Raw genomic sequence first — 72089 nt, 5'->3', positions numbered from 1 at the left:
TGGCTTTGTTCATGTGGAAAAAAATATGGCAAAAAGTCAATGTTTTGGCGACAAATGACAGGTTAGACGTGAACACATTACAGAGGCTGCGTGTTGCATTTTCTCACAGCAGCTCAGAGTCTGGGCTATGCATAATCTCTGCTTTTTGAGCCCAGAATCAATGTGTGCATAATCAAACTCCTATTGACAGCACTCATATCCTTCTCCCTGTGGCAGAAAAGCACATTTGAAATGGGCAAGGATGAATGCATTAACATCCGCTCAGTCACTCTAGCAGACAACAAAGCTCCTTGGCTGGCTGTTAACACTGCAGATTAGGTCAACTTTTTACACCTCCTCAGTTTCTCTCTGTAAATGACGAGTTTTGATGTGAAACAAGCAGCACGTCAAAGCGATCTGAGAGATGTAGGCATTTTCTGCCATGTCACAGTGACAGGGTGCTGAATATTTGGGCCATTAGGGGCTTATTAGTGGATAAATGACCAGATGGTTCAGTGATGCAAAGAGATGGACAGAACTGGATGCTACTAATCAGCAGTGTCTGTAGCGCGGTGTCAAATCACATGACATGGTTACCCATGGCAACGGAATAAAAGTTAACATTAGCAAGTCAATTTGAAAACCGGCTGCTGTAAATAGTACTGCATCACTCGCTTTAAAAATGTGTGCAAAGTTGATAAAAAATACTAACAATTCCTATTTAAAGCAGCAAGTAAAGTAAGTATTTTTATCTACTGTAGAATATTTTGTAAGTACAATTTATTTAAATAGTTGAAAGGTATTTTGGTGCAAATCTAAGACCTTTCCCACACAAACATTCAGATGTCTTTGCATCTCAGTCTTGTTTATGGAAACACCACCTTAGTTTCTATTTGTCGATATATCTGTCGGGTTTGTACTTTTGAGGTGCTTTGATTAGTTTCAGTCAGAGATGCCCCGCCATCTTCTTTACAGGAGGTAACCAACAAATTTGAAATTGTCCATGTTTGTGCTTCAGTATAATTGGTGATGGGTTGTTCTGTGACAGATGTGGAAAATAAGAAGTAAGCTTGGTTGCATTACACAAAAGACAATACAAGATGCTCCATGTTGGAGATGCATATGAATGTGTGTGTGCCTAATTGTATGGTTTTGTTCAGACCCACAGCTGACACAGACAGGCAGCCTGTTTAATGGATGAGAAGAGCTGTTTGAAGGCGCTCTGTCACTTCTGATTGCTTTACCTCTCTACTACAGCATAATTGATCACTTGTCCACTAATACTTCTCCATTTTGCAGCGTCTTGTCGCCATTCATTTTTATTCTGTATGTATAAATCTACACAAAGCTGCAATAATACAAATATACTGCATGATTGTTTCAGCCTTCAGTCTTCGTTCTCAAATTTAATTGCAAAATCACAATAAATATCTATATTTGTTGGTATATAAAAAACAAAATTGTTGTTTATATGAAAATTATGAAACAACTGCCGGCCCTTGTGCATATATAAACAAAAAGACATATTGATGAATTGTTTAAGTGAAGACTGTTTATGAATAAATTCATTTAAATAATTAATGTGTACATTGCGTGTCCCACTTCATTATACCTTTGAACAACAGCGTGTGTGATAAAACATAAATATTGTTAAGCTTTATTGGGCTGAAACAGTGGGACTCCATGTTATTATCCTACCCCCCATTACAGTGAATGGGAGTACGTTGTTATTATTTGTCATCATATGCTAATTACACATCATTAATGTTAGACCTTAATGGCCCCAGGAGTGGGTAATCGGCTGAGGCTGAGCTAGCTGCTGCAGCGAGCCTGAGTCTGAGGAGAGCTGCACATGCTAATGAAGCTCACAGCTTTTATCTGAGCAGATTAAAAGGGAAAAGATCACAACCCTCAAAATAAGCGTTTTGACATCTGTAATTGGAAGAGACAACAAGCTTTTGTTCTATTACCAGGAGCATGAGATATGGGGCTGCTCATAGACTACACAGCTCTGCTACCTCGCTGCCTAAACTCAGTTAGCCAAATGAAGCCTCTACACTTTCATGCTTTCAGTTGCACCGCGACTGAAGATGGAGTGCTGCTGACTTTTGCCGGCCTGTGATCTGCACACATACACCTTACCTTGTGTTTTAAATGAATGGATAGACTTTTGAACGGGCCCCAGAGCAGCCACAGATTCTTCTACTCATGCTCTTCAACAATTTATAACTCACAAACCTTTGACTTTGTATTGTTTAGTTTGGCCCTTCACCTCTTAAGGAGCTAATGTTGTTGACTAAATGACACTAAAGCACAGGTCAGGTGGTGATATGTAGCAGTGTGCGCAGCTGCCTCTGCAGCAGGCCTGGCTCTGGGCTGGGGCAGCAGAGCGACAGCTGGTCCTGCTTGGCTCCATGTTTGACCCTCAGCTCCATGTGTAGTCCTGGGCCCACTACTCTCCGCACCTGAAGACACCTGGTGAGGGGCACCTCACAGCCTGCAGTGGCTCTGGGACAGTGTGGAGAGGCACAGAGCATGGTTTGAGGGTCTCTGACCTTATAGCCTCCTGACTCGCCTCAGAGGGCCCTGAAGTACGGGGCTTCCCCTCCAGCGGTCCAGTCATCACAAAGTCTCTCAGCTGGAGGCCATAGGTGCAATGACCTACATCCATCCATATAGAACAATATGTACAGCATCATCAGCTGTTTATCCAGCGTGACCTCCACCAACTGCCCTGTTTCCACATGCAGCCCCTGTGCAGTGGGTGAGAACAGTCTCCTGTAAAGTCACAGGCTTGACTTTACGGAGGTGATTGTTGCCACAACATCTGGAGCCAGTGTTGACAGATGAGAGCTGTATTTGTACATGCTGATGGTTTTAGAATCTTCTCTGCTTGTGATGAATGTGAAATATTTTATACATGAAAGCTGAAAATGTCGATCTGGGAAATTGTATGGATTTGTCTCTATTATGCATGCTTATCATAATCACAGCAGCATTATGCAGTAACACAACAGCAGTGGTAATGCAATAAGTCTCCCTGATAACACAAATGGAGCGAGAGATAGACTACACTATTTTTAGGAATAGTTTTGAATAAGCTGACTTAAGAACAGGAATAATAGTGGAAATGATGGTACTAAAATGTCACTTTGTTTAATTATTGCTAGTTATCACAGTTACCTTCTCTTTGACTTTGCGTGTATGTAATAAGAATGTTCCTGGTTGCCTTGGAGAAATGTGAAAGGTCAGATGTCAGTTTTAATATGACTCAAGCATCTCTAATGAAACGCTGTTGCGATATGTGTTGAATACGAATGCATTAATTTCTTAAATGTCTTTCATATTTGCTGGCGCCTCAGCCTTTTTAACTGGGATAATTTGACAGCAGCCCCCTGCTCAGCTCTGACAGCTCTGAGGAGACGGGGCTCGGCACCTGCGTCCACCCAAGCATTAAAGCTCAGATCCTGAACTCTCTCACAAATGAACTGTCAGATCATTACTGCGCCTGATGCAATATAATCTGTCTCAGAATTAGCATTTGGCCGAGTCCACACAGGGTTGTTCCTCCCACCTCGCTGGCGTACACGCAGCCTCTCAGAAGGCCTGGCTTTGAATATGCATCTCCTCACATTTTCATGAGAGATCCGCGGGGAGTGCAGCCGAGCAGCTTTCAGCATTAGCATGTCAGGAGGGAAGGGTCCTGTGCTCAGGTCCCACTGCAGATGCTCTGCCTCACTTGTTCATTACAATTGCATTTCATCAGCTTGATGATGTCCACATGTCAATTGAGCGTGAGGATTTTGCACACAAAGGAGCCTCTGGGAAAAGGACTACGCTGGCTAATCAGCTGATTATCATACCTCAAATGGGGCCGCAGTGATACTACAAGCAGCAGCCAAAGACTGAGGTGTAGACGGGCGCTGGACAGCTAAGTGCAGATAGAGAGGCAGTGAGCTAGCTGATTAAAGTGGCAGGGCCTCTTACTGATGCACATAAAGGAACGCAGAGTAAGCAAGCAAAGAGCAACTCAAGCAGGACAGCACACAGGGAGCATTACAATGTTTGGAGCTCTGACACTCACTGAAGGTTAATACATACACATTATTAAGGCAGTATTTTTATTTTAAAAGATACAAAAACAGTGCCGACAGTGTTATGGTTTGTTCTTTTGTTTTGAAGCTTAAACAAGCAAACACAACTAAGACAGATCATTTTTCACTATACAGCATTAACAATAATTTATATTTTTAATTAATCATTTAAGAATGACTCCATAAATCAAATCAATACATCATCTTTATTTTAGTTGTACATCAATAGTGTCAGATGATCGCATGTCATTGCTAATCCTTCGTTCTATACCTTGAAATCTATACATTTAATTGTGTGCAGGAGAACCTTTTTGTTTTCAGCGTCTTTTGTTTGAATACAGCAAAACATGGTGGAAGTGAAGTCACAAGTGACCTGAAGCCCAATTATAAAGAGTGCAATCTGCATTGTTCTTGGAGCGAAAAAAAGAATCAATGTGCTGAAGGCATATCCCCATCAGAAGACCTAATGATGTCTTTCTGGACCACAGCCTTGCACACTGCATAGTAATCTTCTGCTAATTAAGTTTATAATGCCTAGGCAGGCCTCCGCATCAGCACTATTCCAGGGAGGACAGTGAAGTTATTTATTTATCTCGCCGTGCCTCATTGTTATGGCAGTTATAATTAAAGCAAAATTATTTAGATAGGAAAGGGCTTTATTGGAATTAGTGTTGCACATTTCAAGTGTGTAGACTTCACGGGAGTCTTCCATCATTAGCTCTCATTACTTCCTGCGTTTGTTTGTTGAGGACATATGAAACTCTGTGGGCTTTTTTAATATCAGAGCAGAAATAAAATGATTTATATAAGCTCATGTTAAAGGATCAATACCACTTGCCGTATTCTCCATGTAAAGCTTGGGGGCCCCAATCACTCCTGTGGTCATATTAGCAACCTTGGCTAAGTCAGGTTCATTGCTTCCCTCATTAGACTCATGTTGGATTAGTCAGAGCTGATTTGTGGGTCTCTATATAGGCTAAGTATGGCTGTAAATAATATATATTTCCAAGATTAATTTGTCTATTAATTATTTTGTTTCTGAACCAATAATATTGCAAGATTGGCTCTTTTGTTTGGAAAGATCTATGTAACATTATTGAGCGTATGGGCCCTATTTCCACGTGATAAATTACTCTGGTGATTAATATATTGACAAAATACATTCAATTGATTTATAAGTGTTTTCATTGCAAAAAGTAAGTAGGGGACACCGTGGAAGTCACAAGAGAGAAATTAGAGGAGCTCTCCCTCTCTTCCAGATGAAAACACCTTCAGCCTCTCCTGGGACTTCTTCAGCTGGATATTAGAAATATTCAAACACCTACCTGTGCTCTCTAAATATAAAGTGCTGTTTAGCACCTTTAAGGGTGAACGTGTCCCAAGAGACGTGAGACTGTAATGTGCAGCTGCAACACCAAACTTCTCCCATGTACCATTTACACTCAGCCAGCAGTGTGCTTATAACGACAACACAACAGGGGAATTTGATCAGGACTCTGGCCAAACATAAAGGTTAAAGGTCTTGTATTGCCCAAAACTGACTCATGTGAGCTTTAAACCATGTTACAATGTTGTTACCTCCTCAAACACATACCTGGAAGTGTGTTTGAGTAACCCTGTATTATTAGTGTGTCTGCATCTCCAAAGCTCATAATACTCTGTTCCACCTTGTGATGTCATGAGGTGGAGATTGGCAATTCCAGGTCTGAAATCACCAAATGATTCTTGTGAATGTGTGTAGAGCACTTCTTGTTTTACCACATGACAACACAAGGTGGAACCGAGTGTTTTCTGTTTGAGAGAAGAACTCAGCCTAAATATGCAGGGTTTGTGTGTTAAACATGTGTGAATGAAACAAAACACAACCCCATTTATGTTTGTGATGAGGAAACAACATTATAACAGATCAGAAAATAGTGCAATATAGGCCCTTTAATTAAAATCTGGTGGAATTGATTTGGCCTTCTAAATATATTTTATTTAACTCATCAATCTTAAACCAATAAAACTGACATCAACAAGAAAAGTAATTATATTCTTGATTAATAATAAAAACATTGCATACAACAGTAAAAGTTCATTAGGATATACAGAAAGTACCAAGTTGAGCTACTCTGCTAGATCTAAAACTCTTAAATTGGATAATTAACTGTTTAGGACTTTTTGTGAGGATTATTTCTTCTTTCAAGAAATAAGTTTGGCCTTAAAATAAGTTTTCTTGCAGCTTACTTTCTGTGGCCATGTCTGTTATTGCGCTCAAGGAGTTCAATACTTTTCTTTAATAGCTTGAAACTTGCTGTTGCTCTTTCTCATGGAGGTTAGTAGTAGCTGTCCACCTTTTTTCTGGCAGGCGCTTAACTGACAAGCTTCGGGCATTTGGCAAGATGTTATCCAGCATGGAGCTCATCTACTGCGCTGACAGGCCCAGCACCTGCCAGAGCAGCCCCTTACCTCCACTCTCTGTGAGCGAACAATGCTCCGTGCTGAGGGAACTCTTTCAATCTCCCTTGTGTAGGAATTTCTCCGCATGTTCTAGTGTTTTCCTCCGCTTTGATTAGACAGAGGAAGGCGAGGAGATACTTTCATGGATAATGAGACACTGGACAGAGGTTTTATTTGTTTCTGGAGCTAAGGTCTCCATTGGTCTGTTGGCAGGTGGACTGAGTCTATATAGGTTTTCAAATACAGTGTCCTTTTGTTGTGGCCTAAAAAAAATTATGCAAAATGAATTCTGTGAGCTTTAAGTCATGCTGTAATGTTGTCACCTCATCAAAAGTATAGCGAGGGTTGTGTTTTGTTTCATTCACATATGTTTGAGAAATCCTGGTTTGTTAGTCTATCTACACCTTGTTCCACCTTGTGATGTTATGAAGTGGTAGCTTTTAAGTTAACATCTACTTTTTACCTTTAGTTCAGTAGAGATTGGCAATTCCAGGGAAGAAATTATTCAAATGAGTTAAGGTGTATGAGTTTAAAAACATAGTGGAGTGCTTCCTGGTTTACCACATAACATCACAAGGTGGAACAGAGCCTAAATATGAGCATGAAAATATAAACGTGTGAATGAAACAAACCACAACTCCAGGTATGTTTGTGATGAGGAAACAACATTATAACATAGATCAGAAAATGGCGTAATATGGGCCCTTTAAGTCTAATAAATGACACAGTGGACACAAAGACTTTCTATCCCAACTTATCCCAGCCTTCCTTTGACTGATGCAATCTGATAAGGTAGATGAGAAGAGTCTAATTTGCTCCTTTCTCCTTCACAGACTCGAAACTTAAGGTCTTACGTGTAATGCAGTCGTGACCGTGGCACATAAGCCCTCCTAAGTCAACAAAGCCAGCTTCAATGCATCCAAGATTAGTGCACCTCCTCCTCTGGGACTCTGGGGGCACTGTGGACGACCCTGGCCTTGGTGACAGGGCAGTGTAGAAGAAGCCCAGTGTGTGCCATAATTAGAGCCATAATGGCGCCTGAACACACTGCAGGTTAATGGAACGCCGGCTCAGCTAGAGGACAGGGGCTTGTGGGTAAAGGAAACAGCGGGGTTCTGCCAGGAGCCCCATCATTGCAATTTGCTGAGTGAGTTATGTGCTACGAGCTCAAAGACGCCTGCACTTGGAGCGTGTGTTGCTCTTAAATGGGGTATAGTTTTCCATTTCCCATCCATTAATATGCATAGAACGGCTAATGAGGCTGAACCAACTTAGATAATAAGATTCTGTGCTGTAGCTGCACCCACTGCAGTAATGGTGTGTGGCTTTGAGTGTGGAATGTGTCTCCAGATGCCTGTGGACAAGAGCACAAAACAGGAGGAAGTGGTCACGGCATTTCAGTACAAAGAGATTTGATCTGCTCTTGGAAGCTAGTTTAAATGGACAGCTGCTATATTCAATATGCTGGGTTTGTGTTTTTTTAACCTTCTTTTCACTTGTCTTTTTCAAATCGAATTTTAGACCAGAAAGCGGCACAGAACAATAAACGGCCCAATGAGAGTTTACAAAAACGATGACAAAACCACTACATTTAGCACAGAATCATTAGCCATAGTTAATTTTCTGAAGTGTTATTTCCTGTTTAATGTGTGGCAGGAGTTTTATGGTCAGACTGTGGATCTTATTAAAACAACTCTAAATATAAAGTGTTATGTCCTTTTGGAGCAAAAACCTCTGATTCCTGGCCTCCTCCTGTCAGCACCTTTTCTGTGTATTAGCATTGTCTCCTCTCAGTAAATAATGTGTCCTCATTCAGTCAGAGTGAAGAGAAAGAGCATTTGACTACAATGGGCTATTATTGGCTATAATAGGGATGAAGCAGACTCTCAGGAGAGACTGGGAGACTTGTGAACTGGAAATGTCTGCTGTTCATCACACCATTTTACAGCGGCTGGAGCAGCACCAGTGCTCAGGATAACTTACACTGATGCCTCGTTTCATTTACACAGCGACTTTGCTTGTGTTTTGACTTAAACTAGCCCCTTGTATAGGTCCATATTTAGCTCTCTTTTATTTCGTTCAAAAATCCAACTGGAAACACAAAAGATTTTAGTCACTGGACCTTTCTGCACCATTTTCTCCCTCATTGTTCGCTGTTCTCTGGTTTACCACCCACAAAGTGAGCCGCTCAACACTACTTTTCTGTAGTTTTTCTGTGTGGACTCTCCTTAAACGCAGCAGTGCCTCTAACATTGTGTCTCTCCCCTCTCTCCCTCCCCCATGCTGACCCTCTCCCTGCCCCCCCCCCCCGGATGGACCCCTCTCCGGTGCGGGGCCCGGCTGTCAGGCCCTCTCCTGTGAGTGCTGCTGCTGTGATTTCCTCTGGGCCATCAGGTGGGCTGCTGCTAACTAGCCAAGCCTGAGACAGGGTGACCTCAAGCCTCAACATGATGGGTCTGAATCAACAATGTGTTCGCCTAAACAGGGAGGGAGAGACCAAACAACTTAGAGCTCTGGCTGCCAGTGAGGAAGCCCACGCACTGCATATATTGCAAAGTTATCTACATTTTAGTGGTGCCACCAAGCAGCTCTTTTTCAGATGCAAACTAAAGTGTCTGCTGGGTCCAAGTTATGGCTTTTTAATCTCCACTAAACAGTTTTGCTCTGTGGTGCTTTCTGCTGTGTTTGTCACAGTGGCGTCTCACAGTAGGTGTATTGTAAATCAACTGGGTGCTGTGTGAACTGTCATTATCGTGATCATTAACACTGGTGATATCATCAGCACATGGCAGATACTTCATTATGCAGTCCCTTCCTCTGTTTCAGAGGCCCCGGTGTATTTTTCTTTTTCACAACAATTTCTGATGTCTGCAGAATCCTATAAGCCTGTCTGATTAGAACAGGCTCAGTGTAATGAGTTTCTCCTGTGCCATCTTTTCAGATGGATCTCATTAAGGGTAATCATTCTGTGGTATGTGTGGACTTCATACACAAGCTAAGGTTATACAAATTGATTTTTACTCATTATTGAGTATTTAACAGGTGAGATTCAGCTGGTCAGATGAAAAATGTCATTTGCTAATTAGAGTGATCAAGTAAATGTGTCTGTCAGACTCCAGTGTAGTGTGACTGCACAGTGTTTGTGAGCGTTTAAAGTGATCATCAAATTTAATGATGGCATTACTGAAGAGCTGAAGCTTGCCGCAATCGCTTCCCTCTCTCCAGGGTCTTCCTCTGCTCCTCAGAATCTTTCAAACTTTTTCTGTCTATTCCCTGGAGCTAGCCCCATCATATCTGAAATGCGCTTACAGCAGTGGCCGTCTTTTGCTTGAGAGCTCTTTGCCTTATGCTTCCATCAGAGAGACTGAGTCTCACAGATGCACTGCTTAACAATGCCATCCCCTGCTCCCATCAGAGGGGGAAGGTTGGCCCGCAGAATCAGGGGGGCAGGTCCCCTGTGATTGGCCAGAGCTGAACATCGATGCCAGCTTCCATCTGTCATGATAGCCTATCTCTGAACCTTCAATCTGTCAAAAGCTTGCTGCCTAGCTGAAGGCTCCAGGAGATTTGGCGTGCTAAACAGATTTGACAACAGGCATTATCACTGTGAGGGGCCCGGCGAAAAACGCCATCAATGTGTTAATTGTGGCTGGAGATGTAAACTGTCACTTCTCATCTCATTTAACACTGGCTTTGCCACTTTATGCCCACTTAGTTTGCCACAGTTTGGTAAACATATGGACATGTTTATACTGATACACTTATCCTTGCAGACTTCGGCTCCCACTTTCCCTGTCTAAAAGCTCACCGAACCTGTTTCTTTGCCTAAAAACAAAAATATGATAAAAGATAATACAAGAAAAATCTTATGCTGTAAGAAGCTGGCCCACACAATGTCTATTTTCTCCTGGTTTAAAATCATCTTCTAATGAAATGGCTTGGTCACTTTTTATCTCATTCCACTTTTCCTTTTGAGCCTCAGCCTCAAATGTCAAGTGCTGTCCTATTACCACTAATTGATTATCCTCTATCAAAGCACCTTATTATTTGTGAGTTGTAGCGATCAGCCCTATTATTTGTGGGCTTTCCCCTGACAGGCCTTTAATGGTGATGGTTGGTTTAACCCCCAGGCCTTGCTAATAGGATTTAGCAGCAGGTGACTGGTAACACAGACACACACCCCCTAACCCTTTCACCCCCTGGACCAGCAGACCCTCCCACTGCTGCAGCATACAGACACACCACTAATTCAGCCCTGTCACCAGCTTCGCTCTCATTTCACTGCTCCAGAGGAACAGCACTGCTGTCAGTGCTGGCTATCCCTCTTTGTTTTGGTTTTGTAGAGTCAGGATGCATTGGTGCAGCATACGTATGCAAAAGCCAATGCAAATAGAGCTGAGGCAGACAATACGCCATCGTGAGGTTGACAGACAACGGCCAGACTCAAAGGCCGTGGCCCCTATAGGTCCATGAGTGATGTAATCAAACATGCTGCGTGTGCATTCGCTTAGCATTTTTACTGTAATTCTTACATAAGAGGACACTTAAAACATATTCTTAGACTTAGACTTTATTGACAGGAAACTTCTTTGGACACAGTAGCTCACACATCACAATAAATATAATAACAAAGATAATAAATATATAAATGGTAAAAAATGTATAAAAAATAAGTAGCAAATACAGCATGAGACTAGTGTCAAATAAGACATAATTATATAAATAATTTTTATTTGAAATTTTACATGGAACAGACCTAGAAACCCACGTGCTTTCTAACCTAGCACTCAAATTACATCCTAATATTAGTAGTGCCACTCTGATAATATGTCATGTAAATAGATAGTAGATTGGAAAATACAATTAATCACTTTATTGAGTTTTGTATTTTTTATTTTTTGGTGAAATCAAAGCTCCGCCTTGTCAACATACTTAGTGCATTACATTATTATCCGCAGCCCCTCGCGGTGGTGGGCTCATATGAAGCCTGGTCCCCTGTGTATGGGTTTAACAGGCCTGTCAGAAGCACTAGTTTATCCAGGTGAGCCCCGGGTGTCATTATCGTGGCCTTGTCCATCAATATCACAGCTGCTAACTGAGGCACAGCCATTCGCTCAGCTTTTATCACTTTATTTGGTGCCCATTCGTCCACTATGTCCAGACAACAGCACTGGTCATCCATTTCCACGGCGATGGGGAGGAGGAGCACCCGAGCCTGGGCCCTGACGATGCGGGCTGCTAACAGGAGAGGATGGGGTTGTTATCCTGGTAATTAAAGACAGTAGCTTGATGGTGGCTGTGTGGACAGGATGTGGCAAATGACTGGGTCTTGGTGAGGAGGAGCTGCTCTACTCTCTGCTCTGTCCACTCTCCAGGGAGCTCATCATCTTCTCTAAGAGTCAGGATGGGATTTTGTAAGCGCTTTTCCCTCACCTTCCTCCTGTCTTTCTTTTTTCTTCTCTATGTCATCCCCCTCTTCAAGTCTAGCACCATCTTGTAATTGTTAGATTTAACTAAACTTTCAGCTGTGCAGCGTCAGCGTTGTATGTTCGGCTCACATATTGATATTTACAAAGCGAGAATGATTTAAGTCAGGCTGTAAGTTGAACATGACTGATTTTGATCATTTACTTGGTGAGTTCCACAAAGTAATTCCCCCGACATCGGCAGAAGGCAACATGAGGAGACAAAGCGTAAATGGTAATTTATGTGCACATTTCATTCCTATCACATGTCACGAGCGACAGCCTGGGAGAGACCACTAGAAAAGTGTTTTGTTATTTGAGCATCACTACATATTTCTGGGCAAACCAAAGACTGTGTTTGTGGCTGTGTGACATTTTGCTCCGGTCCTTAGCTGAGGTACTCAGGTGGGGCTGCATGTGGGTAGCACTGGCCCTCACCGCCTCACAGTCACAGCAGCAGACAGCAAGGAGAACACTCTGGGGTTTAAAAGTACCCAAAGCATCCTGGGTAATTAGCCATTACGGCGCTGTCACAGAGGGGTCTGCAGTCAATACAGAGATAATTTGGGCAATGGTGAATGACAGTGCTGTCCAGGCTTTTGGGATGATCAAGGACAGATCCAGCTGCAGCAGGCATCTGTCAGGCCCATGAATCACTATGGAGCCCGGGCTGGTGAGTGGAGCAGAGAGGCACAAATAAACATGTCCCCCTCTCTCCCCGCGCACACCGGGAAATGGCTATTAAAGGTCTGCCGTTACAGAGCAGCCAGTGGAAAAGGCTTGTTACCTTCAGTGGCAAATGAATGACATTGGGAATAAGGTGAGGAATAAAAGTCACGCCAAGGGGACATTTCTCACTGTTATTTCAGCCGCACTGCTAACACTCAAGAATGCTGCTGGCATGCAAAATTAGACTATGAAAAGCAAGATAGATATCATCACATAATGAGTCATTTGACTGAAAAAAAAACTCCCATTAAATGAAAATACATGTGTGAGGACCAATCAGATCGCTCATGGCCAAGGACGACGAGTTTATTAAGATGAAGAAAAGACACTATACAGGACATAATGCTGCCATAAATATCTTTTGTTACACACAGTAAAGCCGACAGTGTTTTAAGGCTTCATTTATTCACTCTCATTGAATGTGTCCTAAACATTAGCACCTTTACGCTATCCCAAACATTAGCACCTACTATATGCTTAGAAAATGTATTTATGCAACTTCCAGTTTCGTTTATAGATGCCATTTTGAGGACTTTGCCGTCAAAAGATACAATATTTTGTTTTGTTGACAGGAACATTCGTAATTTGTTCTCATTCTAAAGCACGTATAATACAAACTGCTGTGTATATTGCTTTATATCTGATTTGCTTTAGTTTAAGTCGACAAAAACACTCAATAAGATCAAAATGGCTCTTTTAGTGTAGGAGTAAATGCTTCATTCCTTAAGCCCTCGTCGTATAGCCTATAAACCCTGTACTTTATAACTACAACAAATTATAACATAAGCTTAATGGCATAAACCAAGCCAAAAATATTGTCAGTTATCATCCATTTCTGACCTCTAGAGGCAGAAAAGATATGATGGATATCTTCAGGCATTACTGTCTTGCAATGATATCATTTAATTACTTTACTTGTACTTACAAATACTTTCAAATTGTGATGCAACGAATTTCAAATTGACAGTTTTTCACTGTTGTCTGATCTGTTATAATATCTATTATATCTATATCATATCTGAAGTTGTGTTTTGTTTCATTCACATGTTTAACATACACAAATCCTGCATATAAAAGGTAGCTGTTAACTTGAAAACTACCTCTGCATGACATCACAAGGTGGAACAGAGCATTTTGAGCTTTGGAGATGTAGACAACTCAATAATGCAGTGTGAATAAAACAAAACCAGGTATGTTTTTGAGGAGCTAACAACATTCTGACATGGCTAAAAGCTCACAGGAGACTATTGTGTGTAATATAGGACCTTTAAAGATTTCTATTAATTTTCTTTTTTGTGTATTATGATGTGGAATAACCAGTCCTGCAATCAGAACATTTATAAACAGTACGCTAACTATGTCCTTTTTAATAACTACTTTACATTTCCTTGTTCTAAAATGTAGGCTTTGTCCTTTGTGCATAGTGTCTGTAAAGCCTTTGCAGTAGTTATTCTTGTAAAACAGTAATGCCATATTATTCTTAATCATAATCGCGCTGACCTTCAAATGCACAGGATCTAAAAGAGAACCCCCCTAGGCAGAGGTAATAATAGTGTGATTTACTTTGACTGTCCCAAATAATTCAAAGTTAATCACAAGTTTTGGATTTGGGACAAGGTTCTGATTCATCGCGCCGGGGAGCTGCTTATGGACTATATTTACTGTGATGTTTAAGGGAGCGATAATGCAGAGGCTGGTTTAGCTTCCAGGCCCTTCATACTCTTTGATTCTTCATTAGTGAGGGAGATCATTTGGCGTATCCACAGCAGTACGGGCATCTGGTTTGCATTTCTGTGAGATATAGTGTAGGTGCAGCATATTTAATCATGGCTGTGCAAGGAGACTCGGCTTGGGGACTTGGGCTTCTTCTTATCATGCTTTAATCAATAACTCCCTCACTATGTTAACACAAAGCTCCAGTCTCTGCATTAGAGCCAGGTGTCCTTGTCATGTGGTACTACGTGAGCTCAGAAGTAAACAGTATCATATTGTGACATTTTAAAGGTTCTATATTACACAAAATTTACTCTTGTGAGATTTAAAGTCGTGTAATAATGTTATTACCTTCTCAAAAACATACCTAGATTTGTGTTTTATTTCATTCACACATGTCTGAGTAACTCTTTATTATTATTTGGTCTACATCTCCATAGTTCAAAGTGCTCTGTTCCACCTAATGATGTCGTGTAGTGGTAGTTTTCAAGTTAGCAGCTACCTTTTACCTTTAGGGCCTGTTTACAGGAGAACATTTGTGGGTAAAACACCAAAATATTTTATCGTAAAAATATTTTAGCCGGTGATGGCGTTTTTGGGGCTTAAAAATGCAAAAAGCCGTAGCATTTCTATCTACACTGCCCAAGACGCAAAACTCTGCTCACATCGCGTACACATTTACGTCACATACATACAGTACACAGAAACAAACATGTTGGATGGCATGCATTCCCAATCGAATACCACACACTTTTGCATCACCGTATGCATGCAGATTTCCTCCCGAAAATGCTCATCTAAACGTGGAATAAGAAGTGAAGACACGACACCACTTTTGCGTCTTCTGTTCAGACCATCATCATATAAACGTAACTTAAGTTTCAGTAGGGATTGGCAATTCCAGGACTGAAATCATCCAAATGATTCTACTGAAGGTGTATGAACACAGTGGAGCACTTCCTGTATGAGTGTTTTCTGTCTGAGAGAAGAACTCATCCTAAATATGCTGGATTTGCGTGTTAAACGTGTGAATGAAACAAAACACAACTCCAGGTAAGTTTGCGATGAGGAAAAAACATTATAACAGATCAGAAAACAGTGTAATATAAGCCCTTTAAGTAGTAGACATTATAAGTACAATGAATACTACGAGATTTTACTACTACTACTACAACTACAGCAAGTATATTTTGCAAGCCTGTGTATTGTAGTTGTTTTACATCTGTGATTAGATTGCACAAAAATACAAATTATATATATTTTGACTTTTATAATTAGTCGGTAACTCAATACACACACACACATAAATGCCCTTAAATATTTTAGCAATAAAGTTAGTAATATTAAGAGTATAGTCCAATTAATACTACATGCTTTTATATCTACTGCTATATAGAAATACAGCTAGTACTGGGGCAGAACAATTTGGGAAAAATATCAACTTTTCTAATTGAATTTTAAAAAAAGTCTGAAATATGAACTGACGAACTTATACAAGAATTAGATTTTAGAACATAAAGTTTGTGCAGATCTAAACAACAGGCTTGGCAGTTTTTATGCAGAATATTTGTTGTTTGCGTAGGAAATGATGGTACTTTAGAAATTGCATCCTTAACATTTGCCAATTTAACTACTTCTATTTTACTACTACTACCCCTACGACTATTTTACTACTACTACTACTGCTACTACTATTACATATATATTCGGCAACTATGGTTAAACTTATGTATTGTAGTTGTGTTTGTATAAGTGTAGGGTTATGATAAAAATGTAATAGTGATCTGATTCCTGGGACAAAGTGCTCTTTCAGTGATATCGGATTCATCATATTGTAATAAAAAAACTCAGTCTTCTGTTTAATGCAGATCATTGTTCAAACTTATTTTTTCCCACCCTCTCCCCTCCCATTGGTCAGTCTCAGTCACACTGAATTGAATCAAACCAATCACAGGACTGTATGAACTTTTTACATTTTGCTATAGAAATAAAGTTAGTAAATATGAATTGTGATCAAATTAAATGTGTCCAGACTTGATAGAAATGTAAATAAATGTTGGAGTTTTTTATAATCCATTTCTAATTAAAGGGTCCATATTAGTATTTTCTGATTGATAACACTGTTTTCTCTTCAAAAACATACACAGAGTTGTCTTTTGTTTCATTCACACATCTTTAACTCACAAATCTTGTTCTTCTCTCACAGAAAACACTCTCTTCCACCTTGTGATGTCATGTTGTAATACAGAAAGTGTTTCACTGTGTTTTTAAACTCCATACACCTTCACTAGTGTCATTTGGATCATACCTGCCCTGGAATTGCCAATTTCTACTGAACAAAACTAAAAGGTAGGTGCTAACTTGAAAACTATCACTACATGACATGCTTTGTAGACAGACTAGGATTACTCACACATCTGTGAATGAAAAAAAACACAACAATGGGCAGGAGGTAACAGCATTATAACATGACTTAAAGCTCACAAGAATCCATTTTGTGTAACATAGAATCTTTAAGTGCCACACATACTTTCTTATATTATTCTATCCTGCACCGTGAGGTTATACTGAGCAGGTATCTGTCATTTTGTCTTATTTGTATTATCATTTGTGTAGCCTGTGTTTTGGTGATGCGCATTATGCATAGTGTTTGATTATTCCTTCTTATGACGTGTAATTCTGTTAACAAACTGTAAAGCGTCCATGATATAAAAAGCAGCTCGCAAATTCTTACCTTCCTTCAGCGTAATTACCACCATTTGTCTAAGAATGAAATTAACTTCATGATAGGCAGTGAAAGTACCGATCCATCACGTACAATGAATTCTGAGATCTCACCGTGACAGTCAATTAAAAAAGAAAGATAATCCGCACCTTGCTTTTAGTGCAACGCTCCTGTTTAATTTCACATATGCGCGATAAATACAAGCTATAATTCTACATCAGTTTGCTGTTTATCTACCTCTCTCATTTTGATCTGTGAGATGTGATTCTGCGTCTCCATTCAGGCAGGACGGCGCGCTACTTGTGACTGCTGTATGACCACATTTGAGTGTACCCTTGGGAGCTATTTCTCTGTATACATCTATAAAGGGAATTTGCGGAGACCAGAGTGAACATGCTACGGCGGTCATTTGGGGTGCATGGATATTTTCCTCTAAACTGCGCTTTAAATGCTACGTTTCTCCCCATTACTCCGCACCCAAGAACATTTAAATGCCCTTTAATTAGCGTGTCCTTCGTCTGTATCGATAGGCCACTGGTAATCACTCAGAGGACTAATGGCTCCTAATTGAATTGCTTTAAAGTGGAACACAATGCATCCAGTCATCACCAGCACAACAGCTTTTTGGGAGGGGGGCCAAATCGCTGGTGCTTCGTTTTACCGTTTCGCTAATCGAAGATACATATTTTCACAGCAGTGCTAAAGGAAGGCCCGGTGGTGTCAGATGATCTCGACGGAGCCCGGCGAGAGATGGGGGCGGTTGGCGGATCATCCAAATCTCAGTAGCTATTGATTTGATCTTTTCATATTGTCAAGGAGAAACCTAATCATAATAGAGCAACATAGCATGATATCTCCCTCAAAGGCCTGTTAACGGCCATTGCGTCTCATTATGCGCTGAGTTGCAGGCACACCTCCGCACCTATAAGGACGTCCTGTCATGTTATCAGAACGATCACGCACTCGTCCTCGCAAACATGGGGGCCGCGTTCTGAGAGGGACTACGAGTGGGCAGAGGAGACGAGAAGAATCCATGTATCTCTCTCCGCCGGGTCACCGATGCAATTATCCTAAATGTATTCATGGGTAGTTATAAAGATAGTTAAACTGACATTTCTTTAACGCCGAAGTAAGAGCTGCACCTTAACTTTGAAAAAGCTTTGTTGTAACGACACGAGGAGTTGTAATAAAAGGATGAAGGAATGAGTAGTTTAATATAGCCAGTACATGGGGAGATTTTATATAGAACTTAATGATCCTATTTCCCGTAGAGTGTCATTGGCATCACTGAAACTTTCTGTCCTAATTATGCACATCAGCCTGTCTGTTTCATATCTCCGCAGTCCCTCGTTATCCCTGAAGCCACCTCACAGTTTGCTCAGTGCTACATTAGTAAAATAGAGCCTTTGATTTGTCCTCAAGAGCATACACTTTGAGAAGAGGAGTCTGGAGCTTGTACGACGCAGTGGAGAGAAGTGTGAGGAGTATGGAGTATTAGCTTGGACGTGGCCTCGGGTGTTTCATATATTGACCGTGTGGCCCTTCAGATTTTAGGGAGAAACTCCACTTGAAGGCCACAAAAGGGATTTGATGCATCACAGACATAATAGGGGATATTTTGGTTTGCTTTTGGTATGAGAAGCGCTCTCTCCCCCTCTGGTTGTGGGAGAGGGAACTTGCCTGAGGGCATTTGTAAAAACAAAATACTTGACTTGACTGTGGAAACAATAAGTGCCCACACCCCCCACAGTTGTAATGATGCAGTGAAAACCAATTGCACAAAACCATGTGAGCCAGTTCCTCTCTCTGTCCGTACATGTAGTTCTGTGTAGCAGTAACCAGTGTTTCTGAAATCAGAGATCTGTCCGTGGGCTGCATTTGCATCAGGCTGTCTGCCTCTGGCTCACTGGGTGACATTATGTCGGTCTTATTAAAGCACTAGCCGTACCTCAGCTCTATAATTCAGCACAAAAATGACAGCAATAAGAAGCTGATCATGCCGGGTCAGTCTGTTTGAAAGCAGCTCCTGCCTCAGTCCGCCTTAATTAAAGCCACCCAGCGCTCCTTCATCTTTACATATTCTGCGCCGGGGACATTGATACTCATTATTTCTTAAGTCTAAACACCAAGACTGTGTCAAGAATGCATCCATCACCGGCTGGCGGCACGTAGTCAGCAGAAATATTTCCACTCTGTCAGCAAATTTGGCAATTTGCAATTTTCTCGCCGGGCTCCTGACATGTTTTTATGGAGGAAGATCAGTTTCAAATGCACAGATCATTAGGATGTGGCTTGTTAGTCGTATGTGCTCACCCTCCCTCTAATCACAGTAATTAACAGGGCCACATTAGAGAGCCACCTCCAGAAGCTGCACCCTTCATTTGCATGGTGGTGGTGGTGCTGCGGTGGATACAGCAGAGCAGCCCTGCTTCTCGGCCTATTCTCCCATTCATTATGTGCTAAAGCTTGAGTTATCCTCTCCTTGGTGCGGGGATGAATGTTATTAAAGGCATAGCTGTCTGACACAACTCTAATGAAAAATAGGATGTTTCTGAAGGTTATGTTACCAGCTAGCTCACAAATGCCTGCTTCATTTTTCCCTGCAGTCGCACAGGGCAGTGTAATTCCCACCTCTTGATAGATCTTTTCTCTTAAGTTTTTGTGGCTGTGGGCTGGAGACTCATCATAAACAGACCTTTATTATCTGTGTTTTTTCCTCTGCAGATGCTCCACAAAGGGCGACACTGGACTTTCTGCCACATGATACAATTGTGAAAAACTACATCCATGTGTTGAAGAGGGTCACTGCTACAGGGCTCTAATTTAGATCCACTGCCATTTTTATGCAAGGTATGAGACATCAGGGGTGCTTTTTTTTTTTTTTTTTTTTTTTTGCAAACATATGAATAAGTAATTAAATAATGAATTACTCTATAACACTATTTTGAAGTTACACTGGGCTGTCTCTATCCACTGTGATGACAAAACCAGTTTATTTATAGTTTTGAATGTACTTAAAATTTTGAGTTAGTTTGAAGTAGAAATTCTTAGACTTAGACAAACTTTATTGATCCACAAAAGAAATGATTTGCTCATACATCACAATAAATATAATTACAAAAGGACAAATAAGTGACAAATAAGGTATAAGTATTGTGTTCATGAAAAATGAAAAACATGTATAGTAAATGTATTTCAGCTATATAAGAGGTCGTATTTTTATATTTTTGTAACATTATTTATACACTATTATAACTAATCTAATGTAGTCCTGTGTTGTTATGTAAAAAGAGTCAAAAAATAGGGAAATTAATTTGTTAAGCATTGAGAATCACTTCCTTGTTCAAATAGGGCATGAGTAAACAAAAAAAAATGGAGAAGTATAGTAGCTGATATAAGACCAAAGCAAATTGCAGATGTTAAGAATTTAGTTTATTGATATTTTCAAATTAAACTGAAAATTTGTATGTATTTGTTTTCCATATTTTCCAATTTAACTAAATGAAACAGACTTGTTAGTGATTTTTCCTTGTTTGACAGAGAAGGATTGGTGTTAGGGTCAGGATTGCACTTTTCAGAGCTCAGTCCGAGGTGGTAGGTCATGCTGGTAGTGACCCGCCCCACCCACACAGCCGCTGCTCTCCCCTCCCCCTGCCCCCTCCTGCCCCCCTCCTGCCCCCGTCCTGCCCCGCTCTGGCCTGCCTGTCCCTAACAGCCCCATCAGAGTCGCAGGGATCACACGGGACGCCGCTGACAGCTCCAATTTGCCCCGTGTCTAAAGAAATAATACATTTAAAATAAAATAGAAAAAAGACTTGTTCTCACCAAAATCGCTTCGCCAGCTATAGATTCACATCTGCCTCTCTTGGTGTAAAGTAACTGAGTGCTGAAGGTGACATGAAGTTAAATTAAACCTAACAACATGCATCATCCTCTGGCACTATTGATTTCATATTAAAAATCAATATCAGGGATTTATTGTTCTATTATGTTCTAGAAGCAACACAAATGAGCGAGGCTGCCTTATTTAAAAAGAGAAAACACACCTTCATTTATTGGTATGCGGATAGTAATGTCTGTGTGGAATAAGATAAACCCCAAAATATTATTAAAAAGCAGATTTCTGTTTGTATAAAATAAAATAATTAAATAAAAGTTCACTGTAAATTAATACAATATTTCATATCAATTAAAACAAAGATAGAACTTCAAACAGAAAATTCACTGGCAAAAATATACTTTATGAATGATTTTTTTTACATGTAAAAGGTATGGCATGGCAAATACAACTAGATTTCTGTACGATCTTTGAAGGTAACAAATGTACCATACTAATGAATGTTTAAACATATTATAATAGTGTTATTTTACTTTTTCAGTGAGATTATTAGGCCTATAAATTATAAAATGTTTAAAAAAATGGGGTATTAGATATCATGAGCAATCATAAAAAATAATAATGTCATGTCTTTAGAAACATGAAATATAAAATATTTAAATTCTTGAAAGTATTTTTTATTTTTTGACAGTAATCTAAATTCACTGCAAAAATTATATACAGATACAGTGTATGTTTATTCGCTTCATCATCTAAATGAATCTAAAACAGTGATGTTCTTATATTAGCCAGGTGTTTGTTTCAATTTTGACAGTTTCTCCCTGCCATTCAAAAGTCAGATATTCAGGATGCTCTTGTGCAGATCTCCCTCCTCTTCCTCTCCCTGCGCTGTCTTCTGTCTAATCAAAGCAGAGCCCATAAACACAGATGTTTCAGGGTCAGCCAGCCGCACCTCGGACAATTGGTCACCACCTCTCACTGGGTGTAAATCAGCAAACCCTGGGTGTGTGGGCGTTCCCTCTGCCCAAATTAAAACAGCATTACTTACAAGCTAATTGCAGTACCAAGATGCATAATCTTTGGAAAGTTAGAGGTCATGGCCCATTTTAAACCAACATTTGTAGCATAATTTAACGCGGAGAATGTAATTTTGCACGTCTCTCACCTGTGGAGTGATTCAAAACATGCAACTGTTGTGGGTGATGTGGGTGCGGAGCCGGTTTGTTAGGGGATGTTTTCTGATGCGGCGTCTCTGCGTGTCAGATTATGCCACACATCCATTTGACTTTCATAAGCTGTTTACGCTCCAGAAATTGTGGCAATGGCTTCTCTCCTGTGCAAAAGGCTTTTACATATGTTGTGTGTCTCTTGAAAACTGTCCCAGTTATAGCTATCATTCTGTGGAAAAAAAGCAACAACACAAGCTCGAGGAGGTTACATGAGGCTTGTCATTTTGTAGTTTTTGTTAGTGATTTGCATCTTGTCTGGGATAAAGTGTATGCAGATAAAAGCATGGAGAATACAAGCCGCTTTTCTCAATATTGTGTATTCATTCGCCGTCCGCTTTCTCTATTTTAGATGTTACGTTGAAATTTCTAGGTTCATATCTGTTAAATTGTTTGTTTTTTATCCAAGAAAGAATTAAAGTACTGGAGATCCATATGTGATGAAATGTGGCTATAGAAAACCATCAGAGGTGAGATAAAATTAGTGTATGAAATAAAATATAAATAAATAAATACAGTTACAAATAAACACTGCAACATCTCCCAGATATAATTTTGTCATTAAGCTGCATTAGCAACATAAAGTCATTTGTTCAACTGTGATTTTATTCGTACTTCAAAATTGGAGATTTGCATTGTGATTTGGCAATTGACAAAATTCCTGTATTTGATATCAATATTTGTCTAAAGTTTTTCTGCAACTTTTTACACAGCATTAGACTTAAGCATGGCGCTGTGTTGTACTGACGGTTTAGACAGGAATATTCAGGGACTTTTCATACATGACTGGTGCATAGGCTATAATACACCCACACACAAAAATCAGAAAACATATGCGTAGCCTTTACACATGTGTTTTGGGTTTTGCTCAAAGCCTGCTCTAATGTGTTTAATTTGTACAGCATTGCTTACACATGGGCTCTTATTAGTGGGTGCAGGTCTGGTCTCAGGATCTGTGGCACTATCCTTTAGGGATGGCCTCTCTTTGGGAGCAGGGGAGTGCATGTGAAAAAAAAAAAAAAAAAAAGCAGCATGACTCCTGTTCAAAGCGCAGACGACTCCTGACTGGATTAACATTTATTGACCGTTGGAGCTTTTCTCTCCTTTCCCCTGCCGTCTTTTTATTTCTCTTTCTTTTTTAGCTCCAGGACAAAGATTCAAACTTAATTGCAATGGCTGTTCCACCAACTGATCACCAATGTGCCAACAAAAGCTTCCCTAATAGGCGCTTCATTAAGGATAAGAAAGTCTCTATTACAAAACAAATTAAGCATGCTCTGATCTTAACCTATAGGTCGAACGGCATTACAGCAAAGTTTAAGCTGTTAGACGCCTGAAAAACTTATTACGGGTTAGCGCTGAGGTAGCAGTTTGGTATTGATTTTACGATAGCTAGGTATGATGATTTATGGAGTGCTTGTGTCAGTATAACAAGCTGAAGGACACACAATATCATCTCCAACATCATTAAAATTCAGAGGTCTCCAGAGCTGGCTCATCAAGTACTGTTCGCCACCTTGGAAGATCACACAGGCACAAAGCTACACAGAGAGAAAGACCAGGTAGTACATGCATCCGCTCAACCTTTTAAACAGCCCTATCTCCCACCCAGACATAGTACACTACACTACAATACAATACAAAGACACACTAGTTTAAGTTAAGTTGCGTTGTGCAGTTGTTGTTTTTTTCACTCTTAAATGTTTATATTGTGATTTGTGCATTAGCTTGGTTAATGCTTATATCAGTTGTACAGGCGGCAGTTCAAAAGGTCTAGGCTCAACACAATCAGCTCCACTGGCTCTGAACAGCAGTTATGGAGAGCATCAGTCACGCGGCCAGTATGTGTGGTACACTAGAGCCCCCACTAGGCACAAAGCGGTAATGCGTCCTGCCCGCCTCGCCATCATGTCTGGATAAGAACTTGTCTCAGTGTTCATGATAAACGAGACAGCGCTTTCTTATTTGTTGTTTTATTTAATACACTGAATATTATTCTCAGCATTTGTCTGATCTGATTAGGCCTTAAATGAAAATAAATCTAGTGCCAGTATAATGTAGTTCAAATTCCAACTTGCATATTGTGAATAAATCAGCCTCATGTTTGTTTTGATAGCTTTTTTCAATACTTTTGCAACAGAAGTCTTTTTTGTCTGTCCAAACCTAAATTCAGACCTTTATCTTAAGCTCTGATTTTGAGCTAATACTGTCTTACAAACTTTGTATTTAGGCCTATATAAAAATTGTAAAAAAAAAAAAGTAATAATAATAATAATACAAAATAGATAAAATAAAATATACTGTAATAATAATAATAATAATAAAAAAAAAAAAATAATAATAATAATAATAATAATAGTAACTAGTAGTAGTAGTAGTAGTAGTAGTAGTAGTGTCATTATTATTATTATTATTATTATTATTATTATAAGCTGAAACTAGTCAATATATCTGTCTGATCTGTTTTTGCACAAACATACTATACTTGTACAAAATATTTTATGTTGTCCTGATTTGTTAAAGTTTCATATTGTATCCATAATTATATAATGCCATATTTTTTCAATCCTAAATTGAAGTTTTTATATTTGTTGACTTGTAGTGATGTGTATAAAAGCTAACTATATAACAATATTTACTGTACTGTGTTAGTGAAGTAGATTTTCTATATGTGTTACAAATTATTTTATATTATTTAGGCATTTCTGGATATGAAAAATAGGTACAATTTGTGCTAATGAACTAAATTATAATTCTAGAAACTGTTTACTTTTCAGATTTCAGATCCTACCTCCACCCCAACAAGGAGACGTGATACTACCATGGGAGGTGCTGTTGTCCAGGTCGGCCTGTGAGATGCAGGTGAAGCTCCAGATTCCTGCAGACCTTCCTCACACCCCCCCTGCTGGATGCCAGATTCTCTCCATCATCTCCTCCAACCGTGAGGTCTAAGCGCCGGGGCAGGGCGTGTGGGCGACTGTGCTGGGTGCTGGCAGCGTGCTCCGTCTGCTTGTGAGTAATGTGAGTACAGACATGAACAAACCCCATCCCTCCCTACCCTCCTCCGCTGTCCTGTACCCCTCTTATCTCCCCTTAAAATCTACAGGCTCCTGCTGTGACTTGGCGCACCCCACTGGACAGCTGCAGAGTTAGAGGAGAGGAGACGGTGCCAAGCTCGGAGCAGGGGAGCCGTAAAGGTGTAGGGCCCATACCTGCTAGCTGATCACCGGACCATCATGTGTAATTATCCCCACTTATAGCAGCCAGGTAACGCACATACACAGCTTCAGCCTCGCCATACTTGAGAAAAGCTGGACTCTAATGCTGACTTGAGAAACAGTCCATCTCATTACGTGGCTCTGATGGGGAAGTGGGCTCTCTTCTTATTATTCTGATTGATACACTATTACGTCTGCAGTAATAGCCATAATAGGCCTCTGCATTGTTGAGCCACAGCTAATTATATTCTCTAACAACAATTTGCTCAGTCAGTGAGAGCTTGTTATTAGCAAACCCAAATGAGGAATACAGTATAATGAGAATAGTATACACATATATTTACCTCCGGCTAGGAGCTTGTGTTCTGGCCAGCGTTGGATTGTTAGGTGGTTTGGTCTTGTAGAAGACTAATAAGGAGTGGTCCATTTTTGTGGTTATTATCAAGACATGGTTGGTAATGGTCCAGAGAAGAAAGATTCTGTTCTAGTCCCATGATCTACTATTGTGAGATGTCACAATGGGCCAACGGTACTGTAAAATGAGTTTGACTTGAGTAGACGAACTTTTGTCTGAAGAACATTTAGTGTTTAAGTACTAGTTATGTAACGATATGCAAATCTCACAGTACGATATTGTCATGATATTCATTTCAAGATATGGTATTTATTGCGATATTTTAGGGAGAACGAATTGATGACTTTTCCTTTTAATAAGCCTTGTTAATCCTAATTTTCCAAAGAATTAAGATAGAAAAGTTTGCTTCATACTATCTGCACTGAAAAGAAACAAAAGATCATAGTCTGTGTAGCTCCGTTTTTAGCTGTTACTACACCATAATAATGATTTTTTTTTTTTTTTTTACTTAAAATTCAATATATTGTGACAACCCTTGATATTATTGTCCTCTGGTGGTACAATATCAGGATATTTCGGTTATTGTTACATCTTTCGGAATTACTACATATACCTCTTGGTATTATCAATTATACCATTAGTTTTTGGGAAAAAAAATTCTAAAGGCGTTGTATTAATTAAATGATTCAGTGTAGAGTCTTGGATCACAGAAGATGGCAAAATGTAAATACAGAGGTGAAAAGGCGGGGGTGAAAATTGTGATGATAGCATTGACCTTCTTTATCAATTGCCTTGCTTGCTATTATGTAGATGTTATTAAAGCGAGACTGTTAGTCATGGGTCCCCTATAGCTCCTAAAGTAGAATAAATCTATCCTTAAAGAAAATGTACCACTTTAAGGTTATAAATAATAAGACAAGCCCCTCCCGTGTCCCATTTTCCCCGCCCTGATTGTGGAAGTATGTGCCTAATCTTGATTCATCAGTTACTGGAGCTTATTATGGAGCGGTGACAGCGCGCTCGGGTCGGTGATAGATGGCACCGCTCAGACCACATTCAAAACGTGAGGCTCAAGTGCCAATTATCTATGCAGACCTGGTTAATAAGGGATGTGCTGTTAACTATCTGATCCCAGCGTGAGCGTCATTTGTCATGAACGCCCCTGTTTACCTCGGAGACCTCCCCTGCCTAACATATGTAAAACCTGGATCTTTGTTCCTGTAATAACCTTTTATTAACGGCCTGACATCATGATTAAGTTTGGCCCAAACACGTTCACAATGAGGTACACAATTACCCTGGGTGCTCGCACCAGCGCAGCAGATCACAGTCACTCCGAATAATGAATATTGAGCTGCAGTTTGATCCATTCCACATCCAAAGCCCAATTTGCCGGAGCACCTGGAGCTGTGCCACTGCATGCAGTTTTTTGAGGTGATGATGGATACTCATGGGAGCTTATTTCCATGCACACATCTTCTCCTGATTTGTAAAGATGATAAGTGCTTTGACCTTAAGTCATCATTACTGCTCATTAAAGCTTTTGTTTGCTCCACCTTGGCAGCAGCCGCTTTAAATCAGCTGCTTCAGAGGCATTAGCGCTCTCATTGCAGAGAGTTGTCTGCGTGTCTGTGGTTTAGTTTTCATTTAGTAACTTCTCCGAGGTCTCAAGGTCTCCGATTAATAAACACTTGCTGTGGTCAGAGGAGCAGCAGAGCAGAGGGAGGTGAGGTGCCCCCTGTCCTCTGTGAAAAGCATCTCTGCATCCCGCATCTTGATGTCTGGCTCGCAGCCTTGCTTACTCTTTTCCTGGGAAAGTAGCAAATAAAACTATTTGCAGGTCTGCATAGCCAAGAGACTTTGTCTTCCATCAAGAAACACCTCTGAGCTCGTAAGGGCAGGAGCTGTAAAAGACTTCCAGACAGCACTTGGAACATTTGCTTTAACCTTAGTTGTCCAGCTACAAAAGGAGAAATGATTTTCTGAAATAAATAATTAATGGTGTGTTTTTGTAGTATTGCTCAGATATGGAGTCAGTAGGAAGCCAGGTGGAGCGATCAGATCTTCACAGCATCCCCACTTCCTGTCCCCCACAGATCGCTAGACTGTCTAGGCAGCATCTGCTGAGGAAAATAAAGCCCCTTTCCCTTCTCATGTAGAGAAGATCATTTGCATAATATCCCCCTCTGTAAGGTGAAAACAGAATAATAATTGGTTTGCCCTTTTCTCTCTGTGTGTTGTAAAACAGTTAGGAATTAATTTGAGGATAACTGTGCAATTAATTCTAAATGCTAAAGATGGTGTGGGGGCTCATATTCAAAAGAGGGGAAAGGATACACAGCCTGAGGTCATGAGACAAAGACTTGTAGTGCGGCACAAACTTAACTCTACTACACTTACAGAGGCTGGACGTGACAAACAGGGCAGACCTGTGAGCTCTTTAGCTGCACACTCTCTGTAGTCCCAGCCCACTGTACACAGCGCTCTGTTGTTTGGATACTCTTGTCTTAATGATGAATAATAGTGCTGCAGCAGAAAAAGGTTGCATGAACACTTGGATTCATGAGTCTATTTTAACCTCGTTACAGAGCGCTGTAAATTTAACATGCATTCCCATTATGCCTAATGAGCGACACTCTAATCAGTGCTTAGCCGGGTGTTCTGCTCTTGTTTTTGTGTGTTTGGAAAGATGAACTATACTTCAGACACATGCCACTAACAGCCCCTCTGTGGAGCCCTGTGGTTTGATCTGACTGCAAAGTTATTATAATCAGGACAACACATATGACTGTATTCATATTATAGGCTAATTATGGTGGACTGTATGAACAAGCATTACCTAATCGTGTTTATGACAAAATTTGTATGTAGATATTATTCATACTGTGAGAATCCTGTGAATTTAATAGCATTTTTGTACTACGTTTCCAGAAGAATTGCAAGATTCAGATCACATTTTGAAATTTCACAAATAGCAAAGTACAAAGGCTGGAAGTAACATCAATCAACAGCATTATTATGTATGGTAAGACTTAACCCTGTAGTTTTGACCTCTACAAACATGTTCTGTGTTTGATCAGTATATTTTTCTTTTTCTACACTTATTCAGTATTCTTTCAAATATCAATGCACTTGGATGTGTTTAAAATGTGCATGAAAAGATCCTGATTGCGAGAGCTAAGTATTGTACTATGAGTAATACAGTACCAAGTTAAGATATCATCACATGTAGTAACTGCTGACCGTCATGTCTGAAGCTCTGGGCACATGCATATCTGTTGCATCACCATGTAGGCCAGTGCTGTATGTTAGCATATCCAGCGTTGTAAAAGTGGCCAGCCCATGTCTCCCCTCCTGTAGCCTGTCCTATTAGGAGTACAGTGGCTTCATTCGCCCGTACTTCCACAGTGGAACAAGGAACACGCCTCACCATGAGTCCCAATTACACCTAATGATGGCCAAAGGATGGAGCACATGCAGATTGTGGCACAGTTCCTTTGTCACGCCAGGCACACGGCGCGATCATTTATCACACCAGTCATATCCTGCTCTCCTCCCCAAGCTCAGACAATGAGTCCCAGCACATCATCCATGCTGTTATTTGTGTTTAACTGCCAGGAAAGGCCCGTTACAAGGCATTGCAAACTCATGAGCTGTATCCTGCATGGAAGCAAACCTGAGAATAACACAGGAAATGCTGCTGAGGCTCAGAATAAAAATGTCCTCCTAACCTGGCAACCCAAAACAAGGAGCTTGAATAATCAACTTGAGAATGGTTGTCCCAACCATCCCAATGGTTGGGATGTCTTATTTGTTTATACTGATAATTGTGGCTATACAGGTCATAACAAAATTGGGAAAAAATCATAATTGTGAGAGTAGTTAGAAGCAAAAATAAGTCAAGTTAGTTCAATCTATTCTTTAAACATTGAAGCGTCATATTTTTTGATCTATTTTATAATGTTTCCTCATCAAAAACATACCCACAGTTGTGTTTTGTTTCATTCACACATTTAACACAAATCCTGTATATTTAGGCTGAGTTCTTCTCTCAAACAGAAAACACTCTCTTCCACATTGTGATGTCATGTGGTAATACGCAACATGCTCCACTATGTTTTTAAACTCCATACTTCTTCACTAGAATCATTTGGATGAGTTTAGCCCTGGAATTGCCAAAAGGTAAAAGGATCTGTTAACATGAAAACTACCACTGTTTCCTTGCTACCAACCATTGCTGTTATGCTTATGTTATACTACCAAGCTATAAATGATTCTTTGTCAGTACTTGTAAACAATCCATATAGTTTAATGCAAAATGACTGAAAAATGCAAAAGATAGCTCACTGTGTTAGATTTGAAGAGTGGGGGTGGAATTAAATAAGTTTTCTTCTTCCAAGTCCTTTTTGGGCAAATTTTTTGTTGTGGTTATTTTCATTTCTGTTATGATTACTCTTATGTTATGTGTTCCATTGTATAAGAATATAAATCTCTGCTTGCCCAAAATAAATACATAAATACAAATACAATACCACGACATGACATCACAAGGTGCAACAGAGCACCCTGAGCTTTTGTATATATAAAGGGTTACTCAGGTATTTGAATGAAACAAAACACAACTCTGGGTATGATGAGATAACAACATTCTAACATGTCTTTAAAGCTCACAAGAGTCAGTTTAGCATAATATTGGACCTTCAAGTGCATTTTATCTGTTTGTCAAAGAAAGTTAGCTTTCTTAAAACCAATGACACAACAAAAGAATGAGGAGCTATTTGACAATGTGAATGAAAGCCAACCAAGAATTTTTTTTTCAATTAAGTTATCAATAATGATGGAAAACTGTAAATTGTGTTTTTTGATACTTGAGAACCAAAACGTCAAACACAAATATATCCGAACATATTTTGAACAATATATAAGTACTCAACAGCAGTATGTATTGTTCTTATCCTAACTACTATCCACCACTGCTCCTTACAAATCCTGAACCTATGTAGTTCTTGCTTGTTTGTATCAATTTGCTCTTTGAAACCCAAATGAGCAGCGTGTGTTGTACAGAGTAAGGCAGGGGAGAGCTTAGTGCGAGATCTGGGAGGCACGGAGGCGGCTGGGCGCTTGTCAGTGGCTTTCTCCTAATCCAGGCCTGATCTTTGTGTTTGATCCACAGCATGGTCCTGAGACAGCATGAGCAGCAGCTATTGCCGTAATTTAAAGTCAATATTGTACTCATGATCCCTCTCCCCGGGCTAACCCAGACGCCCTCTCACCGCGATGGAGGAAGTCATCGCTGCTGCTTAGAGAGAATCCTGCTCCTGTGTACCTCTCTGATGCTCAAATGAAAGCTGTGTACACTGGCAGAAAGTGAAGGCAACTGGGGGAGAAGGGGATTAAATGTGCTGTTTTTCCTCTTTGTTGGAGCCTGTTCTGTTTCCTGAGTCAGAGGAGCACAGCCAAAGCACTAAGCTGCAGATCAGAGCTGGAAAAAGTACACAAGGTTACAGTAGAATTATTCAATACAGTGTCTGGTAGCAGGCCTATCTGTGGTAGTATTAGCCGCTCCGGTGGTAGTCTTACTTTTAACTAGTATAACTTAATCTTACTTAATCTATGGCTTTATTGCTTACCATTTAGTTTTATTGTTATTGTTTGATTGTTACATTATGATTCTGAGCTTTCCAGCTGTATAATCATTAATAAGACATGATCAGACTATCTAGAGAATATGCCAATGTTTACTGAACAAAAGGTAAAAAGTAGCTGTTAGCATGAATACTGCCACTTCATGACATCACAAGGTAGAACCGAGCATTTTGACCTTTGGAGATCTAGACAGACTGATAATAAAGGATTACTCAAACATGTGTGAGTGAAACAACACACAACTCCGGGTCTGTTTTTGATGAGGTAGCAACATTGTAACATGGCTTAAAGCGCACAAGAGTACAGTCCCTGACAAAAGTCTTGTCGCTTATCCATTTTGTAGAAACAAAAGCTTATAACTTGACTTTAAATTAATCGATTGGTTTTAGAAATGTCTCATATGAAAGCTAAAACCCTCCCAAATTATGCTCAATATACTAAAAAAAATTAGCTTCACTGAAAAAAGATTGATCATTTAATGAACACAGAAAGGTCAGATTTTGGCAAGACAAAAGTCTTGTTGCCTTGTCATATGATGCACCCAATCCTAGATTACAGCCTCACCTGTGATCAATTACTGATCAATCAGTTAGTGGGTGTGTATAAAAAGAACCCCAGCACACCAGACCTTCACATCAACTGCAACTTGACCTCTGACAACATGCCTAAGATTCACCCTGAGACCAAAGCATTAATTATCAAGAGGCTGAAGACCAGATCCACTGCTGAGGTGGTGACACCTTCAATGTGTCTCAGCGTCAAGTACAAAGAATAAGAAAAAGATCTGAAATGACTGGAGATGTTTTTGACAAGCCCAGGTCCGGCAGACCCCGCAAGACAACTGCTTGGGAGGACCGTTTGTTGATTCGAAAATCCACGGCCAGCCCCTTTTCCACTGCAGCAGAGCTCCACCAGGCCTGGTCAACTCAAGTCTCTGTGTCAACCAGAACAGTTTGTAGAATTCTGCCTCCATGGTCGAATCAGTGCACAGAAACCAGCACTAAACAAAAGGCAATTAAAAAACTGTGTGGCATTTGCCAAGGCCCACAGCCTGCTAAAAGGATGGACACTGGAAAAGTGGCAGAAGGTGGATTTCTCAGATGAATCCTCAGTTGAATTACATCACAGCTGCCACAAATATTGCAGGAGACCTACTGGAGCCCGCATGGATCCAAGATTCACCCAGAAAACAGTTAAATTTGGTGGCGGAAAAATCATGGCCTGGGGTTACATCCATTATGGGAGTGTGCGAGACATTTGCAGGGTGGAAGGCAATATCAATAGCCTAAAATATCAAGACATATTAGCTACCTCTTACATTCCCAACCATAAAAGGGGTCAAATTTTGCAGCAGGATGGTGCTCCATCTCATAATTCTATCTCAACATCAAAGTTTCTCAAGGCGAAGAAGATCAAGGTGCTCCAGGACTGGCCAGCCCAGTCACCAGACATGAACATCATTGAGCATGTCTGGGGTAGAATGAAAGACGAAGCATGGAAGGCAAAACCAAAGAATCTTGATGAACTCTGGGAGGCATGTAAGACTGCTTTCTTTGCTATTCCTGATGACTTCATCAACAAATTGTATGAATCATTGTCGAACCGCATGGATGCAGTCCTTCAAGCTCATGGAAGTCATACAAGATATTAAATATGGATCTCACAGCACCACTACTTAATTCACTGACGTTATGCAACATATTTTTGTATTTGAAGTAAATTATTTGTTCAATTTTCTGTAGGCGACAAAACTTTTGTCTTGCCAAAATCTGACCTTTCTGTGTTCATTAAATGATCACTCTTTTTTCAGTGAAGCAAATTTATTTTAGTTTATTGAGCATAATTTGGGAGGGTTTTAGCTTTCATATGAGACATTTCTAAAACCAATCGATTAATTTAAAGTCAAGTTATAAGCTTTTGTTTCTACAAAATGGATAAGCGACAAGACTTTTGTCAGGGACTGTACATTTAGCATAATTTAGGACCTTTAAATAGCCATAAGAAAGTAGAGAAATTGTAAATGTTTTATATTGATTCTGTTTTGTTCACTATAAATTGATCGTGAAACCCTTTCCCTCTTTGGTCAGTTGAAAATAGTAGTCCAACGAGGTTCATTTGGTCTTCTGATAATTGATGTTATTAGGTTGTTTTTTCATACCTGACAGTTTCAACTGCTCACTAGCGGTCGTCTTCAAAGTGGTCATGTGATGTTGCTGTGACGTGTCTGTTCAGTTGATTTAAACAGGTTTTGGCGCTGTCTTCCTACCGGTGGAGGCAGAATAACAGCGCCATCTGCAGTTTGACTTCCTCAGGACAGTATCGGGTGTGTGAGATTAAAAAGGCCCCCTTGTCCTGGTTTATAGTCTCGTGGGCATGTTTCCGTATTTCGATTTTATTTTTGATTTCACAGGACTATAAACTGGGAGGAGGGGGTGTTTTTAGTCTGACACACCTGGGATAATGTCCTGAGGTAGTCAGACTGCAGATGGCGCTGTCATCTTGTCTCCATCGGTAGGAAGACAGCATAAAAACCTGTATAAATCAGCTAACTGGACACGTCACAGTAACATCATGTGACCACTCTGAGGAAGACCGCTAGTGAACAGTCGAACCTGTCAGGTATGAAAACAAACTCTTGGTCTGAAAAACGAGCCTAATAACATCAATTGAAAATAGTCCTTATTGGTTGAAGCCTACCATAGCCTTCTGGGAACTACTTAAAACTACGCTGCTTGTCTGTAGGGATGCTGCTACCACTACTTACTGCTATTGCTGCAAGTTTCAAAATAACTATCGTAAGCATGTTGTTTACAAATGATTCTTTAGTAACACACTCTCTCAATTGTTCATAATAGCCTATATTTTGATAGCCAATCTTCCTGTTGCTTTATACCAGTTTAATATGGCCACTCCTACGAAGTCTATCAGCAGCAGTTATTGACTTGAAGATCCAGCTAACAAGCCCACAGTGACATCAATAGCTTTGATGATTCATTCAGAAGCACTTTAATAGATCTAAGATTAGAAATGTGCTGTGATCCACAAATCTCCTCGTCCCATGTTATTACACGACCAGCCCAGATATTTATCCAGTGAGTGACATGAGCTATAGGGGGCGGGCTCAAGGGCCTGTGAAATCCATAGATGTCATGATCGGAGCATGTTACACTAAAACTTTCAACAGAATGCATCGCTGACAAACACTTTGATTGAGCCCATATGTAGCCATAAATTTAAGCGTCAGGGTCAGTGAACTCGTGGTAGATAGGGGTGAAATGTCAAAAATTGATTCTCTCAGTGGTCACTATTTGTTTTGATGTAGTGTCAACATTTTATTGGAGTCTTTTTGTTAAGTTAAGCTGCTTTGAAAAACTGGTGTCTAGTTGCAGAACACACTAGTAGTGATGGCTTTTTGCATTTTAGTTTCACAGATTTTGTCATTGTTGCTGTGAATCAAGAAGAGAAGAGTTTGAATATTGAGTTCAACTGAAAAGTAGATAGGTCGAATAATAGGTCATATGTTGGGTCAAACGTTGACTCAATTTTAAGCAGAGATGACCTACACTTTTCTAGTTGTTGATTTTTTTATATATAGACTACTAAAGAACATTTACACAACAACACACTGCAAAAACTATTATTCAAGTCCAAATTACTCTAATTAAGAAGATTTTAATTCTTATTAACTCTTTTTTTCAAACAACATACGATTTAGTTTCTTATTTTAAGTACAAAGAGTTGTTGTTTTTCTTATCTTCAGTATAAGTTGGTGTATTTTCCTATTTCTATAAAAAGATGTGTTCTATTGGTAGATAATTTTAATGACTTGTGATATTTACTCAAATCAGTATAACTTGTTCTTAAATTAAGTCTTCTTTTTTTTTAAACTTGGTAAGATTTTAGTTTTTGCACTGTAGTTGATTTGTGCTGTACCGACAATACATATTCTGAATACTAATGTTGTATTCTGGTACAGTTACTTTTTCATTTGGTGGTATTAAGAATACAGTTACTTTCTTAAATTAAAAGGAATACATGGTGTTATTTGATCATGCAGTTTTGGCTTTGGACTGCATGATATTAGAGAGAAAAAAGCAGCCATAGGTGTAATGTGTGTGTGCTTTTCTAATGAGCCATAAGTGAATGCAAAACAAAAAATCAAGCTGTTTATAATTATATATCATGTTTTTTACACTATAATTTAAATGCAAGTCAGTGTAAAGGTATTCAAAGCATTCAGAATACAGTACGCTTGACTGGACTATGTCACAGAATACAGTTACAAAATACATATTCATTTGTATTCTGTAACTAAATACACTTTTATAACTTTTATGACTCCTTCTAAAATACAAAGTAACTACTAAGTGTTTCATTCTGCTATTTATTATTTATTGTAGTTTGTGTTTCTTAACCATATCAAACATTTAGAATAGTTTTTTTGTTGGGAAAATGCTTTAGGCTTATTGCATCAGTGGCATAAATTAGTTTGAATTTTATTGTTTATCGTCTATGTTTACTTAATTGTTATCTTACAGGAAGGCAGCACGACTTTGAACCGGTGTGGGGGCCTTTTTTGGACATATTGGTGGGATTTTACATTAGAGAGTGTGGAGAGAAGGTTGGAGCGTGGGAGGGTTATATTTTATTTTTTGTCTTGTCTTTTTTAAATTTTTCATTTTGTTATAGATTAAAACCAATAAAAATGTTACTGTGACAGGCAATATCTGACATTAACGGGACACAAAATACTATTACTACATTCAAAGGTCCTGTATATTGAACTATTCTTATTTTAGCATATATTATCTATATCTATCTATTTTTATATTCTGTATTGGACTGTCTGTATTCTTTTGCTTTATTTTCTCATTCAGCCAGTGTTATGAATAACCTTTAAATCTTGTTCAGTAGTCATTATGAAATCCCATATTTAGCCCGGGAGCAAATTTCCCTGTAACACCCTATTATTTAAATCAACACCAGGCTAAATCGAGTGTGTATGTTGTTGTATGTAGCGCAGCTCACAACCTAATCCATATCCGAGGACACAGACATCCGCCATTGGCCCACTTATAACTTAAATGACTAGTTTAGTTAACCTTCCTGTTTAAGTGTAACATATTGTTATGACAGCAATAGTGTACTGCATAATTTCCATGGTATTAGCATCAGTCATATGCCCGCTAGCTATAAATACACCTGCCAACGCTGGTGTTTGGGAAGTGTTCTTTTCGCCGGATAGTGCACAGGACTCCAGAGGTGAGGCTCTACCATTGTACAAGCTCATGAAATATTTGCTGACTTCTATCACCTATGGGAGTAGTGTTCTGATAGAGCCAATGATATGTGCCCCTATTAGTCTCTAAGGAGTTTCCCTAGCCCACTTTCACCCGATCTGTGCCAATTAAGTAGCAGAATTATGTATATTAGCCAGAGTCACTTGTTCTTCCAGGCAAAGGAAAGCATATAGGGAAGGATGACAGAGGGATAGTGTTGAATAATTAGAGTGAATTTTCAGAGCCCTGGAAACTCAATCATACGCTGCCATATGCTAACTATTTTTAACCTATTCTCTCCTCCTCGTCTCCCCTCTCCTCCGCTTGTTCTCACGCACACACGCTGTCCCCGCCGCTGCTGCTTTGCTCAAAGTAATTGTTAAAAGTCTGCATGAAGACTAAGGGGTTAGGGGGCATGCACACCCACTTCAACAAAGTCAGTTTTTTGAGTTATTAAGCAATACTTTATTTAAAAAAGTAATTCAGGCTTTTTATACTCTTGTCTAATTCTCATCTTCTCTCCATCAGTGATAAACAAGGAAATAGATGGTAAAAGTTATGCTTGAAAAATCAGTAATTGCACTCTTCAGAGTTGCTGTAAACTCATTATGTCATGCTTGGTTTGTCATCCGTACAATAGTTGGAGCGTGGCTTTTACTCTTCTTTATGGGGCCGGGAGCTTTGGGGAAATATGTGGTGTCATAGACAGAGCCCTCACGCTCACACACACTTCCCACAGTCATCAGTATTCTAATGACTCACCGCCGCCGGCCTCTCTGTTTATTTTTAGAGATCCCAAGATTGATGAGACGCTCATATCATCCTTAACCACCAACTAATTAACTAATTAGGACATTCAAATGAAGACTTGCTCGGGATAATGCAGCGTGGCTCCAGCATGGGCAAACAGCGTCAGATTCAAATGGCTTGACTCAGCTTTGGGAGTTCAGTCTGGCGTTTTCTCATCTATGGTTCATGTGCGCCTCATTAATGCCTAATAGTTCTGATGAAGGCATGTATTGATCAGGGTAAATAGGGCTGCATCGCTTGTCAACACAGTTTTAGACTCATCCTTGTCTCATGTAGAAATATAAATCTCGATCTTAGTACAGTGGCTTGCATTCTCAATTCACTGTGTAGCGTTTACATGTTCTCCCTGTGTCTGCAAACACTCCTGTTTCTCCCATGAACTGTAGTTAACATAATTAACCTGTTAGTCCTCAAATTCCAAATAGGAAGTGTTCATGGGGGCACTTCTGGCTCCATCGAGTCTGGTTCCAGTTGACTTTCCATTAAAAAAAATGTCCTTTCTCATCTGAGCCTCATCATTTTGGTCTTAAAATGTTAACCTGCTCTACATGATCCTGGTGTTTTTATTTAGCTATTTTTCAATATAACTTTAGACTTGTACTGGTCTTATATAGCTTTATCTTAATACAGTGGCTTGCATTCTCAATTCGCTGTACAGAGTTTACTTGTTCTCCATGTGTCTACATACCCTCCTGTTTCTCCCATAGACTGTAGTTAACATAACTAACCTGTTAGTCACTGCATTCCAAATAGGAAGTGTTCATGGTGGCGCTTCTGGCTCCATCGACTCTGGTTCCGATTGACTTAACATTAAAAAACTGTCCTTTCTCATCTGAGCCTCATCATTTTGGTCTTAAAATGTTCGCATTAACCCGCTGTACATGACCCTGGTGTTTTTATTTAGCTGTTTTTCAATACAACTTTAGACTTGTACTGGTCTTATATATCTTTATCTTAAAACAGAGGCAAGCATTTTCAATTCGCTGTACAGAGTTTACATGTTCTCTTGTTTCTTATAGTTTGTAAATCCTCTTTGAGTGTCCAGAAAAGTGCTAAATAAGTCTGATGTATTCTTATTATTATTTTATTATCATTCTCCCTGTTTTTGCATTGGTTTGCTCTGGGCACTCCACTTTCTCCCAGCAACCTAAAAATCATGCACAACAAACTCACCAGTTAAGATAGTCCTGAAAATCTGGAGATGAGTCCCAGGCACTGTACTCCAGCTGCCCACTGCTCCTGACAGGTTGCCCTAGCAGCAGTTAAAGATGCGTTAAGAGGATGAATTTGCTCATGGGGACCAATAGTAATTTAATTGGTTTGGTTTAAAGTAGTTTCATGTGCAGAAATTAAGTCAGATGGTATTATTCAACAATGTTCAAAAACATCTACGGTCTTCAGGACAGTTTCTTTGGTAGACGTTGGTTCGGACGCAAGTGTAAAAAAACACCACCTTGGCTTTCTAATAGCTTCTAGTTTTAGAGTCTTACATTACTAATAATCTGTGATGGAACATATTAAAGTAAAAGTAGTAAATTACTGTATTTAAGTATATGTTTAGGTATCTCTACTTTACTTTAGTAAGTTTTAAGATGGATACTTTTTTACTTTTACTTCGCTACATTTGAGAGCAGGTGTTTCTACTTTCTACTGCACTATAATTTTGAACAGGACTGAAAAGTAAAAGTATTTTTTATTGTAGTTTGAGACCTGCTGAAAAGGCTGAGGGTTTATTGTTAACACTTTCATAATCTGAGTAAACAAAAATATACAAATAAAAACAGCTGGGAAAATAGATCGATTCAGTTTGTTTCTGTTGGAACAAAATTTACCACAAATCTTTATCAAAATCAATACATTTGAAGCTTTATATATTTAAATACCTTTACTTTTTAAACTTTTAGAAACAGATACTTTCACTTAAGTTGGACTTTTTACTTTTTTTGCTTCAGTGTCTGTACTTTTACTTCAGGGACAAAACTGACTACTGCTAATCATACTAATCAATAGTGCTGCCAGCAATATACCGATGCAGTACTTATATTCATGTATTCACAGAACAGTCACAAGCATATGATTTTTTTTTAAGATAGCAAGGACTCATATCGATCACTCCCCCTCATCACCTCTCCACCCCTTCATTATGCCATACTCTTCTTTATTCTCCACCATCACCCCATGATTCCTAATCACACTTCACTTAGGCTGACTTTGAACTTTGACCTCACCTGCTGCAAAGGCCTTGAAGACTCACGGAGGCAGACGTTTCACTCACTCTCTCATAATTATTTTTTTTTTACCATTGACTTACTGACATTTCCTTACCTTGATCTTGCTACATAGAGACTCCAGCCGGTCAGAAATACATCATTATCTATCTATTTGCACTGATTGTTTGCCCGCGAGGTGTAATATGTCAGCATTTTGTTCGCTGTAATTGGAAAGAGATATGGATGATGCGTAATTGTTGTTATAAGTCAGCTCCTTCAAAACATGCACTGTTACGAGCTATTAGAGCAGCAGAAACTCTCCTTATTATGATTGAGGAGATGCGCGTTTCACTTTGTTTGCAGCTTGTTTTGTTGAAAAATGCCTCCAACGCCAACAGTTGGAGGGTTTAATCCCAAAGCGGCTCCATTTTAAAGGTTAATAATCCTTTTAATTAAAGGATAAGTCTGATATTGAACCGAAAATGTAATCGCCAAAGGATTACCACCGAGATGAATATAGCCATAGCAATTAGTCCAATAATTAAGGTTTTAGTGCCGGACGGAGATGGGGGAACTGTACTGATGTGTCATAAAATTCATAGAGTTGTTAGCATGTGTAGAGTGTGTGTGTGTGATTACAGCAGAGCGTGGATGTGCGCTTGGGGTGGTGCAGAAACATGGCGTCCCAGTGGGTAGAGCTACAACAGATGTTCGTGCCCGTGCCTGGCTTTCACTACAGTATGATCGCTCCATCAGTAAGCACATCTGCATTCGGCCAAACAAATGGATAAATAACCAAGACTGCAGAACTATAAATCATCGATGGGAATGGATAGCCTCATGTCTAAGAAAATGTCTACGCTACAAAAATCTTAATATTGGATTTTTGTAATGTTTTATTTCTCTTAGAATTTGTCCCAGATATAACATGTGTTACAGGAGCAGTGACGCGTTTCAAAAGGTAGACACAAAGACAGCAAAAAACTTGAAATTTATTTAATTATAGTCATAAAAAAAATATTAAAGAAGCTATTCCCAATCAACTTAACTTTACGAGCCTCTAGAGAATTTTTAGAGAGTGTTTGTATGATCTTGATGAAAATTTCCTATTAAATTACTTTAAATTCTGACATTATTTCAAGTTCTTTTGACTATTTGACTATAAAATATAATATTGCTATAACAACTGTGCTATTTTTTGGATAAATAAAGTCTTACTGCTTGTGGCTTTGTTCCAAATTGTTTGAGACTTGTAGACAGTTTCCACACCTGCCATAAATGTGAACCTGACTCTGCATCGATGCAACAAACAAACTCATTTGCACCTTATTCTGCCTTTATGTTCTGTTGTTGTGTTACTGCTTTAAGTACCTCAATAGTGCACTAGTTTATGTGTACACTATTTGCACTTGATGAATTAGACTGATACTCTTTGCATTAGCCACACAACTGTTTAAATGCTCTAAATCCTTGTGACAATGACAATAAATAAATCATTGAATCCTGAATCAAATTTTTAAAAAGTATTATTTTTTTCTGTAAAAATGCTTACAATTTCTCAGTTTTAACACCAGTTATGTTCTACTAGGGTCAATTAAGTGACACTTTAAGCATTGTCACACACATTGTTTTCTACATCTTGCTAGAAATGGTCTGGATGGTATTTTCACAACTAGATTTTTTAATCATACTGTGTTTTCATACATTGTTTTCTTCAAATTGTGCGGTTCATCAGACTTTTTCCTGTTTGGATGTCTTCAGGGCTGTGGGAATGGAGACGCTGGCAGCTGCTGATGACCAGTCACAGCGGGGCACTTGTGTCTGTAATTGCGTTTTGTCACCTACAGAGGGTGTTAAGAATCCTTGTTAGAAGCGATGGGGAAAATCTCAGAGCAACAATTATTGTGGGGCAAATTACCAGGTAGGCAATATCTAAGCTGTCAGGAAAGGTTAGGAGGAATGAGGGGAAGAAGATGGACTATTCAGACATTCATCATGGCCGTAGTTGCCACTTCCAAATTGAAAATGGGGAGGGAATGCAGCCTTCATTTTCTCAAAATTTGAATGAGTTAGCCTGGATTATAGCAGTGATTGACAGAGAGGCTGAAGAAATAAATAGCTTGGTAATTTATGGGTGTTCTTGTGTCTTAGATCCATTGCACATATCACTCCTGGGCGTTTTGGCATTAACAGTGCATGATAAACGAGATGTGGATGAATGGGCTTCACCGGAATGCTCTCTACACGTGTGCGAATGTGAATACAGATACATTTACATACTTTATAGGCACGTTTACCCAAGTCATTCAGTTTTATTAGATGGTGTTTAAAATTGGAAAATAAATTAGGAAGATTTCTAAATGTTTACTCACATTTGTAGTCACAGCTGTTGAAAATAGTTGTAGCAGTTTCATTACTATCAGTAGTACAAGTAGTGATTAAGAATCAGGGTTCATGTTTTATCATAACATTATAGGCTGTCCATATTTTTAAAGCTGCATTGTGGGTCCGTTACCTGCTTGTCTCCACGGAGATATGCCTAGAATGTTCCACAGTATGTCCATAAACTTCTGAAACTCCATGGCGTTCCTACTCATAGTAAAGATTAATGTTTTTTAAGATATTTTTGAGCAATAAATAAAACCTGTAGTTGAATAAATGCAAGACAGATTAGTTTAATACCATAATGTGAACAATTAAAACAAAAGCATTAACATCTCCTCGTGCAGCCTCTTCAGAAAAGTTACACAGTGCCTTTAAAATAAGCTGGTGGACAAGTCAGAATTCAATAGTACTGACTGACAATTGTAGAAGAGGCTGTCAAAAATGCTGAATTTGGTCCTGGGTTATGGTTGAAACCAATAAAACCAACCAATTAAGAGGATTGAAAACTACAGGATTAACTACAGGGACCAGGTCGAATGTTGTGAACATAAACCTTCTACTCGAGTACAGTTGTTTTCTGCCTCTGAAAGCCACACATGCAATCTTGCTCCAGACATGATTTGATGGTAGGCTTTCTGTATTGGCACTAACAGGCGTGGTTCCATTGCCACACGAGACTCTGCCTCTCCACCATCTGTCTATTTCAACTCTATATTGCATTCAAACCACATGCTTGGAATGGTAGCTTCCTGGTTTTAATGGGATTTTTGAGGCAATCATAAAACAAATATTCTTGTGTCCTCTAGCTGCTGGGCCGTCTCTCCAACCAAGCGTCCATGTTCATTTGCCTTGTCCTTTGAATCCCATTTATGGTTGGGTATAAATTGAATTATTGAAAAGCTATTGTTTGTTGCGTGAAATCAGTGGAGCAGTAAAGGGGTTAAAGTCAGAGAGTCATAAAAACAATAAGCAAGGCTGAGAAAAAAATCTTCTCCAATCAGGATCGGGTCAATATTTAGCCCCTCACCATATAACAGGATTTAATAGGACATGCTCCATGTGTATTTATAGATTGGAGACATCTGCTGAAAATGGAAAAAGGTTTAGGTAATATTGATTGTAAATTGTAAAAGTTTTATTCACATAGATGACTTAAAGTTTTGTGGGATGCATTTTGGGACATGATCTACTTGGAAAACTAGGACTTGGTGTGACAGGAGAGAAGCTGCTGCCTGTCCTGTGGGTAAAGTGGACAGCCTGGATTCTCCTGCAGCTTGTCACTAAATTATAGTATTTCTTACGTTTAAGAACATTCTGAAATAGCCATCAATTTCACAAATGTCTTTCCTCCATGCCTATATTGAACAGTGGACATAACTGAATACATATACCAAGACTAGAAACACAGAATACTCATTTTTAGTAACTTTATTCCGGTACAATTACTTTATCTTTTGGTGGTGTTCAGAATACGCTGTCTTTTCTAAAATCAAAGGAATACATTGCCTTACTTGATCACACAATTTAAGCTTCAAACTGCACTGTTAGGCCCGAGCCCCGACAGGGCGTAGGGCCTATTGCTTCCGCTCAGCGGAGCGAATGGGAAGGGACGTGCGCATGTCCGAATGCGACAAGACGACATGCAACTATGTCCACGGTCGCCCCCGGCACGAACAGCAGTATCCCAGTAACCCACGCCCAAGGCCTGGCTCATATTTACTACTGCTAAAATGAATGGAAGTCAATGGAAGGCGATGGGTGACCTCGACGAGATGGCGAATGACGAGCGCGTCAGTGCCCGTCACTCACCAATGACCCCACGGTGACGTGGGGAAGGTCGAGAGCTTTCAAAAAACGTATAATATGTTGTTCTAAAGTTTTCGGATATATTGTTTTTGCTCGAATTATTATTATTATTATTATTATTATTATTATTATTCTTCTGCTCTTTGAGCTCTAATTTGACCCCCTAAACACGTTCAAAAACTCACCAAACTTTGCCCAAAATTCAGAAGTGGCGAAAAATTCGATAAAATATAGGTTTCGTGCACGGGCATAAAAAAATGGCGACACAGCGCCACCTCGAAAAGTCAAAATACATTGCGCCTATGGGAGACGTCCCGACGTCAACTTTGTCGTAGAGCCACGAAATTCGGTACACACATTCGTCATGTCAAGACAAACAAAAAATGTTATTATGGCCACGCCCCTGACAAACCAGAAGGCGGCCATCTTGGATTGAAATTTGAGTCCGCATTTTCGTTCACATTGCGTTTGAACGAACTCCTCTGAAGGCGCTTCACCCACAGGGCTGAAAATCACCGTACATCATCTAGACAAGTGGAACATCTAAAGTTAGCTGATTTTTTTTGATAACTGTCACGGTTTACGTGCGGCGAAGCCGCAAAATTTGGTCAAAAATTTTGGCGAATTTCAAGGTGACATTATTTGCTCCTGTTCGCACAGACTTAGTCCGATCGTGCTGAAATTTGAATCACTAATGTGTGATCTCAGTCTGAATATAATACACTATAAAACATATGAAAAAACACTATAGCGCCCCCTACCATAGACATGAAACGTCAACATTATCAGATCTGCACCAAATTTGGGAATTAAATTCTATGCATAATTACGAGCAAAAAAGTATATTATGGACATGGCGAATTTTTCACTGTTGGCCAGCAGGGGCGCTAAAACTCCTCCAAAAAAAAAAAATATATTACACGCACATGCTTAGTCCATCATGCTGAAATTTGAATCACTAATGTGTGATCTCAGTCTGAATATAATACACTATAAAAATATGAAAATGAACACTATAGCGCCCCCTACCATAGGCATGAAACACCAACATTATCGGATCTGCACCAAATTTGGGAATTAAATTCTATGCATGATTACGAGCAAAAAAATATATTATGGACATAGGGAATTTTTCCCTGTTGGCCAGCAGGGGCGCAAACACTCCTCCCAAAAATATTTAAAAATATATTACACGCACATGCTTAGTCCCATCATGCTGAAATTTGAATCACTAATGTGTGATCTCAGTCTGAATATAATACACTATAAAACATATGAAAAGTGAACACTATAGCGCCCCCTACCATAGACATGAAAAGTCAACATAGTCAGATCTGCACCAAATTTGGGAATTAAATTCTATATGCATGATAACGAGCAAAAAATTATATTATGGACATGATACCATTTTCACTGTTGGCCAGCAGGGGCGCAAAGACTCAAAAATTTGGCTCCTATGGGATACGTCCCGGTCAACTTTGTCATAGAGCCATGAAATTCGCTACATACATTTGTCATGTCAAGACAAACAAAAAATGTTATTATGGCCACGCCCCCTGACAAACCAGAAGGCGGCCATCTTGGATTGAAGTTTCAGTCCGCATTTTCGTTCACATTGCGTTTGAACGAACTCCTCTGAAGGCGCTTCACCCACAGGGCTGAAAATCACCGTACATCATCTAGACAAGTGGAACATCTAAAGTTAGCTGATTTTTTTTGATAACTGTCACGGTTTACGTGCGGCGAAGCTGCAAAATTTGGTCAAAGTTTTGGCGAATTTCAAGGTGACATTATTTGCTCCTGTTTCTCAATTTTGAATCAGAATACGTTACTGCAGGAATTCATTATTCTCTAAATAAATACATTTATTATGCTTCCCTTCACTGATATTGTATTAGTCTTTTTTGTAGTACTTTTGAGCAGTCTGAGAATAAAGGTAACAAAGTGGTAGATTGTAACAGATGTGCAAAAGAGTGATTATTGCAAATGTTATTGTAATGGAGCTTTAATAGTGACAGGGGAGTGTCGCTGGAACTTCCTGCTGTGGGGTGAGAGGGCTGACCTCCGAGCTACTCTGCCTCACAGAGACTTGATAGAAGTAACCGTATAGTCATAGTAACAGTAGTAGCAACACTGATGTTTCTGAGGACAATGACAAAGTTAACAGTAGTAGTAGCAGCAGCAGAAGCAGTAGTTGTAGTAGTACTAGTAGTAGTAGTAGCAGCAGCAGAAGCAGTAGTTGTAGTAGCAGTAGTAGTAGTAGTAGTAGCAGTACCAGCAGCAGTAGTAATCACAGTATCAGCACTAGTAATAGTAACAGCAGCAGCAGCAGCAGCAGTAGTAGTAGTAGTAGTTGTAGCAGAAGTAGTAGTAGTAGTTGTAGTAGTAATAGTAGTAGTAATAGTAGTAATAGTAACAGCAGCAGCAGCAGCAGCAGTAGTAGTAGTAGTAGTAGTAGTAGTAGTAGTAGTAGTAGTAGTAGCAGTACCAGCAGCAGTAGTAGTAGTAGTAGTAGTTGTAGTAGTAGTAGCAGTAGTAGTAGTAGTAGTAGTAGTAGTAGTAGTAGTAGTAGTAGTAGTAGTAGTAGTAGTAGTAGCAGTACCAGCAGCAGTAGTAGTAGTAGTAGTAGTAGTAGTAGTAGTAGTAGTAGTAGTAGTAGTAGTAGTAGTAGTAGTAGTAGTAGTAGTAGTAGTAGTAGTAGTAGTAGTAGTAGTAGTAGTAGTAGTAGTAGTAGTAGTAGTAGTAGTAGTAGTAGTAGTAGTAGTAGTAGCAGTACCAGCAGCAGCAGTAGTAGTAGTAGTAGTAGAAGTAGTAGCAGAAGTAGCAGCAGCAGCAGTAGTAGTAGCAATAGTAGTAGTAGCAGTAGCAGCAGTAGTAGTAGTAGTAGTAGTAGTAGTAGTAGTAGTAATAGAAACAGCAGCAGCAGCAGTAGTAGAAGTAGTAGTAGCAGCAGCAGAAGTAGTAGTAGTAGCAGTAGTAGTTGTAGCAGTAGTAGTAGTAGTAGTAGCAGCAGAAGTAGTAGTATTAGTAGTAGTAATAGTAGTAGTAGTAGTAGTAGCAGTAGCAGCAGCAGTAGTAGTAGTAGTAGTAGTAGTAATAGAAACAGCAGCAGCAGCAGTAGTAGAAGTAGTAGTAGCAGCAGCAGCATTCATCAGCAGCAGTAGTAGTAGTAGCAGTAGTAGTTGTAGCAGTAGTAGTAGTAGTAGTAGCAGCAGAAGTAGTAGTATTAGTAGTAGTAGTTGTTGTTGTAGTAGAATGGACCTATTAAAATAAGTTATTTTAATGTCTTTAATGTCTTAGCATAGCCTACATACAGGATGTCATTAGCCTACTTATTCCACTTATTGATTAATAATAGTTGGGTAATATTGTTGTATTTTAAAATGTTATATATTTTCACATGTGTTTTTAAAGGGCCCATATTACTAAATTTTCTGATCTATGTTGTAATATTTCCTCATCAAAAACATACCCTGAGTTGTGTTTCAGTCACACATGTTTAACACAAAATATTTATTTATATCTTTTCTCAAACACAAAATAAAACTATCACTACATGACATCACAAGGTGGAACAGAGCATTTTGAGCTTTGGAGATGTAGACAGGCTAAAAATAAAGAGTTACTCTAATGTGTGAATGAAACAAAACACAAATCTGGGTATGTTTTAATGAGGTAACTGCATTATAACATGGCTCAAATATTGTCTCTTAATGTTACTTTCTTTGTTTTATACAGTGGTCCTTAATGCTTTGGTCTATTCTTCAGCTGAATAAAACTACGAGTACCTGCTGCACATCATATCTGGGCTGTTACATCATTTATGCAGGGCACTGATGAAGCTGTTAGTGACCATCTTGCCTCTGCTCTTGTCACCACATCTCCGCTTAGCCATTTGCAAGCTGTGACCATTGTTGATTCAAGGTGAGCCCCGGTATTATTGCAGCGCAGGCTTGTGTTTTTATTGTTGTTATTTTCAAGAATGGGGGCCCATTTTGTCATTTAATTGAGGCTCATGGGCTACGGCTGCGAAACGGCACACGGGGGAATAAGACGTCAAGCAGCTGAATTTCCACAGCCATTAACTGTTCCACACTCAATTAGAATGCATAGGATCCTGACATCACATAACTTATGGCTCTCTAGGCTGATATAACCCCCGCTATAAAAGCAGCTCAGTTTTGAAGACGCACAGCCAGATACTTACATCCCTTTTGAGCGGCGTTTTAAAGATTTCCATCGCGGAAATCTAAAGCTATGATGTGATAAAATGCTAGTTCGCTTACTGCATGCAGACGATTATTCCTTAAAAATTCACGCCTCCTTTAACCATCAATTAAGGGCACATTCACACAGTGGAGTCCTCATATCTCCGCGTTTAATAAATCACCCACTGGAAACAACAGCCATGTAGGAGGCATGTATGACACAGTTGTAATACAGCATAAATATGAATTATGAAGGAACGCAAATTGAGCCGCTTAATGGAAACTAGGATTTGTTATGCTTCCCGTGGGCCGCCTGGGGAAAGGTGATCCTGACTATCAGAATTATGATGATAGAAATGTACTTTGATGGCTGTTTAATTTTCTTTGGTGATCTCTAGCCACCACTATAACTCACTGGGAGAACAGACAGCTCCTATTTGCCAGGTAATTAATAACACACCGCTGAGGAGAGATTTGGCTATTATTTCTAATACGTAGTGTGATTGTAAAAAGCACCTTTTTCTAACGCCACGATTGGATTCATTTATATCTTGTTATTTTGTGAATGCTTTTCCAAGAGCTTTAATTTGTACAAAGTGAAGGCGAATTTTCAGTACAGACATCAGTAATATAATGCGAAGAGAGAGACGGCTGCTATCCACATGGTTGCCAATTAATTCAAATTCATTGCTGGTATAATTTAGGATAATGCAAAAAGTAGTATTAAGCTTTCATTATTCTCGTTATGACTGGTTGCTCCATTTTAGTTTCTCAGCTAATTTGTCAGACTGTGGAGTAAATTCAGAGGTGGATCTGTTTTGCCTACACTTACACTGGATGCTTGCGTTCATGTTAGCTGAATGAAGTAGATTTATATACAGTTGATGGACAGAACACACATTTCACAAAAAAGTCAAGAGTGTGCCTCCAGATATATTCCAGATTGGGTTATCCAAGCAATAGGATGAGTATTGTTAATAGTAGTAGTACAAATAGTATTAGAAGCAGAAGTGGTAAAGAACAAGATTGGAGATAGAAAAGAGAGATAGAGAGTTGTAATAAAATTTTTCAGGTAAGGCACTGTGACTGCAATTGTGATCTGTTGAAAAACACTATACAAACAACATGTACTTGCTTACTTACCAGTATGTTTTCAGTCATGTATGATAATAATTGTGATCGTTGTCAAATCTAGCCAGCAGCCATATTTGTAGATAAGTTCAAGTAGTTTGTATCATTAGTCAACATTAAAAATAGTGGTCTAATATTAAGATAATAAGTAACTCCAAATTTCTAAGTGAATACTGATAATTGCAGCTGTAGTAGTCAGTGGTGTAATGGTACAAAGTCACAATTGTAAAGTACTGTATTTAAGTACACATTTTAGGTATCTGTACCATAGACTATATAAAGAAGTAGACTAAAAGAGTGTGACGTCACCCACAGTGTTCAGCACAGCTTAAATGAAGCTCGTGATGCCAACGGTTAGAGGAGCGAATCTAGAGCCAGACGCTGTATTAGGAATAGGATTTTTTTCGATGGACAAAATAGCAAAAAAAAAAAACAGGATCACAGAGCGGGTTAATATGAACATTTTAAGACCAAAAGGAGATTCACAAAGGCTCACAACAGCAGTTACAGAAAGAGGCAACAAGATCTTAATATATGTCAATGGGAGACAGAGTCAAATGGAGCTGGAAGAGCCACATGCAAACTTCCTATTGTGAGCCGACTTTTGATAAGCAGAACTGGCACTGCGGGATGAACCGAACGCCGGGTTAAGGCGCCCGATACCGACGCTCATCAGGATATCGGGTTAGCTATGTCCATTTATATATACGGTCTATGATCTATACTTTACTTAAGTACAGTTTGTGTACATTTTAAGTACAGAAGTGGATACTTTTTGCTTCTACTTTACTACATTTCAGAGCAGGTATTCCATATTCTACTGCATTACAATATTGAACAGGACTAATAAGTAAAAGTAGAAGCTAGAAAAAAACTATTGATTCTGTTGTTTCTACTGAACAAAATACAGCACAAATCTTAACAAAATCACTACATTTGAAGCTTTAGGCAGATTTGTTGATTGCCTGTCCTTTTACACAAGCTGATATTAAACGTTTACCTATTGGCTCTTTATAATACTGTGCATTCTTTCACTTAATGTTTTTTTTTTCCTCTTTTTTCTCAACCTCGAGGTGCTGAGTTTTAATAGACTGGCTGCTAATCGTCAAGCACATAACAGGGATTACCAGGCAGCTCCAGCAGAATTAAAGTCAGAGGTTGGCCTATAGATCATGCTGGTTTTTGGCTTTCTTCGTTGGTGGCAAAGCAATAAAGTTAAAATAGGTGCGAGCCGCTGCCATGAAAACAACAAAGCCCCCATCAGCCCCTGCCTTCAAGGTGGAGCCTCCTATAGGTCAAGCGCTGCCATGACTCTCGCCAATATGACAGATTAACGACAACAGGTTGAGCCCTGCACTTTGGGCCGCCCACAATCTCAATTATGTCTGTCTTAATGTACACTGAACAGCCGCCATCGCAGGGCCATGGACAGGGTAAACACACTTGCAGGAAGCAGACTAGTGACAGCATAATAAAGTGCCATGATTGATTCGGGCCTTGCAGTGTGCCAGATCGCTTTATTGTGTGGGAGGAGTGCAGAATGTATAGAGGGTATGAGAGGGGAGTAGATATGATGTTGGATTTTCTTTTGTTGTATTCAATGCTTTATCTAGAATTTTCTATGTTATTAAAGGTACACTGCGTAACTTGTCCACTGGAGAGTCCATCACCATATAGAGACGCCTTTAATTTTTCACAGTATGATGAGCAACAAGCCAATTTACAGATCTGGTTTGTGGAGAGGTGGGCCCACTTACAACAGAATGGGTATTTTTCAAGGTATTGTTTTATAGTAAAAAAAAAAAAAACATCTATGATTAAATAATGAGTAAGTTTAATGCCATACTGTGGTGTATTCCAGTGAAAGCAATCCTCTCAGCATATCTCCATGGACACAACCAAGAGCAGGAGTCTTACCAGAAAAGTTACACAGTGTACCTTTAAGGGATTAAAAAGTGTTACCTTGCTTATATGTCAGCACTCACAAGTTTTTACCTCGAAAAAGGGAGTTAATGCTTAATAATGGGCCCTATAAAAGCAACTAATTGAGCATTCCGGATCTTGCTGAGTTGGGCATCTGCGAGTGACATTGTGCAGCCCCAGGACCTCCACCAGACTGCATTTATTAGCCCTCTGAACTGGGATGTAGGTCGGCCATTAAAAGCAGGAAGGGCCTCTTTCACTAAATATTGTTGTGACAGGCTCATTTTTGACACCCCCAGTTTGTGCGGAGGAGACGCCGTGTGCAGCCCCAAGCACAGCAGCCTTCGAGCAGTTTGGATAATGGATTGCTGCTCAAAAAAGTTAATCCTAGTTTAGAGCGATTTAATTGAGCTCAATAAAATGTAGCCATATGCGCCCCATAAAAATCAACAGCGTTCCATATGAGTGCTAAGTAAACACGCCTCGGATATTAGCGCATGTATAACAAGCCTCATATCCAGAGCTGTGCAATGTAATTTCAGTAATGATTAAAACAAAGCACGCCTTTTCCTCTTGTACACAGTTATTCAAACACTTGGGTGTAGTCAGGACTGACATTTACATAGCCCACAGTCTCAAATGCGTTGCTATTTTAATCTAAATAATTACAGATTTATTGTGTGGTTCTGAAAGAAAGCATTTAACTTGACTTTTACCCTTCTGTTAGGCTTTTCATTATATTTATTTATTATTTGGTTATGACAGAATACAGCTAAACCACCATCAAATGAAATCACCAGACAAAATGGTGAGACATAGAGCTGTAATATTTCAGTAGAGGGCAGCACACCACCATTACAGATTGACTTTTAAATCATATTAATTGCTCTTTTGTGTAGCAGACTGTATCTGCAGTTTGACTGGAGCTTGAAACATACCCCTCTTGTAATGTGCAGTTGCATGCACACCATATACTGTGTGTCTATCAAATCCTTTCTCCATATGCCTCTGTTAACAACCTTCTGTCTGCTACATGCAAATCTGTTAGCTGCGATAATAAAGCTGGCATCCTTGTAATGGACGGAGAGGTCAGGCAGACGCAGCCAGCCTCTCTGAGCATTGGTGGGTTTTACTAAAGTGTCATAAGACATTTGATTGTAAATCTTAGTGACCTTGAAGTCACTGGAGAAAGCACAGATCCGTAAACCAATCATCGCACGGCTGCCCCTGTCAGCCACGCTCCTGTTCACACAGTCACTGCCTGAATTTCCTGATGTTAAACAGAGGGAGAGGGAGGCATAGGCTCTGTAGATGCTCATCACAATAGCACTTTTCAACTTGATCTGAAATTTGGTCAACAGAGGCACTTTTGTGTGTGGACTGTTCTTATTGTATAGCTGAGTATTTCTAAGCACAGGGATACTGCGGTGTTATAGGCTTATCTGACCAAAACTCCGCCTCAGCATTTCTTACTCTACTTCCAACGGCAGCACAAAGATCAGAGTTATTATAGATTTGCAGAAAAATCTGTTTTCTGAATACTAATGTCTTTACATCAGGGCTGAAGAAGAAGACTGCGTGGTATCTGAAATGTTCACCTTCTCTCCCTGTGAGAAAGCTTGAGGGCTTTCTTTGTACACAAAGGTCTATCCTCTTTGACTATTTACCATAAAGAAACTTCACATGGACTTACAAAGCTTTATGCTGGTTGACTAGAACCTGTTGGGAATTGTCACCAATATGGTTATTATTATTATCATCAACATTCACAGCATTTCAGCATTGATGTCAGTGTCTGTTATGTGAGAGCATCTTGATTTTCTTTCATTTCCAGCTTTACTTGAGTCTTCTTGGAGAGAGAACTGCCTGAGGTGATGAGAGGTGTGGACACGTCTGCCCTACAGGCTCTGTTTGCTTGCTCTTGACAAAGAGAAGCAGCTTTGTAGTTTCCTGGAGCATCTAGGGATGGAGATTAGCATGGAGCCATCAGCAACGCTGCAGTCCCTCCCTACCCTGCGTGTGCTGTCAGAGCGCCTCCTCCCTGCTTGTCAGAAGCTCCGACGAAGAGCTGTAAAAACCTTTTCCCCTCTCCTTAACAACTGCAAAACAACACGCACACACCCCAGCCGAGGTGCCTGCTTTTCTGAGGCCTCTGACAGGACGTGCTACAGGCACAAATTGTAATTCATAAAGGTTAAGGGGGTCAATGCCTTTTATTACCAGTCTGAGTGCATCCAGCTTGATGGGGCGGGCATGCAAATGGAATGTCTCAGTGTTGTATGTGGGCTTGGAGACAGGCCGTGCGTGCTCCTGAACCAGAGGAAGTACAGGTGGGTAATGTTCTGCCCAAGCTCCACAGTAGGACCACACAGACGCTGCCCGAGTAATTGGACAGTGTGACAATGACCTCAGGTAGTTAACGGCCACTTTGATATGTGCTCACTGCAATTAATGCATTGTAAATCTTCATGTTTTATTATACGATTAAATCTGACCTATAAGGCTCACTATGTATGACTGCTTGTGCATTCAACACAACAGCCAACTGAAATGTCATGAATAACATTATGTGTATTTCTGCTATTTTATAATGTTTAAATTGGCAAAAAATATGTAATGAGATTTAAAGTGTGCCAGATTACAAAATAAATAAATAAATAATGTATTACTTAAATTTCAACAGTTTCACATTTGAAGCTGCTTCCCTCTGTTTTTCTGCAGTAACTGATTCTGGCAACAAAGAGTATAATCACCTCACGCCCCACTGCTCCCTCTGCTGGATACTTACGGGCATTGCTTTGGTTTTCAGAGTATTATATTCTGCAATTTATTTATATTAATTTTTAATCTGGCAATTAGACAGTTTCAGTTGTGTTCTGGGTGTGATGATATTTAGTCTACTACATTGTTAGTAGTTAGTTTTTAGTAGCAGAAGAGGCCAAAGCAAGGGACCTGCAGGACAGTAGGACAGTTCTCAGAATTAGCCAGTGTGCGGCAGGGACTCTGTACTCATTACCTTTCCATCACAGAGCAGCTGCTGTAGAGTCATTCATCATGATTACAAATCTGGCTGGTGTTGATCCCCTACAGCTCCACCTTCAGCCTGTGGGATGTACTGACGGACCCTGAGCACCACCCCCTATGTGTTATATTCACACCACAACAGGTGACAGAGGTGGACAAGAGCAGAGAGCACAGCTATATCATGAAAGGGGGAAACACATATAACTGAAAAATTACTTCACGTACATTTTTAATTTTAAATATTTTTTCAAGAAAAGTAGGCAGGATCGAAAACACATACACTAAAGCGATTGCTAGGCCTATACTGATAAACTGGGTGTAGGAGGTGTACAGCAAAATATTACATAAAAATATTAGATATATTACTTATATTACCTTGATACTGCTTTTATTTCTCAGTAGATAAATTAAAAGCATAGCATTTGATCAACAACTAATGCAACAGCACCAAATGTATGAAATATATACATAAATTAGCCTACTTCTATTTCTCCCACATTTGCTAGCAACCACTTAGCAATTATAAATTTACTTCACAGGCTGTAAGTTGTAAACTGTCACACTAAATAAAGTTTATCAATTGACCTTTCTTCGTCGTCATCCGGGCGCTTACAGACATCACATAGCGCATGCGCAGTTCGCCTCTGTGGTTCGACCTCTGCAGTCGGTAAGTGCAATGGCAGTTTGAATGAAAGAATTGTATTTACAAATCCTTTCTCATCCGCTCGTTTATCTCCATATTTCATGTCAGCAGTGTTATCAGTGTGTACAGCAGATTTCCGTCTACACACAAATGTCTGTATTTCGTTTGTGGAGCATTTGCACATCGGTTTGACCTCAGTTCTTTTCGGTCTTCTCAGACAGATCCCGGGCTTCAGACTGATTTGACCACAGCGGTACTAACTACCTACACAACAAGATGTATGCCTGCGCAAAGTTTGTCTCCACGCCGGCTTTGGTGAGTTTTTGGGACGTGTATTCCAAGGGTTTTTGCAGGTTGTTGAGTGAATGCGAGTGGGCCTGTGTGAACTTGACTAGCTTCCTGCAAGGGTATCTGCAGAGTAGGCCAGCAGACTAGCCCGCTAAGTAGCTAATGCTAAAATATTCAATGACATGTTCATGGTCATGATGTTCAGCTTTGCAAATACAATGGTGCTGTTCACGTAACCAGCACAGACTCGGGTAATCCTCATGGGCTTGTCTGCTAATTATTAGGAGAGGCAATTTCATTCATTTGTTATGAGCTAGCCAAGGTCAGCATTAGCCATATGAAGCTAACAGTAGCCCATAGCTGAAGTCATTGGGGATGCTGGACATTGGAGATATGCTTTTCTCTAGAGAGGCATGACTGTATATTGTGTGCTAAACTATACTGTGTGTGATGCAGGTCCGTGCTGGATCCCGGGCTCTGTACAGACCCATCTCTGCTTCTGTGCTGTCTCGACCAGATGTCCAAACAGAGGTAAGTCAAGAGCATTTTCTACATGAAAACACCGACTTGAGGATGTGCAGAAAAGCGGCCCCACTGCAATTTTACATTTTTTAAAATATAGGATATTAAAGCCTTTAGAACATTTTTCACTGTTTGCACCTGTCCCCTCTTGCAGAAGAGTGCAGTTGTGCTGCCACAGAGCCCTCTCTCCCAGGTCACACTGAGGAGCTTTCAGACCAGTGCTGTGAGCAGGGACATCGACACCGCAGCCAAGTTTATTGGTGCTGGAGCCGCCACAGTTGGAGTAGCTGGATCTGGAGCTGGTATCGGTACAGTCTTCGGCAGTCTCATTATTGGCTATGCTAGGTTTGTGAAAAGATAAAAAATACAACATTTTAGTTATGCTTTTTATATTTTTTCTAAAATCCTTTTTTTGTTTGTTTGTTTTAGGAACCCATCTTTGAAGCAACAGCTTTTCTCTTATGCCATCCTGGGATTTGCCCTGTCTGAAGCTATGGGACTGTTCTGTTTGATGGTTGCTTTCCTTATCCTGTTTGCAATGTAAAATTATGCTTCCTTTGAATACAGATGTAACTACATATTTTATTGTGGCTACCAATTTGTTCTTTGTTGGTGTCATGAAAATGTACATTTTCAGGTCTTTCAGACACTGTTAAAATAAGCAAACATGTATTGTACAAATGTAAGACATCATGTTATTAAAATACATGTATTTGACTTTTTGACAGTAGCAGCAAGTTTTCTGTTGAACATTCTGCCAGTGGTGCTGCAGTCTTTGGGGCAAGATTTTTCTTAAATCTTGTTCAGCAGAGACTTGTCCTTGATCAGCCTTGTTTCTCCTTTCACCACAGCTTCACCTGCTTGCTTTTTAGGCCCCACTCAAATTCAGTTTCAGTTGCTGTAATTAGGCAGCAGGTTAGTACTTGCTTTTTGTAAATTGCAATAAATCTAGACTATCTAATTAAAGTACACTATTGTTTGAGTTTCCTTTAGAATCTGGATTTTTAAGAATGTGATGTTTATCAATGTTTGTTCTTGTGAAGCAACAAAAAACTAAATACAAGAGTATGTACTTGAGCTGTCAAGGACCAGAAAATTGCTGCTCTGGGACAAATGTGAAACCAAACTTGGAGCTTTTTATAACATGGTAGGAACTACTTTTAAAACGTATCTGTGGCATCCTTTAATGGATGTGGGTGTTACATACAAAACAAAAAAAACCGAATCAAAAAGCGAATGAATGCACCTTAAAAAATTTAGATTTACAGGTTAAAGACTAGAGTATGACGTTTGCGGAAGACTTTAAACACCTCTCGCGAGAAATAGTGCACGGACGTGGGATTTTGGCTTGAAGGGTTGTGGCTGTGGGGTAAGTGTCCACTGAAAGCGAATGGATGCAAAGTAGAAGACAAGTGCACCTTTTCTTAAACCGCAAAGGATATGAGACCAGTATCAGTATAACAACCCTGGAATACATGTTGACATCTCCACTGTTAACAATGCCATTGAGCCACAAACATGGCGACGCCTGTATGTTAACGGAGGGCTCAGGCTAGTCCATGGAAGCGACTGGAACAGAGCATCGCTTTCTGTATCACCTTTGGAATTGTGGTACATTTATGTCATTTAATAGGTTAAACATACAGCTAGCACTTCAGATATTATGGTATGCATGATCCGGATAATTTCATTCAAAAAGAGCTAAAGCAGCGAGCGGCTTTTACGAGGCTACTGATGTAAACAACTACGGCAGCCGCCCATCGCTGCTGTGCTTTGTCTAGATACATCCCGCTACTGCTCATGTTTTATGATCTATAACAGCGCGTCATATTTACAAACACGGTGGCTGTCAGTACATTAAAATGTGGTAAACATAAATAGTCTTTGCAAAACTACAGCTACAACATCAGTAGTTTTTTTTCTTGTTCCTTTTTGCAGGGGTACTTAACAGGAATTCCCTAATATGAGTGATGATAAGCCCTTTTTATGTACTGCTCCTGGATGTGGTCAGGTAAGTATTGGCCGCATACAGCTGCTTTGTTAGATGTGCATAACTAGCTGTTGCCTTTTTGAAAACCTTTTTATTATTATTATTATTATTATTATTATTATTATTATTATTATTATTACACTTTTTTTTATCAGTGGACATGTTTATGACCCAATCTCCATTCTCCTACCTGACAAAGTAGTGTATTTTAAGAAGAAGATGGAAAAAAAAACATAGTTAGAACGTTGTCATGTGAAAACGTCCCTGGTCATATTCCTGTTTGCATTCTAATATGACTCATGACTCATTCCCTAACCCTTTCTTGAATTAGCACCATTTATCAGTGATTAGTTTACTAGAATAAACTATTATAGCAATTGAAAAGGGAATCCTTTAATTATAATTCTATATACATATTCTATGTACTTTTTTTTTTTTTAAGAAGCCCACTGTGAATCTTTGAAGTGTCTAAGATGGGTTCTGACACCTAGGTTGGAACTTACTGATATAAGCCAGGCTAAGTAGAATAAGAAGCTACCATCTGCTACCATACTTTTATCAGTAGATGGTAGATGTGAAACCTGCTTTTGCTTGTCATCTTTTATCATTAAGACTTGTTTAGATTTTTTATTGTTCTGTGTTTTCAGAGATTTACAAATGAGGACCACCTGGCTGTCCACAGACACAAGCATGAGATGACCCTGAAGTTTGGCCCAGCAAGGAATGACAGTGTCATAATTGCTGGTATATATTTTTGTTATTGAATAAGATATTGTTCTACATTTAAATGTTAACATGTGTGACATTCTACAGACCAAACTCCTACTCCAACTCGCTTTTTAAAGAACTGTGAGGAAGTCGGGCTGTTCAATGAACTTGCAAGTCCCTTTGACCATGACTTCAAAAAAGCATCTGAGGAGGACATTAAAAAGGTTGTTATTAATTAATAGTAGTTATTAATTGTATATTCTTGATTATTGTGTTAACTATAATATTTATTGTAGTTACCATTGGATTTGTCACCTCTTGCAACACCTGTTATACGAAACAAAACTGAGGAAACCACAGCTGTTGATGCACATCGAGGCAGCCCCTTGCCACACCCTGAATCTACAACAAGTGATGAAAAGGTATTGGATTGAAAGTGTATGTTTGTGGTCTTTTAAAATGACACAAAAATATGTAATTAAAGTGTATTCTTTAGTAAAGTTGTTGGAATATTCTTGAGCATTTTTATTTCTTCAATTTTGGCTGAATTCTTATTTGCTGAATGTTTTCAGGACATATCTTTGCAGCCAACCTCACTGCCAACATCTACTATAGTGCATCCTGCTTCCCTCCAAGTCCCTAATGTACTTCTAGCAACCACAGAGGCTAGTGTTGTAATACAGCAAGCTCTCCCATCGCCAACCTCTAGTTCTGTTATAACCCAAGTCCCACCCTCTAATAGGCCTATAGTGTAAGTAGTTATCCTTATCCAGTTCAAAATTGCTTTATGCAGTTTATTTTGATTACAGTACCCCATTCAGCATTATTTTTTTTATTTTGCATTTTTGCTTGTCAGTTTTCTTTCACCTCAGTTTTGCCAGGTTGCATACCTAAAGCATGTTTTAAGTTATTTAATTCAGTTTATTCAATGTAATACTATAAACACAGAAGTAGTTTCTTTCTTATGATATGTCAAAGTACTGAGCAAAACTGGCGTTTCTTATTTTGTGTTCCTTCATTTAATTGTTTGCATCTTTATTGTCACTCAGCTTTCTGCCTAGTTACTATAAAACACAATAACAACAATTATATACTTAATGTGTGTTCTGTACAAAATAATGTTTTTTTTTTCTCTCTCCAGGCCGGTGTCTGGCACGTTTCCCGTGCTGTTACAGCTGCCTAACGGTCAGACAATGCCAGTGGCCATACCTGCATCAATTACAAGCTCAAGTGTACATATCCCAACTGCAATCCCTGTGAGTTAAACATCAGCACCGTTGGTCCACAGACTTTCTCACTGACTATGGTGGCACAAATATTTCCTAGATACATTTTTTTCATACATTTTGTAGGGTTTAATGGCACTTATTGCCTGTATTTCATATTTATGCAGTTTTTTTGACAGTGTAGTTACTTTTTATATGAATGACAATATAAGCAACAAAGTAAGATTTTGTTATGCCAATGTAAAGTCCATGTTCTTCATAGACTGTGGAGGAGAATTTTAGACAATTAGGGGCCACCATAGTCTCTTCTATTTTTACTGGTCCATTAATTACTGGAATTACTGGTTCGTCTATTCACTGTTCTGTTATTTACTGACCACTGGGTCAAACCAGAAGCAAAACAAGTTCAGTTGCTTGAGACTTGGTATTAGTAATTATTAGTGATTAGAATTAATAATTATTCCACTAAAACATATTATGTAGACTCCCAAACACACACAAAATGATTAATGTTTTATGATTAAATAAAATTTGTATCTAACTAGCCTTTTCCAGTCCCATTTCAACCACCCTATTTACAGAAAGTGTTTGTTTTTATTTACCATTTCATTCCTTTTTATTATGAAAACCATCCAACAAAAACAGCGGTTGATTAAATTACTCCAAGCAATGTTCCAACACTGTTTTGTGTAAGGATTTACTAGTTTGGCTCATAAGATCTGGCAGTACATAAACACAAAAAGCATCAGAATGAAATCATAGACATTCAAGTGTATGCGTGTGTGTCAGTGTGCCAAAGACAAGAATTGGCGGATGCTCAGCAGGCTTCTGTCCAGGAACTTACACTCCTATTTGTCCTTGCACAATGAGAATTATCATTCTTGATTTTTGGCACACTGCTCACATTAGACTACTAATGCGCTTGGTGGTGCAATTATAACGGCTGTTTATCACATTGTCTCTTCGGTGAACTTTGCTGAAAATCAAGGTCTTGTTGATGTGTAGTGAACTTTCCCAAGTGGAGGCCTGTCTTATTTGTTCAAAATGGAGAGGATTCTTTCTGTGGAACACTGAGCAGCAGATGATTATCGTCTGATGGCGGCACAGCAGGGAAAAACTTCCGTCTTCCTGGTCTTTTGGGAACGGGATGGGCAGGAGTGGCTGGGGAACATAAGCTCTCTTCATCATCTGTTTATTTTGTCGATACACTATTTTGTGTGTGTTATTGTGAGGGGAGGCCTTGCTTTGGCCTCCTGACTCATGTCTCTCCATCCTGTCTTCAACATCCCTGTCCATATGCTCTCCTGCAGCCAGCCAGAGGTTCATTAGCGTGCATACTGCATCTCCATGTGGCGCTGCCTCCACAAAATAACAGGCCATCCAACCTAATGAGCCTGAGATATGAGGAAGCGCTCAGAACCAGCCGGGGCCGTGTTGCTGGGTGCTTGAGCGCTGCCTGGTTTTTAGTGCAGAAGACTAATTTTGTCTCATCTGTGTCTCTGTTGTCAGCTTGTCAGACCTGTCACCGTAGTGCCTAACGTTCCTGGGATCCCAGGCCCACCCTCGCCACAGCCCACCCAATCAGAAGCCAAGCTGGTAGAGTATTTCTTTCCTGTTTGACTTTGAAATGACATATTATAAAGTTCATATGTTTTTGACCGTTGACTTAGCAGAGACCTGTCATTTTAAATGCCATTTTAGCAACAGTTGCAAATGAAATAGTTTTATCATTCAGACCATCCAATTTTGATAACTGATTATAAATAAGTATAATTAATTATAAATCTATAAATGTAAACAGAGAGGGAGAGATTGGTTCTATATAATGCTTAACGTAATATTTTTAGCTTAGAGTGTGTATATGTGTAAATATAGCATATTGGGACCTATTTTGTCATATTTTATAGTAATAACATGTTAATTATCACATTGCCCAGCCCTGGTGTCACACATCCTATTATTTTGTGTAGAGATGTGGAAGGATTTCTCTTTGAGTTTAATCTGGGACCATAAAAACAAACTTGGAAAGCTGGGTGCTTATGTGCGGTTCTTTACAGGCAGCTGTCAGTAACATTTCATGTATTTAAGATGAGACATGGCCAAGTACTTCTACAAACTACCTTCAACATCCATGTGTCATGGTTATTCAAATGAGAGTTAAGTGAGAGCTGAAGTTTTATAATTGTGGCATAACCATGACTTATTACTACTACCCTTCCCAGTCTGCTTTAGTGGTTTGTAAAATATTAGCCTATAAAAACTGATCTACATTACACTATATATATGAAATACTTCAAGAAAAGGACTAGTCTTATGTTCCTGGTTAATAAACGCGAGGTGCAAGAATATGAAGTGGCTCCAAGTAGGAAGGTGGCATTGTGATGAAGCACTAACCACGAAACATGTAAGTGCTCACAGCATGATACGGCCGCCAAAATTAACAGATAAAGAGAGGTCCAAGGATTGATCCCGAGGAGGAGTGGGGGTGGACTGGTGTGTGAGGTTGTCAGGGATCATGGGGTACCGCGCTGACAAACGTAGAGACAGCGTTCTGCCCAGCACGCCGTCGCCGGGGCCAACCGGAGGGGGGCGACCGACGGGAGCCAGCTGGGGGGCATCCTGGCACACGCTCAGCCCGCCACATTAAGTCAGCCTCACCCTGAGAGGAACCTTTTGTTCAGCAGAATCCTCCCTGACCTGTGCACCCCCCGCCCCAGTCCCCCCACATACAGCTCATCAGCAAACACCTAATGAGCCCGCGTCAAGAAAACAGACCCGCGCTCAACCTGCCCCGCTCCCCGCCCCCACACGCCTCTCAGGGGGCGCAGAGACGGCACTTTACAAGGACTGATGATGTTGCAAAGACCACAATAATGATAATTAACTTGCTGAATTTAGAAGATTATGCTGTTAATTAGTTGCAAAATAAAGATAAGTAATATAGTAGCAGATGGTTGAATAAGACCCATGAGATGGAGGGTTATTACACTGATGAGGTTTCCATGGCAGAGATGAAATATGAATCTGACTGGCTTTTCCCTCTTTCTATGGGCCATTCCCTGAGAATAATATCTTGTTTCTGCCAGAAGAGCTTCTGGAAGGGTATTACACGATAAACTAATTTGGTAGATAGATTGGTCTGGCAAAGGTAGTTGTTAGAATAATGCAGCCCTCTGTTTTCCCATGTAAATGTATTCCCCCGCACTTTGTTATTGCGTCGAAGGGCTCATTCACTTTCACCTTGTTTGCTCACTATTTGATTCTGGAGGAATTGGCTTGTGAATCATGGTCACACACCTACGCTGAAATTGTTTCTGAATGTGGCTGTATGTCGTGGGATCGGCTTCTAGTCAAAATATGTTTAAGTTGCTTTGGTGAGCTTATTTGATGTAAAGACGCAGAACCATAATGTCAATGGTATTAGTTGATATGCCAATGATAATGATTGTCTTCATAAAATGGGTATTATTCAGCGCCAGATAATTGATTTGATGTGACAGATAATTTATTTATAAGTTGCACTTATTGAGAAATAATTAATGTAGGATGGATGTGGATTGTATTCTCATCTTTTCTTTTTTTTTGTGTCCAGAAGTTAAAACCCACAGTAAGCCAGCAGGTCCCTCAGGTAACCAATGGTGATGTTGAGGTGCAGAGTAGTGCTGTGACCCACACGGCTGCCCCGGCTTCCCCTGCCCCAACCCCTGCTCCAGTACCAGCCCCTGCCCCAGCTGCCACTCTGCCCCCAGCTCTGGCCACAAGCGAAGAGCCTTCTGCACACTCCCTGCAGCAGCCAGCCACCTCCACCACCGAGACCCCTGTAAGTCTCTACAACGAGCATTTTATCTTTAAAACCACTCATCAAAATGATTGTCCTGCAACAGTTAGCAATTTACAAATATGTTTCAACCTCAATAGAAACCAATTTTTGCTTCAGAGTAAATGCTTAACATTTAAGAGAGGGAAGCAGATAACTGCTGTATCACATTAGAGTTTTAGCATTACATGTTCTAACAAATTCCTCTCCCACTGTTGACTGCACATTCTTTTTAGATCAGGAGGATTTTCAAGGCTGTATACATGTCTAGTACATATTTGGTGTGTTTGTCCCAGGCTTCTCCAGCACCCCCTGCACCAACCCCCCCCAGCACAGGAGGTCGGCGGCGCAGAACCACCAGTGAAGATCCTGACGAGAAGCGCCGCAAGTTTCTGGAGCGGAACAGGGCTGCAGCGTCCCGCTGTCGGCAGAAGAGGAAGGTTTGGGTCCAGTCTCTGGAGAAAAAGGCGGAGGACCTCAGCTCCATGAACGGACAACTACAGGTGATCTCTAGCTTCACATCCTGCCTTCAGCATGTGTTTAGTGCTCACAGGTGTCCATGTTGTCAATATATATGTACATGTTTAGCGTTGTGTGCCGCGCATCTGAGCACAGACTTCTCCCTTCTGTGGTGATGAAGTCATTAAAGCCCATTAAAGAGCGCTGGTGGTGACAGCAGCAGTGTGTGAGCCCTTTCCATCGATATGTCCCTGTCAATAAAGATGTATCCTCCAGATGTCAGCCGCACACAAGCGTGTCTTCGCTTCTGTCTCTGCAGTTTACTGAATGGCCTCAAAAATCTCCTAGGGAAAGGTGTCTTTTTGAACCTTCATTTCACTGGAAGCAATTAGGATCTGATGCTGACAAGTTCGAAACAGTTCATGTATCTGCTGTCTCTGTTGATAAGTGTGAGCCGGGGGTGCGGCACATCGGTGTTCCAGACAATTAAATGAGATGTGGTGTTTATTTGCTCACTGTCTTATTTTCGATCTTAGTAGGGTAAGTTGTGGAGGGGGAGGAGAGGCAAAAACAGCAGTGGAAGAAGTAATGGGTTCACGTTGTTAATATCAGCTTCAAAAGAAGCACTTGCCGGGGGTGCGCTGGCAGTGATTTAATTTAAATAGAGGGAGGTGAAAGAGAAATGATAGGTGAGTGGAAGGGGTTATAAACAGAACAAACGTTTTGGTAACTACAAAGAAGGGACCAACATGTGGTAGAGAAGAGAGAAGCATTAAAACATTAATCAGCAGTGCAGCTTCAGTAAAGGCCCACGCTGACATGGCCCAGCTGATCAGTGAAAGTGCCTCTAATGATGCACAATTATTTTAACATCATCCTTAACTGGCTTTTTAATGAGGTGTCAGACCAGGCAACTCGCTGGGCTCTATGTGTTCAGTTTCCATTCATTCAAAGATAGAAACAAGAGTCTTGAATTACCATTTTTCCACATATATGTGTACTGAGAGGTGCTAGCATTTTAAGCCAACCTGTGTTTTTTCCTTTCTTTGTTTATAGAGACTATTTTAAAAAGCCCTTTTTATTGGCTGTAAGTGGCAGCCTTCATGGTGGAAGTGAAGCGAATGTGGCGCTGGAAACGTGCACTCCTTCCAGCTGTGTTTAAATCTGTCTTACAATAGCTCAGCCCTGCCAGCAGCAGCAAGGCTAAACAGATGGAATCAAATAAATTGGCTGCTTTTAGACTAATAGATTAAGCTGCCCGTAGTCCTTTAAAGGAGAAGAGAAGGAGCTTAAATCTGCCACGGTGCGTTCGTGGGCCCCCGGCCGCTCTAAATCCAGTTAAAGTCACCTTCAGCGTAATGTGGCTCTCTTTTACGACATGCAGAAATCCTGCGCTCCCTTGGGAGCAGTAACGACACGCAGTGTAAATCTCTGCTGCATCTACAAAGTTGCTCTGACAAATCTGAGCAGCTCACCTCTGACAAATGTGCCGGGCGCTCGTCGGTGAAGGCCTATAATTATTGTGCAGAAAAACATAAATGAGCAAGTGCATCACACACTTCTGTGTTCATTCATTATACTGTTGCCATTCTGGGGTTTTCCACTGGGCAAGTGTTTACCTGCTTACCATATTTACCTCAGCCAAGGAGGGCTACCTTCTCTGTCATCTGTCCATTGGTTAATTTATGTCTTTAGTTAGGATTGGAATAAAGTTTGATGTACATTAGAAACACCTGATGAATTGTTCAGTTTCTTTCCGAGATTCTCTCAAGAAAACAGCAGAAACCTGTAATCTTTGAAAGGCCCAAATATTTTATACATGTAACTTTAATCAATGTGATGTTTGACCACTATAACACAAGGTTGATTGGGCATACATTGTGTCACTTAAGCAACAGATGTTGCAATCATTTTAAATAATCTAACAAAATACTCCACTAAAGAATAGTTAAAAGTGAGCTCCCTGTTTTGATGCTTTCATGTTCAATTCTGTTCCACTTTATTAAGTCCTCTTCTGTGTCTCCTGTCTCCCAAAGAATGAAGTCACCCTGCTGAGAAACGAAGTGGCTCAGCTGAAGCAGCTCCTCCTGGCTCATAAAGATTGCCCTGTAACCGCCATGCAGAAGAAATCTGGCTATCACAGTGAGTAATGCCCCATTATTCTCAGCCCGAGGCACCCAGTCCAACACGTGGAAAATGAGCCACAGCTAACATCTCCAAGCCTTCCTTATGAGCAAGCATGAGCTATTGACATGGTATCCTGACTTTGTGTTGAGAAAGTTTTCACAAGTTAAAATATCTGGTGGTGAATTGAATACAAACTTTGATTAATAGAGGAGGCCACAGGTGTTCACATCCAGAAATGTGTGGCTCAATGTGAAACACGGATAAGCATTTGTTAGAGGAACATTCAGAACATCACGGTCCAGCACAGACTCAAATCTTTAGTGCACACATTTCCATATTTTCAAACAAAACTTGAGGTTATTTATTCAGATGCTTTCCAGTTTGTTCACATTTCTGTTGTCAGCTGCGTGTCTGTCAGTGAGCTCATTTAGAAGTACTCTGCTTCCATTTCTCTATTTGCACATAGGTTTTGTCATGTATTCTGCTCATAACTGAACAAGCAGCATCCCCTTAGCTCTTCTTCTCTGCTCTAAATGCCTGTGCTGACTCGTATTGACAATGATTGCCTCTGAAATGAGTCCATTAAAGCAGGAGGCTTGACAGGACTGCAGAGCGCTCTGGTTGTGGCCACTGCGCTGTTCATTATGCATCCCTTATTGTGAAGCATCCTCTGACACCCGTCATGTGCATTAAGGGACTGATGGTTTCCAGACTGGAGCGGGCTGGGGCCAGTGGCACTTGGTATCAGCTGGGCTTACACAGAGGCTCCAGAAATGGGCCATCTTTCTTCTGTTTGTTCAAGATGTCTTTTTATTGGACTTTCAGGATGACAAAACAAACAGGCCTTATAGACACAAGAGACTGCAAGAAGAGTTTCAAGTTTTATGTTAAGATTTAAAGTGACAGCTTTAATGTTTCTTTTAAATTTTAAGACAGTTATGGTGCATATAAGATACATTAAGATTTACACATTTTGTGGCCAAATTCTGAGGCTAATAAAATATTTAAGTTTATGTATGAATTCATAATTACCAAATGTATGTAGGCCTACTATGGAGGATGCATCCTGCGGTTTTAGGTTTACAGTTCATAAAGAAACAGTCATGGTTAAAAAACATAACAAAACAAACAAAAACAAAAAATCTAATCTTACTAAATACCGTGCCACCCTGAGAATGCCTGGTCTTTTCTGATCTCAGAGGCTCAGTAGCATTGTACTCTAATGTATATGTGACTGTTAGAGAAATTGGCCCATTGCTAAAATTCACTGTGTTTACACTCTGTATATCAGTGTATATAAGTGTGTTCACTATTATGCACTGTCCCCATCAAATAAATAAACATGTATTTATTATTGTTATCACTATTATCAGGCATTTGTGGAATGCCATCAGTTACCCATGTAACACCCACATTTCCCATCAGGCAACAGTGCCCTCCAGACCCTGCTCTACCCTCCGCACTCCTGCCCACGCGTAGCAGCGGCAGGTGCGGGGAAATTACCCAGACTGCCCCGCAAACAAGCCAGGACGTGTTTTGGGTTTGGCTCGCCGATCCGTCCATCTGCTCGCGGCACTACCAGAGAAGGATCTGGCCGCTACAGAAAACCTCCCAAAATTGCCTGTATTATGATGTATCAGCCGGCCAGGGCCTTAATGCCATTAGGAGCGATAATGCACACTTGAACATGGTAAAAACCCACCGGGCGGATTTATTCTGCGCCTGACCTTCTGCGCTGAGAAAAGTTTATAGCTCTTTGACATTCACTGGCACTAAATCAAATGGTCAAAGTCCAGTCAGAAAGGCAGAAGAAAGCCCTCCAATGCGTTTGTGTTGTATTTTAATTGCCGCTCTTGCTCTGGAATGCACAATTTTACTATCCCGAAATCATTAATTACAAAGTGCCAGAACAAGTGACTTCATATCATTAGCAATATTAATTATCATTGTGCTCCTTATTCCTTTATGAAACAGAGCATGAGAGTAGAGAGTTTTTTCCGCCTCCATCAGGATCCAATTAATTCAATGCAACTGCCTAACAGCTGGTGGCATTTCGACTCCAAGTCTTCTCTAGTCTCCAGTGTGAGCATCATTAAAATCAGGTGCTGTAATCATCTGTCGCGGCAGTAGTTGGCAAGGTAACAAAAAACAAATGAGAACGCAGTTAAGGGATGGGGAAACAGTGCCACATGCCCCACAATGTAATGTACCCTTATGATGTGGGTTTAAATTGACATTGGAGCTTTAATTAAAGGAAAAGGGTGGCACAAGTAGCATTATGGGGATTAATGGAACAGTTTGCAGAAACAGCACGCGGAGGAGGCTGCACTACATCTGACGAGGAGGACTTGTTACCAACCTTCCCACTGGCTCCTCTAATGTGTCTAAAGCTGGAGTTAATGGGAGAATACTTGTGCATTAAGTAGTGTGGTTAGAAATATGTATGAACAAAACTGCACAGTGATGTGTACAGTATGGGATTTGTTGCTTTGTTGCATTTAAGCGATTCTAGTTCAGGGAAGCCTAAAATGGTTTTGGCTCTCCAGGGGGTCTAATTTGTCCCACGGAGTGATGCAGAGATTTGTAAGAAGTATTGATTTTTATTCAATTTTGGCACTAAAAAGACTGTCAGGAGTTTAAAATGAGCTCATAACAGTCTATCCCCCTAAAAAGTGCCATACTTAAAGACAATTTAGCCATGAATATCTTTGCAGACCAACTTTTGACCTGAAAAACATGAATAGTTTTGATCCTTGCCCCACTTTTACATGTTCATTTTGGCTCAGCGGGTTTGGGCACCCCTGTATCTAGTTCCCAAATGACAGTTGGAAATAAATTGGAAAAAAGGGTCAACAAAATTGTGGTGTTAGAGCTCCTCAGCTGGGAGGTTATTGGTGTATTGCTCAGCCCAACAAATGTGCATTTTTTTAATCATCCTCTATTTCCACATTTTCAGTGTGGGAGTATTTGGTTTCTTTGACATTTCCAACATAATATTTTACCAATACTCATTTTATGGTGTCTTGATGAGGCAAAACAATAGCTATGAAGAGTTTTGTGTTCAAGCAAAATCAAGATAAGAACCTTTATTTTAACAAAAGCATTTTCACAAAATCATTGTGATATAGTGTTGTGTATCAAGCACTTCTCAGGTATTATGCAAAATGGATTCTTGTAAGCCATGTTATAATGTTACCTCCACAAAAACATACCTGGAGTTGTTCTGTTTCATTTGCACATGTACTCGTTTATTTTTAGTTTTGCTACATCTCCAAAACTCAAAATGTGCTGTTCCAGCTTGTGATGTCATGTAGGGGTAGTTTTCAAATTAACAGCTAACTTTACCTTTTGTTCAGTAGAAACTGGCAATTCCAGGGCTGATGTTATCCAAATTATTCTACTGAAGGTGTATGGAGCTTAAAAGAACTTTTTTTTTTTTGTTTGTTTGTTTGTTTATTTGTTTTTTTTGTTTTTGTTTTTTTTAATTACATAGAAGTAGGTGTGCGTCGTCAGCAGCAGCACATGTCAGGATGAGGGAATCTAAACACAACATATTATACGATAACAATACAATACAATATTAATAAAACAACATTTTAAAACAACGTGCATCCAGGAAGAGAAAAAGATAATAGCAACAGTTTTTATATATAATTTGAGTTCATTTTTAAAACAAGCAAAATTAGGGGAACACGTCTGAATTTTACATTTGTGGATGTAAAATTTGGCAAGACATAATATTAAGTTTACACAGAGTTCTTTTTTATTTTGCAGTAGTACAAAAAATGATAACATCTCTATTTAACAAGACTGGTATTAACAAGACTGTATCCAGTGTTGCATTTCACACCAAAAGGGTTGGGTTGTAGCACAAAAGCAAAAAAGATCAGTGCTTTCAATCTCCTTTTCACAAAAAGTGCGAATGTTTTAGCTTAAAGCACAGTGGAGCATTGTCTGTATCACTGCATGACATCACAAGGTGGTGTATGAGAGAAGAACTGCCTAAATATGCAGTGTGTGAATGAAACGAAACACAACTCCGGTATGTTTTTAACAGCTCAGAAAATCATGTAGTGCAAGCCCTTAAAAAATAATTAACTAATATTGTTTTGGTTTTCTTTTGCTTCTTCATCATCATGTGTGTTGTTTGTTCCACAGTTTTGGAGAAAGAGGAGAGCTGTGAGGAGATGTCTGTCCCCAGCAGCCCTCAGAATGAGGCCATCCAGCATAGCTCTGTGAGCACGTCCAACGGGGTGAGCTCCTCTTCAGCTTCAGCCGCATCTGTGCCCCCCTCCACCTCCTCCAACCAGAGCACAACCGGGAGCTGATCCTTCTCTCTCTCCACTTTCACAAACAGAGGAGGGGATTCTCTCAGCTTTATTTACTCTGTCTCCTACTTTGTTTGGTGCATTTCTTTTAACTTGTACGAAGAAAACAACTGGCACTTTAGGTGTAACAATGGTGATGGAATGTTTTGTATTTGTGACTTATTTAATAATATTATGTATTTATTTATATATTGTATGTTGAGCCTCAAGCTTGGATTTGTGAATTGTTAAGGACTTGACCAAAGCGCCTGGCGGCTCAGTGTTAATTTATTTGCCTGTTTCTTGAATTTATAAGCACCATGTATGATATTATGTCACTTTTTTGTATTTTTTGCGTTATACATTTTGCACATTTTGAGAGATGACGGGTTTACCTTTAGGGTTTAATGGTCCACTACTTCTGTACTGGCAGCTTTTCTTAGTTTTGAATACGGCCACAAATGTAAATGAATCAGATTTGGACACTATTAGTTGTGTGTGGGTGAGAGCAGCTGTAGTTGCGTTGTGCAGTTTGAATGTCTGACCTCCACTTGTACAAAGGTGTGAGGAGGTCCAGGGGTTAGAGAAACGTGTGAACTCATTTACATTACATCTGTAGTCTGATTGTTTCTGGAGCAGTGATTGTAGGGCCTTCTCATTACTCAATCATGGTGATGTGGACTCATGCAGTGCCATTAACGTTTTCTATCAAATCTTTCAGTACATATCACTATTAAGTTGAAGCCTGTTGTTTCAGATGAAGGCTCTGATGAAGGAAATTACCTAATGAGGAAAGACCTGGCTGTAACAGTCTTTCCTGATGTGTGCAGAGCACTTTAGGGCTTAATGCTGTTCTCTTGAGTGCATTTAGGATCATTGTAAATAACATTGTATGTGGTCTTGGTGTTCTGTACCTTAAGGTTAGTCAGGACTGTAGCTGAGCCCAGGTACCACAGGGCTAAATTTCAGTCAATAGATACGCCTTATTGACTGCCTATCTTAAATAAAAGAAGATGTGAACAGGAATCACAGTTTAACCTAAAGAGGATGTATATTAGAATACTACTTCTGCTTGTAGTACCTGCAAGAATTGATTCATCTTTGGAATATGTAGAAGCCAGTCACATCATGGAGTCAGTTTGCCTTTTCTTAGTTTGTATTGCTTACTACTGTGTAGTTTAAAGACAAGATAACACTGTTTTCTTAAGATCATTTTTAAAGTTTGATTGTTATGTGCTATTTGCATGAGATTACAATTCTCTGCGAGAATTACTGTTAATGTCTCTGAAAATATTATTAGACAAGTTCATTCAACTAAGTTAATGAAGGCTTTTTGTTTGACCTCAACTGCTTAAAGGGGTGTGATTCTGTGTTGAAAGTGTACTTGTAATTTGTGGAAGTTCTGTAAAACAAGAATTGATAAGTCGTTGTAATAAACCTTTTAATATCTCTTTAATATTCATTGTTGCCATATTTTTATTAGATTTTCTTGAGATGCAAACTTTGCACATTATTATTTATTTACCTGACCTATAAATACAGCTATAAAATAGCAATCAACATAATTTAAGTGTTATAATGTATTAACCAAACATTAATGTGCATTAGGCCAACAATACTGTTCGGAGGTGAACAGTATTGTTAATAATGCAATACAGTACATATAATAATGCATTACTGCTGTACTTTTAAATGCAACATTATAAATTGAAGAGCCAAACCTTAACATTAATAAATAGCCACTGCACCACTTGACCTCCACAGACACGACTAGGCTAATACATTCAATTATTTAA

At 39.7% G+C, this 72089-nt stretch overlaps 2 protein-coding genes and 1 long non-coding RNA gene across 5 annotated transcripts in view; all 3 read left to right on the top strand.

Annotated features, from left to right (window-relative positions):
- Window positions 1–25112, top strand: part of LOC129409675 (uncharacterized) — a 51384-nt gene extending 26272 nt beyond the window's left edge. The window contains exons 2-3 of the long non-coding RNA XR_008632521.1: window positions 19872–19997; window positions 24989–25112. This is a non-coding gene — a long non-coding RNA (uncharacterized LOC129409675). The remainder of the gene's footprint in view (window positions 1–19871; window positions 19998–24988) is intronic.
- Window positions 25113–54756: 29644 nt separating this feature from the next.
- Window positions 54757–56376, top strand: atp5mc3a (ATP synthase membrane subunit c locus 3a). The gene is made up of 5 exons (XM_020931857.2): window positions 54757–54873; window positions 55067–55164; window positions 55594–55668; window positions 55814–56004; window positions 56089–56376. The coding sequence occupies exons 2-5, from the start codon at window positions 55126–55128 to the stop codon at window positions 56201–56203; spliced, it is 420 nt and encodes a 139-aa protein (XP_020787516.1). The 5' UTR covers window positions 54757–54873; window positions 55067–55125; the 3' UTR covers window positions 56204–56376.
- Window positions 56377–56821: 445 nt separating this feature from the next.
- On the top strand, window positions 56822–71749 carry atf2 (activating transcription factor 2). Of its 3 annotated transcripts, none has more exons than XM_055150514.1 (12): window positions 56822–57270; window positions 57598–57670; window positions 58297–58393; window positions 58463–58581; window positions 58654–58779; window positions 58930–59108; window positions 59499–59613; window positions 61093–61179; window positions 63179–63403; window positions 63697–63903; window positions 65896–66001; window positions 70145–71749. In XM_055150514.1, the coding sequence occupies exons 2-12, from the start codon at window positions 57623–57625 to the stop codon at window positions 70312–70314; spliced, it is 1479 nt and encodes a 492-aa protein (XP_055006489.1). In that variant the 5' UTR covers window positions 56822–57270; window positions 57598–57622; the 3' UTR covers window positions 70315–71749. The 3 variants fall into 3 exon arrangements, with proteins under 3 accessions (XP_055006489.1, XP_055006486.1, XP_055006481.1); XM_055150511.1 differs by having other exon boundaries at window positions 56824–57028; window positions 63176–63403; XM_055150506.1 differs by having other exon boundaries at window positions 56824–57270; window positions 63176–63403.
- The last annotated feature ends 340 nt before the right edge of the window (window positions 71750–72089 follow it).

The sequence above is a fragment of the Boleophthalmus pectinirostris genome, unplaced genomic scaffold, assembly GCF_026225935.1.
Source record: "Boleophthalmus pectinirostris isolate CB_2022bp ecotype Guang Dong unplaced genomic scaffold, ASM2622593v1 HiC_scaffold_1, whole genome shotgun sequence".
Taxonomy (NCBI): domain Eukaryota; kingdom Metazoa; phylum Chordata; class Actinopteri; order Gobiiformes; family Gobiidae; genus Boleophthalmus; species Boleophthalmus pectinirostris.
This window is presented reverse-complemented; position numbering and strand designations above follow the sequence as displayed.

What these genes read in the sequence shown, in the direction of transcription:
- atf2 (XM_055150511.1), top strand. Translation starts at nt 57,623, where the DNA reads ATGAGTGATGATAAGCCCTTTTTATGTACTGCTCCTGGATGTGGTCAG. An exon ending in ATATCCCAACTGCAATCCCT is followed by an intron (nt 59,614 to 61,092) that starts GTGAGTTAAACA and finishes CTCTGTTGTCAG; the next exon opens with CTTGTCAGACCTGTCACCGT. An exon ending in CCCAATCAGAAGCCAAGCTG is followed by an intron (nt 61,180 to 63,175) that starts GTAGAGTATTTC and finishes TTTTGTGTCCAG; the next exon opens with AAGTTAAAACCCACAGTAAG.
- atp5mc3a (XM_020931857.2), top strand. Translation starts at nt 55,126, where the DNA reads ATGTATGCCTGCGCAAAGTTTGTCTCCACGCCGGCTTTG. An exon ending in TTGTCTCCACGCCGGCTTTG is followed by an intron (nt 55,165 to 55,593) that starts GTGAGTTTTTGG and finishes TGTGTGATGCAG; the next exon opens with GTCCGTGCTGGATCCCGGGC. An exon ending in CTCATTATTGGCTATGCTAG is followed by an intron (nt 56,005 to 56,088) that starts GTTTGTGAAAAG and finishes TGTTTGTTTTAG; the next exon opens with GAACCCATCTTTGAAGCAAC.